The sequence below is a fragment of the Heloderma suspectum genome, chromosome 4, assembly GCF_057233095.1.
Source record: "Heloderma suspectum isolate Gila_16-S chromosome 4, 16-S_ref, whole genome shotgun sequence".
NCBI lineage: Eukaryota > Metazoa > Chordata > Lepidosauria > Squamata > Helodermatidae > Heloderma > Heloderma suspectum.
In genome coordinates, this window is record NC_139461.1 from 127,569,218 (window position 1) to 127,641,306 (window position 72,089).

Consider the following 72,089-nt stretch of genomic DNA (forward strand, 5'->3'; position numbering starts at 1 on the left):
TCACTCTCCTGAGGAACCTGACCTAACCTGATCCCTGCTAAAGATAATGCCATATAGTTCATACCATAGCAGAATGCTACAACCCAGCCTACATCATAGTGAATCATCAAACCCCATGGCCTGAAAGAGTACATTACCTGAGACTCATAGGGGAAGCTAACATCATCTGACAGAGCCAGATATGAGCAAAGAGATCCAATCTATGTAAAATAGTCAACTCAAGGCAGTCAAGGGTAAGTGCATCAGGCATAGCCAACTAGGTAAAGGAAGAAGTCATCTTGTGTAAAAGGCAGCTGCAACAGGACCATGGGTAGCTTATAGTGACCTTTGTGCATTGGAGCTCTCTCCTACTGGAAACATAGAAAGATGTTCTCTTAGCAGGAAGCTACCGCCAACTGAAGCCCTATGTAGGCAGCCATGATCTGTAGTGTGGTTAGTGGAAATGCTGATTGTTAAAGGGCTATTTCCTGATTTTGTAGTCTCAGACTCATAGGTTGGGGAGATGGAGGTCCTCCTGGGGGTTTCTCCTCTGACTGAGAGAATGATGGTGTGGCCACATCTTCTGGCCAAGGAGGTCCTGAATACAGGACTGACGGTGTGATCCTCATCTTCATCAGAGTCTTCTCCTGAACACTTAAAAGGCTGAAGGTTGGGAGATATGACAGCCACACTGAGTGAAGCTAAGGTTCATCTGCAGCCCACAGGCCATGAGTTACTCAGCTATGGGTTGCAGGATCTCTGGAATTGGTTCATTTCTGAAGTTGCTGCCAGCAAATTCAGTGCCTTTGTCAGGATGAGGAAGTCCCATTTGCTCTCCTGCTACCAAGAGCAGCGTAATCTCCCTATCTCTCCCTCTGTCTTTCTTATACACAAAGTTCTGGGAGGAGTGTGGCAGAATCAGATGGGCAAGTGCACCGTACTGGGTTTTACGAGCACCCTGCTACTGATTGCCTCAGGAACAAATCAGGGAACCTCATAGTCAGTCCTGCCCCAATCACCAGATTATATCATGGATTTTGCCACTCCATGCCCGCTCCTTTCAGAATTGACCCCATCATTTCTGCACCTTTGTTTTTTGTGCAAAACCAGAATGAAGAGCTTTTTTTGTTGTTCTTTTTCAAAAAAACAAATAAATGCAAAACTCTAACTGGTTCAATCACATTCCATCCACCCTGGAGAGGGTAGTGCTTTATTTCTGCTTAAAGTCAGAAAAATGGTCTCAAATTGACTGTGAACAAATTGGGAAGGCTAATCTAGAAAAACTAGGGATGTACGAAACACTTACCTGGTTTTGTCCAGGGACATCCGCAGTGGGGGGGAGGTGCTCCATCCCTCCCCCCCAAATCCTTGAGGGGGGTAGGCAATCCGTTCCTCCCCCCGGAATCCTGCTCAGCCTGCTCCACTCCATGGCCAGGCTGCAGAGCCACCAGCCGGGCCAACCTGCAGCGGGGCCTCCAGCTGCTGCTGGGCTACCATAGGGACGCAAATGGCGTCCTGAGTAGGGGACACCATTTGCATCCCTATGGTAGCCCATGATAGGCTACGTAAATATTTATGTAGCCTATCATGGAGAAAATGGGAATGCAAATGGCATAGGGGACGCCATTTGCATCCCTGCTTTAGCTGTGATAGGCTACGTAAATATTTACGTAGCCTATCACGGGCTACCATAGGGACGCAAATGGCGTCCCCTACTCAGGATGCCATTTGTGTCCACAGCAGCCCGGGAGCAGCCAGAGCCACCGCCGCTGGAGCCGAAGCTGCAGCTGGAGCTGCAGCAGGTAGGCTCTGTTTCACGGGGCTTTCGTGGGGTGGTGGGGCGGGTTGCTCCATTCCGCCATGGATTCCAGGGGGCAGAATTCACTGGAATTTGGCCCCCCTGGGATCCGTGGTGGAATTCTCTAACATCCTTAAGAAAAACAAAACACTGGACTGCAACGATTTGACAACACCAACATCAACACCTGGATACTCTGCAATAAGCAACCAAATGAAGGATGGCAATTCCAGAGACAAAAGCTGGTGTGGAAGCAACTTTAGAAACCTAGCTGCACCCAGAGCCTTTCAGCCTGAACTGCAAATTCATTCATTTCTGATGTATATCCTACATGTGCTCTTTCCTTTTCTTTTTTCCTTTTGCTTTTCTTCTTCAGAGTTCTTCTTCTTTGGTTCTAGTTTCATGGTCTTTTGTGCTTTTATTTCATTCACTCATAATCTGTCTGCAGTGAGGAGGAAAAGACTTGCTGGAATGCATTTACCTGGAGAATTATAGGCCATGGTGCTTTGGCCATGAAGATGGCTGGAGGTATTTGGCAAAGACATCCTTTTCAGTGAATTGTTGGATGCCTTCTTAGCTCTTCTTATGATGAGCACTGCCAATTTCAGTTTACAGTCAGCATGGAGCAGCTAATCTTTCCCACGTGTAAGGGAGGGAGCTGGACTGAAATATGCTCTACACTTTATTTCATGCCAGCTGGAATGATTGCGAGAAGCTTTTTTCTCTACAGCTAAAGGCCTTAAAGAAGACAAAACTTAACCTCTGCATATCTCCCCCCCCACACACACACACACATGATTATCTCTTAGAAACACAGTAGAAAAACTATGAGAAGATGAAATGTCACAAGAGACCAATTGAGATTTTTGTCTCTAAGTCTAAGCTAAGACAAATGGTGAGAGACACAAAATTGATCTGTATTGTGTCTCTCCACATTCCTAAGCCTAACTCAGAAAGACTTCCTGTTGCAGATGTAATGATTTTAAAAAGCACAAGTCTATTCTTTGCAAGTATGCCTCCAGAAATGTTAGTGAGTGGACACACACACACACACACACACGAGTCGCATGGCACCTTAAAGGCTAACACATGTATTCTGGCATGAGCTTTCATGGACTTGAATCCACTTCATCAGATTCATGAAGTATAATCCTAAACTGACAGTCGTAGATACACATGGTGGGGCAGTGGAATGGAAAGGAGTGTGGTCAGAGGGAAATGAAATGCAAAAAGAAGGGGCTAAGACAAGTGCACAAAAGCAAAATAGTTACAGTGACTGACTATTAACAAAGCAGTGCTGGTGATAGCACAAACATCCTGTCATTGGTGATCTAACTGACATGTCTAGTGAGATAAAAAACCATAATCTCGATAAGGTGAACTCTAGTTCACTCTGGTCTTTGTTGTTTTTGCTGAATGGACTATCATGGCTGCCCCTCTGGAAATTGTTAAGTGGACACATTAACTGATAAACTATTGCTGATAAAGTGAAACTAAATTCCTATTGCCAGTTTTTCTTAGCCCAAAGTAAGAACATAAGAACATAAGAAGAGCCATGCTGGATCAGACCAAGGGTCCATCTAGTCCAGCATTCTGTTCACACAGTGGCCAACCAGCTGTCGACCAGGAACCTACAAGCAGGGCATGAGTGCAACAGCACCCTCCCACCCATGTTCCGCAGCAACTGGTGTACATAGGCTCACTGCCTCCGGTATTGGAGGTAGCACATAGCCATCAAGGCTAGTAGCCATTGATAGCCTTTTCCTCAGGTATTTGTCTAACTCCCTTTTAAAGCCATCCAAACTGGTGGTCATCACTACATCCTCTGGTAGTGAATTCCATAGTTTAACTATGCACTGTGTAAAGAAGTCCTTCCTTTCATTTGTCCTGAATCTCCCACCAATCAGCTTCATGGGATGACCCTGGGTTCTTGAGAGAGTATTTTGAGAGAGGGAGAAAAATCCCTCTCTATCCATATTCTCCACACCATGCATAATTTTGTAGACTTCTGTTATGTCTCCCCTTACCCTCCTTCCCCCCCCCAAGCTAAACAATCACAGCTGTTGTAGCCTTCTCTCATAGGGGAGATGCTCCAGCCCCTTGATCATTTTAGTTGGCCTTTACTTTAGTAGATGGTTCCAGTGTAGCTGCACTGGGGAATTGGGTCTATCAAGCCTGCCTCAGCCTGCCCATGATGACATTTCCCTTGCTCCACCTGACACGACTTGGCTACGGCCTCTGCGTGTAAAGCCCAATATTCAAAAATCTGTACTCTTCAAAATCACACAATCAGACCTATGCATATTAGGCTCTAAATATGTAGGCTCCAAAAAAATGCTAAGGGGATTGGATGCAGAAAACATGTGTGTGTGGGGGGGAGTGAGCACATATGTGTAATATGCACCCAACTAAGGGTAACAGCTTCGTACTTTGGAACATCATATGTGGGCAACTGTATATGTACAGAGAAGTGACAGAATAGCTTGATGCACCACCCATGAGTGAGTGACTAGACAGTAGGGATGGACGAAAGTCCCTTAACTGATCCCGAAGCTTGCTTCGCAGTGGGGGGGAAGCGCTTTGTCCCTCCCCCCGAAATTCTGGCCGGGGGGGAGGCGCCCCATCCCTCCGGCCATGAAACCTCCTCTCCTGCCGGGATGCAAATGGCGGCGGCTGTAGCCGCCGCCGTTTGCATCCCTGCAGTCAGCCGTGATAGGCTACATAAATGTTTACATAGCCTATCACAGCTGACTTTAAAAAAAAAAAGCACGTACGCAAATGGCGGCGCCCATGGGCGCCGCCATTTGCGTTCCTTATTTTGGCACGTGTAGTCTACATAAACATTTACGTAGACTACGGTGAAAATAAGGGGCATGCTATTTGCGTTCCCCTTATTTTCGCTGTAGTCTACATAAATGTTTACGTAGGCTACACATGCCAAAATAAGGAACACAAATGGCGGCGCCCATGGGCGCCGCCATTTGCGTACACGCTTTTTTTTTTCAAAGTCAGCCATAATAGGCTACGTAAAGATTTACGTAGCCTATCATGGTATTTTTTTAAAAAATCTAGCCGTGATAGGCTATGTAAATCTTTACGTAGCCTATCACGTTTGTTTGTTTGTTTGCTTGTTTTACTTGGAAATGGCGGTGGCGGCAGCCGGTCGGAAGACCGGCCACTGCAGCTGCTGCCGCCGAACTGCTGCTGGAGCCGCCGCCGCCAGGGATATTCGAACAAGGTAAGTCCCGTCCCAGGGGGGGTGGGGGGGCAGACTGTTTCTCCACCAATTTCGGGGGGCTGAATGCGCTGGCGCTCGGCCCCCCGAAGTTTCGGGGAGAAATTCTCCCCCATCCCTAGAGGAGGCATCTCAGGGGAAACATCATGACAAAGGAATAGATCGACTGAAGGCAGAGTCATATTTGGAAGCATCTGTTGAGAGATTGTTGCTGAAACATGAGATCAAAGAACAGCAGATGGAAACAGACTCCCCTCTTTTGATGGTATTGTTTCTGCTGTGCTCAGAAAAAAACAAACCAAAACCAAAACCATAGTGACTTAGGATAACAAATATGTACACACTTGCTTGCTTCCTTTCTTAGAAGGACAATAGTTGTTGCTGTTTTTCAACTGGTAGCCAAGAGAAGTAGGCAATTCATGCATAGGACTTTAAAAAATGTGCAAAAAAATGTGCAACTCCCCCCCCCCCAGACACCTCCCCATGTTCATTTTCATGGTTTAGCCTATGGGAAATGTGTATTTTTGGCCAGTGTTTTTTATTTATTTATTTATTTTTATTTTACATATTTTTCTAAATCTGCATAAAATTCCAGAAAGCACCCCCCTCCCCAGTCTCGAACTCCACAGCATCCATTCAAATGGTGACAAGCTGGTCCGCTGCAGAATTCATGGGTTGGATTCATAGAAATCCGAACTCATTTGATTCTGTTGCGGATTTCTCTGACATACCTACTCAGTATAAGGCATTCCTAATGTTTTACTTTGCCATGAAGCTGCTATTTTATTTTAAGTGCAAAATTAAATGCAGTACAGAGTTTGTTCTTCTTTTTTCTCCCCCACACTTGCTTTCTCTCTAAAGACAGTTTTCTATTTTCTTTTGGGGACAGATATGACTCTTCCGCTGAAGCTGTTATATACAATTCCCTTCTAAATAAGAAAGTCAAGCTGTGCCGCAGACAGCATACACTACTTTTATGCAAGGCATTTTATTTTTTTTTACGTTTTGAAAATGCATGGATGAACTAGATTTGCCACAATTACGATCATGGGAATGTACCTTATACCAAGCCAGACATGTCAGGACCCAGCTTCAGTACTGCAGTGGGCCTTGGGTTATAGCCAGGATTTGATTAGAAGTAGCCTGGGGGTGCTTGGGCCTATTCAGCCTCTGGAATGTCAGAGTCTGTGTGAGCTTATCTCTGTCAGTGTTCTCAGAGCAGAGCCGGGGGAGTCACCGACTCCCTGTCCACCTGCTGGTCTGGCCTTGGCAGGCAGGGAGGCTGGAAGCTGTCTGTGAGGACCTGACAGAGGTGGGGTTTGCAGAAGGGTCACCCAGGTTGAAGCCTCACTGCTGGAGGGCTGAGCGGTGCTCCCCTGTTTAGACAGGGGCCTTGCTGAAAGACTAAAGGCCCTTGTCTGTCAAGGGATCTGGAGGGGGTGTCCTACAGTCACACCTTCCCTTTTAAGCTGGTGCAAAGGCGAAGAGCCTTTGATAGGAACATCTCTTCATTGCCTGAAGCCATCTCTGCTTGGCTCCACCATCATCTGAGGTTTTGGAAGCACTCTGCACATGGACTGGAACTCTGGATTGTTAAGGACTTGCCATGAAAAGTACTGTGAGGCTTTTCATAGACTTGAATGCTCGTTGCTGTGGATTGTGTGTCTGTGTTTGTAGTCAGGTCAGTGTACGGCAGGCTGGGTTTGATCTATGACTTTTGGACTTCCCTCTGCCAGAACTCAGGCAGCGTGGAGTTGCCAATGCGAAAGCGGTGGCCTGGAACTCCTTGCATGTATGGGTATGCCCTTTCCTTGATCTTGATGGGCCTTGACCATGTAGCCTAGAGTTATCAACAAAAGATTCAAAATTGGACTCTTTATAGGTGCGGGTTGTTTAGGCCTTTCAAGAAGTTATCCCCTGATTGCCTGATGGGCTCATTCCAGGAATCATTCCCTTTCCATGCCCAGGGTTGGAGCCCCATGAAAGGATTGTCTGGGTTAGGTACCCAGGAATCCAGAGTCCCTTCCCTTGTGTTCAGAACCATGGAGATGGCAACAGAGAAACCATGTTGAGGATCTCAGTCACAGTAGTAGTGTTTAGTTCTGGACTGTTCTGGAATTACATAGAGCCTATAGCTACTGACCATCAGCTAAATGATTTCTGAAGAGTGTAACCATTAAGCTTTTGCCGTGGGATTCCCTGCAATAAAGAAATCTCACTGATTTGGGTGTCCAGTGTCAGATTGCCTGAGCGTGTGTGGAAAACCTGACAAGGCCCTTGGTCCATCTATTCCAGTACTTTCTACATTGACTGGCAGTGGCTCTCTAGGTTTTCAAACAGGGCTGTTTCCCAGCCCTACCTGGAGATACTGGAGACTGAATCTGGGACATTTTCACATATATAAAATCCCTCAGTGGCTTATCTGGTCTGGTGTAAGTGAAGCTGATTGCCAGAAGGATCAGGACAGGCAAAAATCGATACTTCTTTGTAGGACACCTAAATAATGTATTGAATCCATAGCTACAGGTAAGGATGTCAGAGGAATCCATTTGGGGGTGTGGAGCTTGGTGAACTTTCATTGACTCAGCCTATCTGGGCTTCAACCCAATATCTGCCAACTGGCCCAACTCAGCCTGCACTGTCAAGCCAGCTGGCAGATTTTTCCCGTGCCTGCTGCCATGCCACCCTGCAACCATCGTCCCTCTCTCCCTGCCGGGGTTGGCCCCGGCAGAGAGAAAGGGACGACAGTTGTGCAGGGGTGCTAGTTGGACCCAGCAGAGAGAGAAGGACGATAGTTGTGTGTAGTGCTGTGCCGAAAATTTCTCCCACATTTTTTTTCGACCATTCTCATTCCATTTGATAGAAAAGAAATTGTTTTCAAAAAGAAATTTAAAGGAGAAGAAATTTCAGAGAAATTCTCATGGGTTGGGTTTGGGATTCTTGTCCTTCCTTTGCTTATGAGGAGGCCATGGAGCTTAATTTACTCATAAGGTGATCACTGAGTATACAGAGAATCATTGTACAACCATCTCTGTGGCAGCCTGTAGCCTCCTCATCTTCCCACACTCCAGTTTTAGCCATCATCATGAGGCAATTCCTCCCATGGGGCTTATTCAGTTCAGGAATGACAGGTGACCTGGGAGGCTGCAGAGCAATGGGAAGATGTGTAATAGAGAGAGAAAACACACACAGCACCCTCGGCCACCTCACAGTGATTACATAAGCTCAAAAATACCAGCAAAAGACATTCAAAATTCTGCCTCTGAAGAGTGGAAGCCTCAATACAATTGACACTCTTGTCACGTGCAGGAGCAGTGCAATAAACCAAAAACCCTTAGGACAAAAATAAAGAAAAAGCTGTGCTACAAGCCCTGCCAATAGTGAGCCCTGACTGTGAGAAACTGTTGGAGAATTGCTCCTCCCCTATGAGAAATTTGGTGGAATCCCCCCCCCCATTTCTCTGCCCACAAATAGGCTAGAGAATTTGAGAGGCCATTTGTGCACAGCTCTAGTTGTGTGGTGTCATGGCAGTGGGGGCAAGAGGATGAGAGGGAAGCACCATCATCGCGCTCCCCTCTCATCCTTCCACCCCTGTGGTGGCGGCGGCAGTGCGGCATGATGCTCCTGTTTCACTCTTCCACCCCCATTGCTGTGCTGCTGCCACTGTCAGGCCATTGATCCTCGCTGGCAGAGTTTTCCCCAGGAGAGAGAGAGTTAGTTGCCCAGTGGTGGGAACTTTTTTCTTCTTCTTTCTTTTCCTTCCATAAATGAGTTTATGGAAGGAAAAAATGAAAAGAAAAGTGTTCCCAGATTTCGGGTTCAGCTATCAAAGGTGAGCCAAGCTGGGGGCATCACAGAAATCCACCAGGCCCTAAAAGGGCCACGTTTTCCTACAACAGACACCCCAAGCTACAAGTTGTGGCAATATGTTAAACAGGCTAGACAAATAGATGATATTTCCAGAATTTGAATAAGAAATCATTGCACATGCACGGATCATATAGTATACCTCTTTGCTGCAAGGCAGGACCATCTATTTGTAGATCAACCAAAACATAACAGATGATGCTATGCCATAAACTGGGAACAAATTTATCATCTATGGCGCCTCCAGAGGGCTCAAGATGATTCAACTCTCACAAGCACCCCTGTTTTTCTCCAATGCCAGGCTGGTTAGACCCAATTCATAAAATTTCAATTTGAACATTTCTGATGGTTATTATTGTTCTTTCTCAGTATCCATCATCCTGGTTTTTTATTTGCTCATTTGTCTCCTAAAAACATCAGGTGGACTTCCATTGAACAGAAACCTCTGTGGTTTGGTTCTGATGGTACTGTACATTAGCAGTGGACTTTTACTTAAAACACAAAACAAAACATAAACATGTTTACACTCATACTTTTCTACTCAGATGAGCAATATCATATGAGACCCATGTTGCACTGCTTACATGAGTAAACTACTCCCAGGAGCAGTTGTTTAGCTTCCAGGAGCAGGTTGGCTACTGGCTTATCACCGAAACGACACCAGGTTTACTGTTTATAGGCCTTCATTTTGTTAAACCAAATTCCATCTGTATGACTTGGAACTCTCCTTGATGGGACTTGTTTTTCATAATTCAGTTATGAGCACAGAACTCATTAATTAAAATAGCCTCATAAATCGCAATGAGGGAAATAAATCTAACCCTGCATAGGACAAAAAAGTAGCTTAAACGCAGTAGCATACTACAAAGTGTCTAATTGCAAACATCGTAAATGTAAGAGCTTTACTTAATTTAGCTTGGAGTGGATACTGTAACAACAATGGACCCATTAGAATTCCCCCAAGATTTAGTCAGGAAATATAATACAGTTTTTATCCTGTCCAGTCATTGATCTGCTTATTAATAACCTATCCCCATCACTTCTTCCATGTTCAGTTGCAATCAGCTAGTAATTTAAATACTGTCTGCCCTTCCACAGGGCTGCTGTGGTACACTAGAAGAACAGTAGTTGGAAGAAAATGGAGGCCTTTTTTTTTAAGGATGAGGCAATTGTGGTAGCAGCTGTGCTTCTGGGCCTTCATCATCAAGCTCTGAGTCTCTGGGCTCACAGCAGTGGCCACTAGCAACATGGACAATGGCTATGGAGATTCACAATATGATAGAGGTTCATATAAATCCTAAGCATTCTTGCTGGTGAGAAGCTGTTGTTCTTGGCATCCCCATGGTGATGAAAATGTCTGCTCTGGTCTTAAGGGACAGGAAATCCCAGCATCATTCTTAGTCCCTACTGCAGAAACTATCCAGCTGATATGAAAACTAGCTAATCCCATCTCTTTTCTTTCCCTCTGTTTTCTCTTCTGATCTGCCCTGATGCAGGAAGAAGCAAGAATCTAGAATCACAATGACACAGGGCCCAAACAGACACTTCTTTTTATTTTTGCTCTAGCGTAGAGTAGGTGCAGGGGACTCTATCCAAATTGTTAAAAACCCTTACCCCTCCCATGCTAGAGTGGACCTAAGTAAAAAACCCTGCAAAGTTCCAAAAGGATAGCTTCAGTAGTTTATGTGGAAGGGAAATACTTAGATTTGGGGGATGGGGTGAATGATTCACTTCCCCTTTCATCCCACTGTCATTTGTTGAACATTTTGTATGAAAATGGCACACATCCTACAGGAGTCCCAGGCAAGAAAACTGAAATGGTTCAGAACAATAGGTACAGGGTAATAGGGAGCTATGATTATTGAAAACTATTTCAAGGCATCATTCATAGCAAAGCCAGGAGAATGTCCATGTCCATCTCATGGTCTATGTTGGTACCGTCCTCCAAAGCACAGTGTGTAGAGAGCCTCTGGTCAAACATGCCCTACGATTAGATGGTGGACTTCTCAGTCACTCAGCCCCCTTTGCCCTCATCAGTATTTAGAGAAAAGAAAGCAAAATAAAGTTAGTTTTGGAGATATGTTGTTTGCATTTACAAAGCAGAATTTATATGAAGCGGCATGCAGAGTCCAGCTTCAGTTCTGGTCCTTTTGAAGGGAAGTTCAGCAAACCTCGGGAAGCACCACAAATCATCTGAAGGGGCATAATTTGGCTCAGGCTTCAGCTAAATCCAATACACATCAAGAATTAGTAACCACAATCGTGTGCATGTGTGTGTGTGTGTGTGTGTGTGTGAGTGAAGCCAATGGCCTTAACATGCTTCGTATGTCTCCCACAGTGAAGTGTATACAAGGCTTCTCAGGAGTAAATCCCATTGTGCTCAGTGGGGTTCATTCTCACCTAAGTGGGTATAGGATTGAAGCTCTAGTTTCACTGGGGAGTACAGGTGTAAGTAAGGAACACCTTGAAACCTATTTATGCCCATAATTTTGGGCAAATCACAATTTGCACATTTTTTTTTTTTTTAAAGCAGAAAACTGCAAGCTTGCCCAACTCATCACACAACAAATCAGGGAAGCTCAGGGGTCTGCAAGCCGGAGTCTGAGGGGCCAAGCTTGTGAAACCTCGCTGAGCTCTATCCCCAAACTGGATTCCTCCAACATCCCTACAGAACAGTACAAGCAGATGAAGCCAAGTAGACAAAAAAATGAAGTGTTTCACACAGGCCATTGGAGGGGGTGGGGAAGCTTGTTTTCTCAGAGTTCAGATGGCTTTTGTGGACTTGTTTTTATCATGATTCTTCCAAAACAATTATGTCTACAATAATTTCCACCTTCAAGTCATTTGTAGGAAGGAGGAGAAAAGGCAAGTCTGCCACAGAGCTTGTCAGTGAAGTGAGCGTAAGTAAAAGCTACATGTGAAGCATTTTTGTGCCTCAGCACAATGCTGCACATTAGCACTTTTAACCTTGACCAGTCAAGCAAACAAAACAGGAGGTGGAATCTGGTGAATGTATCCTCTTCTTGAGAGGAAGGCTGTACATTTCTGTGGCATCTGGCATGGAACATTTTCGCACAGTCATGAGATGTAAGATGCTTGGGGCCAATTCTTTCTCTGATCATTTTCTATTGATTAGAGTTGAAACAAAATTTCACACAGATCCAAAATTTCAGGCTTTGGGTGGTATCCAGAGCACGTTAGTCCCTTCCAAATCAGTGTGAAACTAGTCACTCATTAGCACCAGTGATATTAATGTTACTAACTTGCCCTGGATCCAGCCCTTTTGTCTACTAACATTTACTTGGAAGTAAGCCTTGTTGAAATCAGTGAGTTTTACCTATGAGTAGAAATGCATAGGAGCATGCAGTTAGACTTCTAGCAGTTCAAAACCTTTTAAATATTGCTTTTCAAATTCAACTTCCAAGGGCACTTTAAAGACACTGTATGTCTTAATTCTTGTTGATGAGTTTTAAGGCAAGGATGGTAAGCACCAGCTTGTTAAATGCAAAAGTCTCCCCCCCTCTCCCCCCCTACACTTTTCTTTAATCCCTCAGTTCAACAGGATCTATAACTGCTAATGTTGAAGAATTATTAGGAGAGTATTTTTATTTATTTATTTTATTTACAGGCATATTTAATCTCATAGAATTTGCTTGATTTCTCTAACACACACATGCACACACATGCACACAGGTTTTCAACACTCCTTCCTGGCTTCATTTTCTACGTTTCATGAAGTTAGGAATTAGCATTGGGTGGGGCTGAACACTCATCCCTCACCACTCCTCTTCCCTCCATTTCTTGTGTGCCAGACTGCCAGTCTCAGCACCTCATATCTGGTTTGTATTAGGCCAGAGTTCCCTGATATGTCTGAACTGGGGATGTCTGGCTTAATTTCAGCAAAGAAGCCAGGGAAAAGCTGGTATATGAGGGGAGACAGGGAGGGGTGAGGCAGGAATTCCCACCCCCAATGCTATGAAGCCAGAAAACATCACCTGAACTTGGTCATACATGCATCTTGCATTTTGGTAGTTTCAGCACAAACCGATGCAGATTTCAGCAAAGGCTAATACAAAGTTCTGTCACTAGGTGGCACTGTTTGCCTTTTCCCCTATAAGGGCAAGAGATTTATAATGTTTGATCAAAAGACCACCAATTGTATTTCCATCCAGAAGAATTTCACACTTCAAAAACAAACTCACAATATGTGCCCCAGGTAAAAGCAGATAACCAAACATAGGCATATACTGATTGTATAAACTCACCATGTGTTCTGCTTTCTGTCTATTGAGTTCTATATCACATAGTGATGTATCTGTATTTGATGTAAAAACTTGTTCTAACGTCACCAACAGTATCTTTGACTTTGTACACACTTTTGATTCATATGCTCAGAAAGTGAATCTATCCATAATTTATTATTATGCAATCATCCTGGAGTAATTATTTTTTGCTGCCTGATTCTTGCTGTTTGCCAGCTTCTGCTGTCCTGAGATAATAGGATTTATATCGCAAAGCTTGCAGCAATTTTCCATGTTATGCTGCTGAAGTATCTAATTGCTCTAATTTTTCAGCCAGATAACTTCTTTATCCTGAATAACAAAGCAGGGATCTGTGGTGGACAAACAAGCCACTTCCAGGAAGCCACTCAGACCTTGAGCTTAAGGCATGAGTGCTTACATGGGAAGAGCAATAACTAGTAGACCAGCTATGCCTCTGTAACTATAAGATGCAATGTTGTATATCTTTACTCAGAATTAAGTAGGGATGTTGGAGAAATCCACAATGGAATAAAATGAGTTTGGATTTCTATGAATCTTTATTGGGGATTCTGCAGTGGGCCGGCTTTTCCTGAATCACACAGCTTCCGTGGACTTGCTTACCAGTTTTCTTTTACTGTCTGGAATTTTATGCAAATTTAGTCAAAGAAAAATACATAAAATAAAAAGTCCAAAAATGCACATTTCCCCATAGACTAAAGCATGAAAATGCACATTTGGGAGAGATTTGAGCATTTTGGACAGGATTTGCACATTTTTCAGGGAGGGGATTTGTATATTTTCGCAAGTGTGAATTTGCACAAATACAAATTTGCACAAATGCAAAGTTGTGTGAATTCTGAGAATTGGGAAAAAAATCCAATTCCACCAATGAGTGGGCAATAGTATGAAAGGCACCTAATAATCCATGAAACACAGACGGAAGGGATTTTACAAAACCCCTAGATCCCTAGCTGTACACAAGTTGTCCTTGCTGAGTTGCTGTGTCCTCCTTTGACAAAGTGCAGCTGCAGAAGCTACAGTCTACAATATACCATCTACAATGGAAGACTGAGAGAAAGAGAAAGTCATCTTTGGCACTTTCCCCTCCAGCCGTTTTTTCTGCTAGCCCTCCCTGCATTGGCTTAGCTTGGTCTAGTTCAATAGGGATGTATGGATTGTGTAAAATCTGTTCCGTTTGTGTTTCGTGGAATGTCAGGCACCTTTCATTCCATTGTCCACCCATCGATGAAATCAGATTTTTTATATTTCGGAATTTGTGCAAATTAGCATTTACACAAATGCACACAGTCACACAAACGTGCAAGTGCAAAAATGCACGAATCCCCCCAAATGCACACGTTCTCACTTTAGCCTATTGGGGAAATGCACATTTTTGGACAGATTTTTAAAATGTTGCATATTTTTCTGCAATGACATTTGCGGAAAATTCAGGAAAGTTAGAAAACTGGTCAGTGGAATCTGCCTGACAGGGGAAAAGTCAGAGTGCTGTGGAATCCTCAGGTCAGATTCATTTTGTTCCATTGGGGATTTCTCTGATATCCTTAGTTCAATGGGACTTTCTCTCAAGAAGGTGTGCATGAGATTTCACTGTACATTTTAGGGGTGTACAGAATCCTTCCTGTGATGTTCTGTAAGTATTACAGAAATTGTTTTTGGTTCTCTCAAAATTCCTCATATATTTCTCTTGGGCAGGGACTGTAGTCACCTTTCATTCATTAGCCTCCATGAAGGCGTCTTGTGAATGGAAATCACCAGCTGTATGGAAATCTTTTTACACAGATACACCTAGGCACTTTTTCATGTGTTCAACTAAATGAGCCGGGAGTGGCCAGAGGGACAGGATGACACTGGGGTTGTGGCTAGCCAGCTTGGCCCCACCCCCTCTTTGCATTCAGGAAACACATGGAGGCTAACACCTGATAGGAATTTCAGAATATAGGAAGAGGATTCCATCCAGTGGAAGTCTGGCAGGGAGACATATCCGAGGTCTAGAAGGAGGTTCTGGTAGATGCCACTCTACAGTTATTTTAATAAAACCAGACTTGGACTTGAACATGTCTTTGCACTTTCCTGCATGGATGAACAAAATAATGACCTTACACTAGTATTAATACGTTTGAATTTAGGTTGAATCCCCTGAGGGAAGTATTTACATTTTTTATCCAGAGATTTTGTTTTGTGTCTCCCTGGTTTAGGGATGTACGAATCTCTTACCTGGTTCCGGTCAGGGCATCTGCTGGGGGGGGGAGGCGCTCCGTCCCTCCCCCCGGAATCCTTGATGGGGGGGAGGCAATCCGGTCCTCCCCCCTGGAATCCTGCCTGGCCGGCTCTGCTCCACAGCGGTTCTGCGGAGCAGCCGGCCAGGGCCATCTGCTACCGGACTTCTGGCCGCAGACGGGCTGCTGCAGACGCAAATGGTGGCCGCCATAGTGGCCGCCATTTGCGTCCTTCCAGGCTTCCGTGATAGGCTACGTAAGTATTTACGTAGCCTATCACAGCATGCCCCCCCCAAAACACACAAAAAAATGGCGTACGCAAATGCTGGCGGCTACGGTGGCCACCATTTGCATTCCCTATTTTTTGCCATTCTAGCCTACATAAATATTTACGTAGGCAATTACGGTGGGAAAAAAAGGGAACCGCAAATAGCATAGTGGGCGCTATTTACGTTTCTTTTCTTTTTTTTTCGCCGTAAAAGCCTACGTAAATATTTACGTAGGATAAAACGGCAGGGAAAAAAAGACCGCAAATAGCGCTCACTACGCTATTTGCAGTTCCCTTTTTTTTTCGCTGTAATTGCCTATGTAAATAATTACATAGGCTAGAATGGCGAAAAATAAGGAACGCAAATGGCGGCCGCTGTAGCTGCCACCATTTGCATAGGCTGTTTTTTTTGGGGGGGGGTTGGCTGTGATAGGCTACATAAATTCTTATGTAGCCTATCACAGCTGCAAGGATGGCAATGGCGGCCGCAGCAGCCCGGCCGAGGCCGGCCAGGAGACCAGCCGCTGCCGCTGCCGCATCCGCCGCATCCGCCGCATCCGCCGCATCCGCCCCAGGTAAGTTCCATCCTGGGAGATTCTGCGGGGGGGGGGGCGGGGGGCAGGAGGCCATTCTGACACGGATTCCGGGGGGGCAGATTCTAAAGAATCCAGCCTCATTGGAATCCGTGACAGAATTCTCCGCCATCCTTACCTTGGTTACAACACACTTTCCCTTACTTGCTCTCATACATCTGCCTTCTTCCTAAAGTGTTCTGCAATGGTGGCATAGATATTCCATAGACATATGGAACACAGTGATTTAAAGCTCAGGATAACTGTCCACAAAGCCTGGAAAACTTTGACTAAGGCTGCAAACTGCCATCCCCCTGCCCCCTGGGATGAACCCTCCTCAGAGGATGCACTAGAGCTCCCAGAAACTGAGGGCACCCTAGATCAGTCACTGCCACCAGACCAGGAGAAGCCAGGGTCCCTGGGGGAGATGGCTGCAGGTCCATCTCTGTCAGGGGGAGGGGATTCTGCCTATGAGGTAGACGCTGAGCAACCCCCTGGCCTAGGGATGGGTGGAATGCTTATTCCGGGTCGAGGGGGGTGTCCGCAGGGGGGGGGAGGTGATACATCCACCCCTCCCGGAATCCTAGCCCACCATCTGGCTCTGGAGTGCCAGCGATTCGGCCACTATTGATTGCCATATCACTGGCTGGGAGGATTGACTGCGGACATAAATGGCATCCACTATGCATTTGTCAGTAGGGATGTACGAAAGTCACTTACCTTTTCGACAAGGCGGTTTGCGGTGGGGGGGAGGCACTCCACACCTCCCCCCAAAATCCTTCTCCGGCCAGCTCCGCTCTGCGGAGATTCCGAGAAGCCGCTCGCCAGGGCCACCCGCAGCTGGAAATCCGACTGCTGGGCAACTTCCTTCCAGAAGAAAAAAACACACACAATGGCGTACGCAAATGGTGGCGACTACGGCGGCTGCCATTTGCGTTCCCTATTTTTTGCCGATTTATCTTACGTAAATATTTACATAAGATAAATTGGTGAAAAATAGGGAAAGCAAATGTCGGCCGCTGTAGCCACCGCCATTTGCGTACACTTTTTTTTTTTGGATTGGCTTGCTGTGATAGGCTTAGGGATGTACGAAAGTCAATTACCTTTTCGCAGGGGTGCTTCGCGGTGGGGGGAGGTGCTTCGCTTCTCCCCCCGAAGTTCAGGCGAGGGGGGGGAGGCGTCCCACCTCACCCGGCTGAAATTCAGGCCAGGGGGGCAGGCGCCCTGCCTCGCCCGGCTGCGAAACAAAAAGTGTAAAAACAAAACAAAACCGTGATAGGCTACGTAATGATTAACGTAGCCTATCATGGCTAGATTTCCAAAGTCAGCCATGATAGGCTACGTAAGTCGTTACGTAGCCTATCACGGGTGACTTTGAAAAATAAAAAAAAGCACGTATGCAAATGGCGGCGCCCATAGGGCGCCGCCATTTGCGTACGCGCTTTTTTTTTCCCCCAAAGTCACCCGTGATAGGCTATGTAACAATTTACGTAGCCTATCATGGCTGACTTTGGAAATCTAGCCGTGATAGGCTACGTTAATCGTTACATAGCCTATCACGGGGTTGTTGTTGTTTTTTTACACTTTACTTTGTAATGGCGGCGGCGGCAGCCAGTCGGAAGACCGGCTGCCACCCCCACCCCCGACGAACGGCCAACGAACCACCGCCGGGACCCGCCGCTGGGAGGGACATTCGCCAAAGGTAAGTCCCATCCCGGGGGGGTGGCAGAGAATTTCACCGCCAATTTCAGGGAGCCGAATGCGTTGGCATTCGGCCTCCCGGAGATTCTTGGAGAAATTATCCGCCATCCCTAACTACATTTGTGGCTATAAAGGTCTTAGTTTAAGCTAAATGCTACTGTAAATGGCTGCATTTAGCTTAAACTAAGACCTTTATGGCTGCAAATGTTGTAGTGGACACCATTTGCATCCCTGCTTTTTCACATGATAGGCTACACAAATATTTGCATAGCCTATCGCATGAAAAAAAAGGTCACAAATGGCATTTAGCTTAAACTAAGACCTTTACGGCCGCAAATGGCATAGTGGACACCATTTGCGTCCACAGTCAATCCACCCAGCCAGCAATACGGCAATGGTGGCCATATCGCTGGCACTCTGGAGCTGGCTGGCGGGGAGGATCCAGCTGGCAAGGATTCCTCGTGGAGGCGGAGGTAAGTCTCCGATCCTCCATGGACTCTGGGGGGACTGGATTCTTCTGAATCTGGCCTCACTGGGGTCCATGGAGGATTTCTCCCCCATCCCTTCCCTGGCCCCCAGGAGCATTGTCACCTTAAGTGACAGGCCTGTAGGGCTACTGTGAGGAGGAGGGCTTATTTGCTAAAAAGGGCTCCTCAGAAGAAAGTGAGTCCTTGTGAGTAGGGCTCTGACCAGAGAGAGCTCTAACATACTGCAGCTGAATCCTGGGTGAGGCTCAGAAGGTTTTAATGCTAAAAGCTTTCAGCATCTGCCCAGCTGGTGCTGGAACAATACAGTCTTTGCCAGCTTTTACTGCCTTGTATTTTATTTTCCTTCCCTTGAGTTTGAACCTCTGTGCTACTGACCTTGGACTCCTGCTTGACTCTATTTCTTGGACTGTGTATGGTATCTAACTGTTTTGACCTTGGCTGCTCTTCAGATCTGTCTTTTGGATTGCTCCTTCTTGCCTGATAAAACGGTGTGTTTGACCATTGCCTGCCGATTGCCTTGCTTTTGGGTTGCCTCTTATTTTAACCTGAGCCTGATCCAGCCGTAGCAGGACACAATCCTGTACACCCTAACCTAGGAGTAAGCCCCATGGAACTCAATGAAATTTACTTCCAAGTAGGGATGGGTGAACTCACAGAGCCCACCTTGTATGCTGCTTGCCGGACCCCTGATAGCCAGCCTCCTACCCCTATTAGGAGTTCTGTATGAGCTACCAGATGGTCCATGGGCATGTGCTGAACAGCATGAGGCATCCCTGCATCCCACGGGTGCCATTTTGCATAAAATGGTGGCTCTGCTATTTATGTAAGTCACCATTTGTGTAAAATGGTGGCTGTAGATTGCCCCATTTTTGCAAAATTACAGGCATAAATGGCCTAATTAGAGTTGAGCAAGCATGAGGATTTGCGGACTGGCATCCAAGGGGCCAAGCCAGCAAGAAATCACTGAGCCTCGGTCCCCAACCAATCTCTTGTGACATCCCTACTTCCAAGTAGGGATGTACACCCCCCCACACACACTGTCTAGACTGGGGGGGGCATGGAGGGGCAATTCGGGTCACTCGGGGCCCTGCAGAATCCTCTGGACCTGAGCCACATCCTCTGGAGTTGGCGGAGTGGCTCTCCAGCTCCCTGTAAGGCATGATACACTAATGGCGGCTGCTGTAAGCCTGTCATGGGAAAAATGCAGCCATAAATGGTGCATTGTATGCCATTTGCGGCCGGCCGTAAAGCACTGACTTTGACCTAAATTGCAGCTGTTTACGGCTGTATTTAGGTCAAAGAAAGTGCTTTACAGCCACAAATGGTGTACAGTATGACATTTACAGCTGTAACTTTCCTGCAATAAGCTAATGACTGCTGCCATTAGTGTATCACGTCATATTCATATAGGGAGCTGGAGAGCCACCCTGCTGGCACTCTGCTGCGGACTCTGGAGGTCAGATTCTTTGAAATCCGGCCTCATTTGAGTCCACGGCAGAATTCTCCAGCATCCCTACTTCCAAGTAGATATGATTATGATTGTACTGTTAGTTTCATTCAGAGAAGGAACAAAACCCTTCCCAAACTTAGGAAGATACCTATGGATTTTATCTATACCAGCATTCTGAGTAGTATGCTTCCCACTTTTTTCTCTACCGCTCCTAATATGATGGCTAATTCATTTTGTTTGTCTTTCTGTTGTTATGAGAAGGTACCTCGTAATCCACCACATTTCCTTTTTGACACATTTCTTTTTCTCGGCTCCTGCCAGGGATGGGCAATTCAGTGAAACTCAATTGTGATGAGGTTATCTGATTTCCAACTCAAAGCGTGTTCCAGCTCTTATCCGTTTAAGATTGGGAGCATTGGGACATATTTTATTAGGTCATAGTTTTGTGCAGATTTTTTTTGTCTGAAGTATCCATCAATTGAGTATATTTTTTTAATGTACACATTTTTCTCCCATTTATCAAAGTGTGTTTGCACATTTTTCAAATGTACACATTTATCAAACACATTGTAGCCTAAATCACATTGCAAGCTCAGACCATAGATACCTTTTTTTTTGTGCTTACTTCAGATCATTTGGCTGCCCATCTCTTAATTAGTTCAATGAGGAGATGGAATTAATTGGTTACTTGCAGTCAGTACATTCAAAATATTCCTCAAAAGTCACCTCCCCCATCTTTGGGACATGTTTTTCCAATAATCGCAGTATACACACACACACACACACACTTCTTCCATTCCTCGTCATTTATGGCATCCATTCTGGTCAATTTATAGTATTAATTGTTTTATGAGATGGCCATTAATGTTTGTAGATATTAATATAGTATGCACTTCAGCTCCATTGTAGTCAATGGCAGCTTGACAAATAACTTCAGTGGGATGTAAATTGCTCCCTTGCTCAATATTATATCCTAGTAGTAAAGAAATGGGTCTATAGATTTTTCAGGACTGCTGGAATTGCTATCAGCATAATGATATGTAGGCAGAATAATTCAAAATTCATGATAGAAACCTGCCAGTCTGACATGCACTGGTATAATTTTTCAGGTGCTAGTATTTTTCACTAATTGCACCAGTAGTATCTCTTTTCTTTATGTCTATTATATTCATTTATATTAATTATATTCCTTTCAAATGATGGGGATCCATAAGATGGAAGTACAAAGACAGTTCAGGTATTTGGGGAGGATCAAGTGGGAACTTCAACGAACCTTGGACCAATACACCAACTAATTCAGGAACAGGTGATACATCAAAAATATTGGCTCATTTTCAGTACAATGGCTTGGTGTTTCTCACACATGTTGTACTAATAATGAACTCTATCATTTCAGCTTTATTACTGCCCTTAAGGTTACCAAACTGTTTCCAGAAGAGCTCCTGCACCTTTGACAATTTCGTGGCAAGCAGATGATCGGTAGGAGAAGAAAAATTCTCACTGCATCAGCGTGTTGCAGAAGTTTCCCCCTCTACATTCTGATCTGCCGGAATGTCCAAGATGGCCACACACCCTTTCCCTTGACTACTGATTGTTTGGTGGTTTCCTGGGTTTTTCGCCCCTCCCCCCCATTCTAAAAAGTTGAAATCCTTCTAATATTTGGGGTTATTTTTTGTATTTGGCCCCACCCTTTTTGCCTTTCCGTATTTTGCCTGTAGCCCCACACACTACTGGAATGCAGCACCCAAGAGCAGTGACTCAGTAGTGACCAATGCTTTTCAATCTGTTAATACATGATGTAGAATTAGGAGTGAGCAGTGAAGTGGCCAAGTTTGCTGATGACACCAAATTGTTTAGGGCGGTTAAAACAAATAAACAAAAAGGATTGTGAAAAGCTCCAAAAGGATCTCTCCAAACTGGGAGAATGGGCGTCTACATGGCAAATGCAGTTCAATGTAAGCAAGTGTAAAGTGATGCACATTGGGGCAGGCAAGTATAGCCTGATGGGATCTGAGCTAGTGGTGACCTTCCAGAAAGAGATCTTGGGGTTGTGGTGGACAGCTCAATGAAGATGTCAACCCAGTGTGTGGCCACTGTAAAAAAGGCAAACTCCATGTTAGGCAGAATTAGAAAAAGAATTGAGAATAAAACTGCCGATATCACAGTGCCCCTGTTCAAATCTATGGTGCAGCCACACTTTGAATACTGTGTCCAATTCTGTTCACTGCACCTAAAAAATGATACTGTAGAGCTGGAAAAGGTGCAGAAAAGGGCAACTAAAATGATCAAGCGGCTGGAGCATCTCCCCTATGAGAAAAGGGTACAACAGCTGGGATTGTTTAGTTTGGAAAAAAAGGAGGGTAAGAGGAGACATTATAGAGGTCTGCAAAATTATGCATGGTGTGGAGAATGTGGATAGGGAGACGTTTTTCTCCGTCTCTCAAAATACTGGAACCTGGGGTCATCCTACAAAGCTGATTGGTGGCAGATCAAGGGAAGAACTTCTTCACACAGTGCATAGTTAAAAGTATGGAATTCGCTACCACAAGATGTAATGATGGCCACCAATTTGGATGACTTTAAGAGAGGATTGGATAAATTTCTGGAGGAAAAGGCTATCAATGGCTACTAGTCCTGATGGTTATGTGCTACCTCCAGTACCAGAGGCAGTGAGCCTATGTACACCAGTTGCTGGGGAACATGGGTGGGAGGGTGCTGTTACACTCATGCCCTGCTTGTGGCTTCCTGTTCGAGAGCTGGTTGGCCACTCTGTGAACAGAATGGTGGACTAGATGGACCCTTGGTCTGATCCAGCATGGCTCTTCTTATGTTCTAAGGGTCACCCTCAGCACCTAATGGTGTGGCCAGCAAGATTGAAGCCAAGTATTAGCCCTCCAGGGCTGTGCAGGCTTATCCGGGTGAGGTAGCATAGGAGGGAAGGTCTGGGGACAGGCTCACACTTGACCATATTATAGACTAAAGGTTCCCCCCCCCTTGCTGTTGTTGCTGCAGATCTCCGAGGTATCTAATAAATATGGCCCTAGTTAACCCAACTCTTTATTTCTGGTATGATTGCAAATTCTATACCCTTTGATCAATTTGGGCTCTTTCAGATTTAGTATTTTCAGTGTTAGAGTTGAATTTGTGTCATCATCCCACACACAAACACTCATTCCCCTCAGTATGACCATTAATTTATCACGAAGGTAGTATTTCTCAAACCACTCAACCCAAGGCATCTCTATCAAGTGAACAAAATGAGTTGGTTTGAGACCAATTATGCCAGCTGAAGTAGTTTGTAAATCCAGTTTTCCTCCGTTGGCAGTATGCAGCTCAAATTTTATCTGCCTCTTGTGTTGCGCTACAATAAACATTATCAACCTTAATGCAAAGTTTGTATTCTGAGTTCCATTGATTCATCAGAGTGCAAGATGGGGGGGTTGGTCAACTGCTTTGGCTTTTACATATGACCCAATGAAATGTGATCTGCATTAGAGGCAATCAAATAGGACACCTACATGTTTAGGTTCTATACACGTTTACTCGGAACTGGAAGTAAGTCCCACTGTGTTCAGTGGGGCTTAGTACCAAGTAAACATGCATAGGATTGTAGCCCTAATCTCTATTCACTTTTACAAGAACTCTCTATGCATTAGGAGAAATTTGAGATGGGCTAAAATGAGCTTGCATTTCTAAGAATCTGACTTGCAGAATCTGCTGCGGAGCGACCCCCTCAGGCCACACGGAGTCTGTGGACTTTTGGATCTTTTTTAACTTTCCTAAAATTTACCCATATTTATTCATTGGAAAATATGCATGTTTCTGCTGAGACTGGTAAATATACATGGGGAAAAGTTGAATGGCATGGGGGACAATACGCTAAAATGTTACATAGTAAGGTAAATTGTGTAAAGTGTTGTGAGAAGTCTTACAGAAGTATTTGCGTATTTTTCTGCATGATGGAAAAAATCAAATCTGTCTGTGAACTGATGACAGAACAAAAGGTGCTTGACTATCTGTGAAACACAGATGGAGCGGTTTTTATACCATCAGTACACCCCTATTATGCATTAAGTGACAGTAAGTACTGAAGCATTTTTATAAGGAAGATACACCATAGATTTTCAAACAGTACAAAAAGATATCTAAGAGATAGAATGTTTCTCCAAAACAGCTTGTCCTGTTGACTTCAGTAGATCTATGCCAAGCATGACCAATGACACAATACTATATATGTTTACTTAGAAGTAAACCCTACTGAGTCCAATAGGGCTTACTCCCAGGTAAATGTTTATAGGATTGCAGCGTCTGTTGGGATCTGACTCACTCTCTTCAGTTTGTTATAATAACTGAGCAGAGCAACTCTATGGTTCCTAGGAGAGTATCCCAGGGAACACAGGATATTTGAGATTCCCCCTCCCAAGGCTGTAGATAGTCCTTCAGCCATGGGAGGGGGAATCAGACATCAGATCACTCTCCCTGCACCCTCCCAGCTTTCACAGAAGCTTTCTGACAACCTCATAAAAGTTAAAGGTGGTGGTGGGGATTCCAGCAGTCAGGGAAGAGACGGGATAGGAGAGACCAGAATCCTATGGTCTCTTCATCATTTGTCCACATCCACTGCTGGTAAGAGAGCTAGATGGGCATGGGGGGGGGGGTGGAGGTTGAGGAGGAACAGGAGGCAAAATCACCTCCATCCTCCTGGCAACAGCCAAACAAGACATTTGTTACTGTCCATGTAATAGACAGTAATCCCATAGGATTCTGCCTTAAGTGTGGCTCTTTTTTTCTGCCTCTTTAGGAACAGGTAGAACCTACTTACAGATGCATACATATTTTATTCCTCTTTTCTCTTTCAGTCGTCATAACCTGTAGGAAGGAGAAAGAGATTTTAAATATGGTTTTAAAAGTTATTCTCAAATATATATTTCTACAGAATTGTGCAATAGCTTCATTGTACATTCTTCTGAGATGATAAACTTGTTTTTTTGTATACAAGTTTAGGATCTTGTATACTGTGATAAAATGTCTGATTTCTACATTTTTTAAAAATGGTTTTCAGGTGTCTCTGTTGAAGGGTTACATTATATGTGAAATGTATCAGGCACAGAAGCTTTCTGGAATGCACTTTTGCCTTTTTGTTGATTCTTTTCCTCACTTGCTTCACCACTGGACTTTCCACTGTTTGGGGTTCCAATCACATGTACTGAATCTCAACCCATCTCTCTGTCTCTGTCTCTGTCTCTGTCTCTCATGGATAGATAGATGATAGATAGATAGATAGATAGATAGATATCCTCTGTCCCAAAAATGTCCTTTTGACTTAAATAAAATGTTCAGGAGTTGTCGTTTTTAACATGTGTTGTTGAAGTAATGTATAGTTAGGCCCATAGAAGAAGACAGTATCTAAGGATGCAGTGGAAGACAAGATCAAAACACAATTTCAGGATCAGGGGAATAAACATGTAGCTATTTGAATTCTGTACTTTTGATTTCGATAAAGAAATTAGACTGTTTATGTGTTTTCTTTTACCTACTCAGGAGAACATTTCTTGACAGAATGGATGAATAAATGGAATTAGTTCAAAATTATTGAAATGTGACTGCAGCATATGTGCTCTCAGACCAGGGATAGGTGACAAATGTTCGATCTTTTCTTTTCTTTTTTTAAAATAGAGATTTACCTGACCCACACTTCCTGCTGCTGTGGCGCAAACTGAATGTGGAAATTGACACAATTTGCAATAGGAAATCCATACATTTCTGAGATTGTGATGCATTCTGTGGAAGAAAAAAAATGTGTTTGAGAACATGTGGACCTTTCAAATATGCACAAACCCCACTGTATATATTTCTAAAATGTGCACAAACATGCTTTTGTCAATGGGGGCATGCGCCCATAAATGCATCCATTTTAAAAATGCACACAAAAATACTTATGGATTTTTTTCCATTAAAAACAAAACTGCACAACACTGGCACAAAATGGACTTGGAGCTCGGAAAAGGAGGAAGTCCATGGAAATGGACTTGACAGATCTGTCTATCTATCTCTCAGACACAGATCACTGCTATTGAAAAAAATGATGGGCTCTCAAGTGCGGATTTTGATTAGGAAATATTGAAAGAGCATCCAATGCTGCTCACACAAGGGGAATTTTTTCTTCCCTATTGCTCCCTGCTCCCCACCAGCAAGAAAATCTTCTGAGGATCGGGCCACCTTGGGAAAGACCTGGGGTGTGGGGCGAGAGGCTGCACTGGGAAGGGAATCAGGCAGAGGTAGTTTGCATGAGCGGGAAGTCCAGTGTGTATTTGGAGAATATATCTCAGCAAAATTCATAGAGGAGAGTTATGTGGATAATGGAGGGCCACACATTCATTCAGCAATAACTCCTGCACACTTGTGAGTATTAAGGAGGATTTCAGTTGTTGCAGCTTTATAAACTGCACCCCCCCCCCCAAATCCCCTCTTTTACCCAACTGTTAAAGATACAAGAGCTCTTCCCTCTTTGCCATCTGGCTGTGGTTGCTGCACTATCTTTACACCAATAAACCTTTTCCCAATGCAAGAATAATTCTGCCTAGTGCATATTACCACTACACTGTCTAAACATGATAGGAGTGGCAAGCATGAATGTGTAAAAAGTGTGCTAGACGATTCATTGTGGATAGAGTTTGCCTCCTCCCATAGGACTGAATCTGAGTAAGAGAAAGGTAAAACTTCCACAATTATCAGAGCAATCTAAATCAGAATCATTAGGTCTGAATCTCCCCACACCCCATCAATAGAGGCTCTTTGTCTTTAAAACCTAGGATGGCTGCCTTCTATTTTCTGCCATGAGCAGCGACTGGTTGAAATACAGGAATTAAGCTGGTGTGAGACTTTGGCTGGTTGGGAAATATTTCATCCACTCAATTAAATTCAACAAGTCTGCTACTATTAAAAACAGAGATAAAGGGCATTTCTACACCAGTCTAAAATCCTGCATTTAAAATGGGGTTTTCCGCTTCCATTTTAAAAGCAGGATCACAACTGATTCCATTTACATGTGCTTCCTTTTCTGTAGATGGCCATTTCCATAGCGTTGTGTTTCCATGAAGAGGCATTGCACACACTCCATGTTCAGTAATACTTGCTCCTGGGTTCCGGCCCCTTTCCCTCCCTTTCCACATTACTGGTGGATGGGGACTGACATGCTGACAGACAGCCCCCCAACTGATCTCCCCAGTTCTGCCTCCCTCTTCCATGCTTTTGGCCAGTCCCTGCCGCTCCTCTGCTCTGCTCCCCCCCCCCCACCACTGCAGCTCTGCCACTCTGTTTTGAGCAGGCAGGCTGAAAATGGCAAGAGCCAAAATGATGCAAGAACGGGAAGGCTGAACGCCCATCAGACCTTCTTCACCACCTTTGACATCATGACCATGCCCCCAACAACCACACTCAGCGCTTCATTCACACTAGGGTAGAAATACATGGGGAGAACATGGCACTCCATTTGCGCTTTGCACATATCTGGAAAAATACCCTTTTTTACCATTTGAGGAAAACACAGGATAGGTGGGAGGAAATAGTGGAATAATGACTGGACAACAACAGTGTCAAGTAATGGACCTGCACAATTCAGTGAGTGAGCAACCATGAATGCGCAATTAACTTGAGGTGTAGAGATCCCCAAAATGTAGGAAGCCTGACGACAGGCTTAACTTTGTTCTCATTTTCCCCACATCAGGGATGGGCAACACGTGGCCCCCAGGCCACATGTGGCCTCCATCGCCCTCCTGGGGCAGCCCCATGACACTGAAATTTGTGGCAGCAGCAGCGGAAAGCAGGCTTCCAAGTTTAATTTGGCCAGTGCAGATTTCCATAGTGGTTTGTCACTGAAAAGTGGCAGTTTTTCAACTTTTTTTTTGCTGCCTCCACAAGTGCCACACAGAAATCTTGAGGCTGGTGGCAGCAGTGTGTTCTGTGTAGTGGGGGAGTCCAGGAGGCAAATATGGCCCCTGGACCTCCTCTCGCTACCCACCCCCAACCTATGTGTTGGATGAAAACATGTCTATTGAATTTCTGGCTGTTGGGTGGCTCTTAGAGGGACAGAGCCTCTTTCAGAAAAATAGATGGCAATGTAGGATGTATTAGATTTTATTAAGCTTCTTCCTCCCTACCCCTGTCCATAGTATCTGCCATTGCTTCTGAGGATGAAGAGAGATATAACACTTTAAGTCTGATGGAAGTAGTTTGAACACACTTATGGTCCTGGAAACTTCTGGAATGTGTGTTCAAACCACACTTAGGGGTTCATCACATGGAGCTTCTATCCTGCTATTGAGATGGCTCTCTCTCGGAAGTTTGTGGGCTCTTTAGATGATGCTGTTAACGTCCAAGGCACCTCCAGCAATTTTCCCCAGCCTATCTCGTGTTTTCCCCAGACACAAAAAAATGTATTTTCCCCAGCCCACGGAACTGGAGCACCATGACCTCCCCGTGAAATTCTCCAGTAGCGGAAGAAACTGTTGTGTCTGCCTGCTGGGGGTTGTTTGTTTTCAGTTATTGGGGGCACGGTCAGGATGACGAAGGCATTGAGGAAGGGAGTAGGGTTGCACGGAAGGAGACCTGAGCAGATTTGACAGGTGCGAAGGGAAGAATTGTCTGCTGACTGCAACTCCTGCCTCTGCATTTCTCAGTTGAAGGAAGAAGAGGGTAAAAAGCCTCCCTGCAATGAAGAGAGACACATCTGATCCCCCAGCCCACCAAGCTCAGAAGGAACGTCTTCTGTTGTTTCAGAGCACCCCGTTAAGTTCAGTGGGGTGCTCTGAAACAACAACTCCCAAGTAAGTGTGCTGAGCATTGCAGACTTGCAGGCTGATCTTATGTCCACTCAGAAGTAAGTCCCATTGAGTTCAGTGGGGCTTACTCCCACATAAGTGTGCCAAGGGTTGCAGACTTACAGCACAATCTTACATGGTATGTCTACTCAGAAGTAAGTCAAGGTTTCCTGGGGGCTGCGAGAAAACAGTATAGCAGAAGTTCAGCTATGAAAACAAGACTCCCTCCTCCCTCCCCCTGCTCCTTTGCACACATGCCAGGAAGGGAGGCAGGCACTCCCTCAGTTCAAACCACGTGGCTGCCATGTAAAGAAGCCCTTCCTAATCCCACAAAGAAATCCAAAGCAGGAAGCTCCAGAAAGGATGTGTTTTTTTGCCAGGGGTGTTTGGGTTGCTTAGTGTAGAGACACCCTTAAGGATTACCACCTGTCTCTTTTTTTAACACTGCAATCCTAAGCATGTTTAATCAGAAGTAGGTCCCACTGAGCTTAGCGGGACTAACTGTCTAGGCTTTGTTGTTTATGGTGGAGGTAGTTTATCTATGACTGTATCTCCTTGCAACCCAATGTACACTCCATTTTAGAAGGCATAGAACCAAGGCCAGCCTTAGGGGTGGGTGAGCTGGGTGGTCTCCCGGGGTGCCCAGCTGAGGGGGGCGCTAAGCTGAGCTCAGTGGCTGTGGTTTTGAATGTATTGTCTGCAATGTTTCTTTCAAGGTTCTACAGATTGTTTGGGCACTAACTACAAAAATAATCTTCCTTCAATTAGCTTTAAGGTATGTTTCTTTTTCAGTTTCCACTTCAATGACATTTGAGCTACGTAAAAATCTGTTTTACTTTGAGGCAATGCTACCAAGCACTTAGCACTTCAAATACTGTAAACACTCTAAGCACTTTATAAATAATAATAAATCAAGCCGTAAGCTATAGAATGTCAGCTGGATACCTTTTTTTATTTATAACTTCCTTTATTATTTTTAAATATAAATATAATGGATATTCTAAAATAAAGAATGCTTACCAAAAGATATGCTACAAAACAAAACAAAAATATTGTAAGTAAAACCTGTGATAGCCCTGTTGTGTTGCATAGTGCATGGCCTCTGCTCAGCATGTGGCTTTTTGAACTTTGACTTGTGCAAACTGTAGCACAGTGACTGAAAGATCAAGGTTTTTAGCCATGTCATTCTCAATGGACATCAAACCTGCACCAGGCCCCATAAATCCTCTGGGTGGCCTTGAAAACTGTCTATGGGGCAGGGGGCGGGGGGAAGCAAAGGCACTCCTTGCCCAGGGTGCTATTTATCCTAGGGTGCTCTTTATCCCAGCAAAGAACAGTATGTCGTGTTGTTGCTAGGCAACTACCTTTTCCTCCTTTTGGAAACTGCAAAGTAGGTCCCGTCTCACTAAGTGGGCAATGGTTTTTAAGAGTTGCCACGTTGTTGTTGTTGTTGTTGCTGTTGTTGTGGTTAAGACCTTGCTTCTATGCCTTTACCAGCAGACTGAGATAGGGAACTTTAACAAATGAACCTATTTGCTCCCTAAATGTTTATGTCTCAATCTTCTGTGAAGGCATGGCTGGTAAAACAGATAAGAAGTTAGGCGCTGAAGTTCTCTGAGTATTGTATCAATAGTGACTAGCAAAGTGCTCCATGAGGGGTGATATTGATAAAAACATTCATTCATTCATTTATTTGAGGACCAAGAAAGGAATGGAAATCTAAAGCACTAATCATTTTAGATATCACTGAAACTGGGTTTCACACTTCGAAGTAAATTTCTTTTGTTTCATACTTCAGATACATTTCTTTTGCTGTAAACTTCAGACTCCATGAACAATAAAGTTTGCAGCCCCTGGGGATGTCAGGGAAATCTGCAACGGATTCAAATGAGTTCTGATTTCTGTGAATCTGACCTGTGGATTCTGCAACGGAGTGGCTTTTTCTGAGTCACGTGGTTTCTGTGGACTTGCAGACTGTTTTTTTTTTTCACTGGGGGGGGGGGATTTGTGCTAATTAGAACAAGTAGAACAACATTCTGGTAAAACAAAAACTGATTCCATCAATGAGAGGATGACAGAATGAAAGACACCTGACAATCCACAAAACACAGACAGAATGTATTTAACAAAATCTGTACATCCCTAGCAGTAACACATACTTATAAATATATTCCTAAATGTGTACACTGGAGCCCCATATGCCTTGGGGCTACCCTGTTCTTATGATTGCCTGAAGTTCAGCCAGGAGAATCACTTTGGGCTTAACTTTCAACAGAGTTCTTATCACTCACCCTAAATTGTTTTATGTCAGAGCCATTTACAGTAGTTGCAAACTAATGCAAAACTATCCACCCATGAAGGAAGGGGCGGGGACTAGTGATTGAATGCTTTGGCCTTCCAACATAGGAAGTTATCAGGCAAGCTAACCTAAAAATTCTCTGTTCATTGTCCCTCATCTGAAATGAATCCCTGCCTACAGTGTATTATGGTATCAATTATACATCTGTGCATGACATTTATAATTCAAGCGTTGTTCCATGTTAAGACTGAAGCTACAAATTTGTAGAATGTTTATAGCAAAAAGGCTCATTATATTTTCAGGTACAAAGCTGCATGGGCAAAATTTTTTACAAGGTGCTTTAAAACAGGTAAGCCCACCGAGATTACTGCCACCTCTGTTAAAATTAAAGATAAATTCATTACTGCACATAACTTAAGGGCAAAATATCTCTTCTGAGGGCAAATATTCCGGTGTTAATTTTCTGTTGCTTTTAAAGTAAAATAGAAAAAGCAAAGCAAAGCAAAACTGTAAATTCTGCTGTGTGTGTGCGTGTGTGTGTGTGTATCTATATACCTGTAATATTTTTGGTTTGGTTCTTTCCAATTTGCCTTTTCTGTCTAACAGCATGCATATTTATATTGTTCCAGCTAATAATCAGATTGTTCATTTCAGTGAATGCTAGAATTGGGGCACATGTATCCAAATCTTAACAGTCGCTTTGTGGACAGTTTTTTTGTACAGTTGCCATCTTAGCAGGGGGTGGAGGGAATATCCTCATCAGTTTTGCTTTCTTTTTTGCCTCTGGGCCAGTTGCCAGATGTTTTTGGATTGTTTTAAAGGCAAAAGTCAGCAACAACATTTTTATTTAGTGAACATCATAGAATCATAGAATAGTAGGGTTGGAAGGGGCCTACAAGACCATCAAGTCCAACCCCCTGCTCAGTGCAGGAATCCAAGTCCAAGCATCCCTGACAGATGGCTGTCCAGCTTCATCCTGAATGCCTCCATTGAGGGAGAGCCCACCACCTCCCTATGTAATCGGTTCCATTGTCGTATTGCTCTCTCAGTCAGGAAGTTTTTTCCTGATGTTCAGCCAGAATCTGGCTTCCTGTAACTAGAACCCATTATTCCGTGTCCTGCACTCTGGGATGAGTGAGAAGAGATCCTGGCCTTCTCTCTGTGACAGCCTTTCAAGTACTTGAAGAACACTATCATATCTCCCCTCGGTCTTCTCTTTTTTCAGTCTCTCCCCATAGGGCTTTGTATGAGCTACACATGCTTGAACTCTGTAGCTCATACACATGTAGTAAAGGCCCAGACATAGCTGAAAAACTCATGTCGGGATGGTGGCAGAGTCCGGCTGGTGGCTTGAGCTCAGTGAATTATTGCCAGTTCGGCCCCCCAGGCTGGAGTCCATGGACCACTGCACTTACGGGTAAGCGCAGCAAACCTTGCTTCTCCACCAAGCTGCCATTCTGCACAAAATAGCAGCTCAGCCTTTTCTGTAAAGGCCAATTTCACATAAAAGGCAGCTGTAAAGAGTCCCATTTGTGCAACATTGCAGTGCGTAAATGGTCTGTTTAGTGACCGGCCACAGTATAACCTTCGTGACCAGCCACAGTTTATTAAATCTGGTCTTAGCATAACTTGTTTCTTCTAAAATGTTTGAATCATTTTAACATGGTGTTTCATTCTCTTATCCTTGCTATTCACCGCTCCACAATCTTTTGATGTGGAGGGGTTATAATTATTGTAAATACAATAAATAAATATTGGCCTTTACAGAAAAGGCCAAGCCACCATTTTGCACAGAATGGCAGCTCAGCGGAGGAGCAGGATGCCATGCACTGCTTGCCTGTAGATGGCTCGAGCAGTGCCAAGCAGCCGGCGGGGGTCTGGTGAGCAGTGCATGATGCGAAAGGGGGTGAGTTCACCCATCCTGGAACTCATGTTTTGAAAGTGATGCTGCACTGGAGACTGTGGAGTTCATTTATGTGTTTCCACTCTACCTGCCCATTGTAGACAATGCTGAACCAAGAAAGGTGGGTTAAGTAGTGACACATCGATGTGTCAACTTGGTAATGACAGCTGTAAGAATCTCACCGGCGTCCATTTCCCTGTGAAGTGTCTTCAACCAGCGCTAGAGCCCAAGTAGAGGTCCTACCCACTATATCTGCAAGCACTGCCCCAGAAGCAGACAGACAGCTTTTGCTATTCTGCTTATGCCACAGTCCACCTAACTTTTCCAAGATGCCAATACTTTTGAAATCAAAAGCTGGCAAAGCCTCTCATGCTATGGCTGGTGTCTGGAGGTCACTTTTGATCATGGCACATGGCCAACTGCCCAAATGTGGCTTGAATGGGGCAATTTCTCTCTCTCTCTCTCTGTGTGTACACACAGAGACATCTTGGTGTCTTGTAAAAGACAAACTGAAACCAGTGAAAAGTTGTGGCATATATATATTTATTTAGAGGGAGTGTACAGTGTAGAGGAAGCTGGCATGGTGATCAGTGAGTTGTTATAGTCCTAAAATTGCTCAGTCCCTTTATCTAGTTGAGAGAGTCCACTCCTTTTAACTCCATTCTCCTTTCTAATTACCCTCCTCCACACACACACACACACACACAACAGCCCTGGCCACTACTGCTCTCAGGTAGGGGTATACATATTTTTTTAAAAAATCCATACCATCTGTGTTTTGTGGATTGTCAGAAATCTTTCATTCCATTGTTTGCTCATTGATGCAATCAGATTTTTTAAAACCAGAATTTCATTTTACTTGTGCTAAATTGCACTAGTGCTAATGTGCAGTTGCACTCAAGTGCTAATGCAAATTAGGGCAAATCCTCATCCACACCCCAAATGTTTAGAACTGGTCCACAGTTCAGATTTGTAGAAATCCAAACTCATTTGAATAGTTGCGGATTTCTCCAACATCCCTACTCTCAGTGACTGTTTACTAGGGATGTACGAATCCCTTACGTGGTTCCGGTTGGGGCATCTGCTGGGGGGGGGTGATCTGTTCCTCCCTCTGGAATCCTTGATAGTGGGGGAGGTGATCCGGTCCTCTCCCCTGAAATCTTGCCTGGCTGGCTCCGCTCCACGGCCATGCCATGGAGCCACCGGCCGGGCCAATCCGCAGCACGGCCTCCAGCTGCTTCTGGGCTGGTGCAGACACAAATGGTGTCCTGCATAGGGATGGCGGAGAATTTCTCCCCGAAACTTCGGGGGGCCGAGCGCCAACGTGTTCGGCCCCCCGAACAAGTTTCGGGGAGAAATTATCCGCCCCCCCGCACCCCGCACCCCCCCCCCGGGACGGGACTTACCTTTGCCGAATGTCCCTCCCGGCGGCGGGTCCGGCCGGCGGTTCAGCGGGTGTTCGTCCGGGGCGGGAGTGGCAGCCGGTCTTTTGACCGGCTGCCGCCCCCGCCATTCCAATAAAAGAAAAAAAAAATGCCCCCGTGATAGGCTACGTGACGATTAACGTAGCCTATCACGGCTAGATCTGCAAAGTCAGCCGTGATAGGCTACGTCAATCGTCACGTAGCCTATCACGGGGGCGTTTAAAAAAAAACCCAAAAAACTTTGGAGTTCGCGGCCGGGCAAGGCGAGGCGCCTCCTCCCCGGCCTGAATTTCGGCCGGGCGAGGTGGGAAGCCTCCCCCCCGGCCTGAATTTCGGCCGGGCGAGGCGGGAAGCCTCCCCCCCCGGCCTGAACTTCGCGGGGGGAGCAGTGAAGCGCCTCCCCCCCACCGCGAACAAGCTTCGAGGACAGGTAAGTGACTTTCGTCCACCCCTAGTCCAGCATAGGGGATGCCATTTGCGACCCTACAGTAGCCCGTGATAGGCTACGTAAATATTTACGTAGCCTATCACGGCTAAAGCAGGGACACAAATGGTGGCCACTACGCCATTTGCGCCCCTGCTCTTTGCCGTGATAGGCTACGTAAGTATTTACATATCCTATCACGGTAAAGGCAGCTACGCAAATGGCGGCCACTACGCCATTTCCGTGGCCGCCTTTACCATGATAGGCTACGTAAATACTTACCTAGCCTATCACGGCTGCCTGCAAGCATGCAAATGGCAGCTGCTACAACAGCCGCCATTTGCTGCTGCAGCAGCCCAGCAGCGGCCGACACCGCCACCACTGCTGCCACTGGAGCCGCTGCATCCGCCCCAGGTAAGCTCACCCCAGGTAAGCTCCAGGGTGGCAGGGGGCGGGAGGCCATTCCACCACGGATTCCAGGGCGCCGGATTCTAAAGAATCCAGCCTCACTGGAGCCCATGGCAGAATTCTCTGACATCCCTACTGTTTACTAGTCTTGGTTGCTTCCCCTCTTCCTCTTTCTTCCAACTATCTGGGTTCCAAAGCTGCCTGACCTGAAGCAGTGCATTGATCTAAAACCATTGGGTACTGAGCAGGGATTGCTGACAACATTTATCTAAATTTGTTTTACTTTCCTCATAATACCTACAGATGGTTCTTCTGAGCAGGACTTTCTAAATTCTCTAGAAATATATTTTTAGGATTAGGGATGGAGGTGATTTTTGTTTGTTTGTTTGCATTTCAATACGAACCAGCCTAATTTGCACTCTCCAGATTAACATGTGGCATGGAATGCTGTTATCCTTCGGTTTGGCAGTTCTCTGAATGTTGTGATGCAGTTACCCAGTCAAGGAATTTGTACTTATTAATGCAGACATTAGGGGAGATAGTGTACAAAAGGCATATATGGAACGTGCAGCAAAAATGCATATATTTGGGGCAGTGTGCACAAAAATCCATGAAACGTTTTTGCGGACTTAAAAACAAACAAAACATGTTTGAACTGATGCAGAAATGGGGTGGACTGAACTTGTGTGTGTTAACATTACAGAAATCAAAACAGATCCATCTAGTCCTATTTCGGATTCTAAAATCTAAGTCCATCTTGATTTTTCTTCCCTTTGCCAACATTGTCAGTCCCTCCCCTGTTCTCTGGATGAAATAAATGCATTTCCCTTCCTCTTTAATACATCTTGTTTTGCATTTGTTTCTTGTGCAAGGACAATAGGGTATATCTATAGTATGAACTTAATGATCTTGATATAACTGTCAAGAGTTCCTGCAATGAATCCTGAGAACTGTAGGTTGATGTACTTCATCCTAATTGTGTCTGCTTCTGAACTGAATTTACCAGGGTATAGTATTAATTCAATTTATGTCTGCGGAGTACATAACTCTAAGAGACCTTTATGTATCTCACAATTTTTCGCCACCTTTCAGTTATGTAATCAACCCCACCAACTCTTTAAGATCAGAAAGGGAGTCCCTTCACATTTGCCCAGCTGTGAGAGCAGTCATGTGAATGATCACACATCAGAGGGCCTTCTCTGATGTAGCCCCACACGTTTGGAACAAGTTGCCATTGGAGGTCCGCCATGATCCATCATTGCAGGCTTTTAAGGAGGCCTTGAAAATGTATTCACCTTCTCGGGATATGACTTCTGTTGTTGCTGTTACCGCCGTTATCATTGTTGCTGGTTTTATTGTTGGTTTTTATTGTTGTTTTTATTGCTCTTATTATTTTTATTGCTGTGAACTGCCTTGGGAGGGCTTCTGCCCTGAAAGTTGGCCTGGAAATGTTTTTCTTAAAATTATTATTATTATTATTATTATTATATAAATACATCTCTCACTCATTTTCTCTAGGGATAACTAGGCGTCTCTGCCACTGGAGAAAATGAAAGAGGAGTTCAATCAGTTCTTCTCTTGCCTCAAATTACAGCTGCATTCATTTCAATTTGACATTTGTTTTATTTCCTGACTGATCTGATTTGAATGCAATCACTCTTGAGCAGGGGGAAGTAAGAAACTAAAAATAAATATCTGGACCTCATCCTCCATCTTGTCCTCATCCTGTAGTCAGTTTCATATTCCCCACTTTTCTTTTTATGCTGGTGAAAACAAATACTTGTTTCTCAGAAATAATGGGGTTACCCCGGGTCTGGAAGCTTCCCAGGCTCTGTCTCAGAGAGGAAGGATTCATGGTAACGTGGGAAGAAAATACTTGTTCAGCCCTAGCTGAACAGGTATTTTATGATAAATAAATGAGGCAGGAAGAAATACTCATATGTCTGCATTGTTTTGTTTTTTTTCCTGACTTTAGCTTTTTCCACAAATTCCACTGTCTTTTCATGAATGTAATATTATTCTAGTGACAAATGTTCTTGGGTGTTATTCACTCTGCACCATGGGTTTTGTACTCTATCTTAAGCTATCCAACCTAGGGTTGTAGCCAGTGTAAACTTACTTAGAGTAATTCCATTAAAATGAATGGGAATTTAGTTAAACTACAATTGGATACATCACTTAAGGTCAAACTGCACATTATGTCAATCATGTAGCATGCAGTTGACCCTTCTTTATGTGTTTGCTCTAGAGTAAGTGAACATGGCCTCAATCCATTGGTATCATCAGAGGTCCCCCCCCCCTTTTAAACCCCTGCACAGGGGTGGCATTTCAGGAACCAAGTGGCTGAGGGGAAAACTTTCCCTCCCAGCACATCGTGACCCCAGTCTGAATCAGGGCCATGCACACTTACTCTACAGTAAAAGTAAACAGAGGCACACTATATGATTAATGTAACTGCACACTATATGATCAACTCCACACTATATGATTAATGTAATGTGTAGTTTGACCCCCCTAGTTTCTTCACTTGTATTTGCCTTCTAATCAGCGTCATATATGCTAATACCAAACTAAATTCTCCGAGGGCTTTATGGGGCCAAAAAGGCATCCCCGACACACAAATGGGAGGCATTGGCAAGCTTAGGGAAACCCCAAAGTTTGCATAAGTACAAAAAACCCACAAAAGTTTAAAAACCATAAGGAGAGAGGGAAACCCAAAAATGGACCAATGAGGACTGAACATGCTCAGTGCCCACAGAATGTAGTCTGACAGTTGGAGGGTGGAAGCCAGAAAATGGGGAGAGGGAATGGAACAAAGTCTAGAACAGGGTATGTCCAGCTGGTTGGAATCCTGAACAGGAACACTCCACACTGCAACTTTTATAGGAAGTCCAATTTGTTTGATATCCTTTTTTTTTTTTCCCCTTTTTTCTTTTTTGAAGGAGGTAGGGAAAGTTGCATATGAAAATAAACAGAAATTTTGTAGGTTTTTTTTTTTTAATGCAGACTGAAGCAGAACTGACACAAATGGGAAACAAATTGATTTGTCCAGCCCTGAACCCCACAGAGCTCCTGAATATCATGCCGAATCTGAAGGTAATTTCATTCTGGATTTAAGTATGCTTGCAGACAAGATTGAGCCTGTCAGATCTTATTTTATGTGTTTTATTTGCCTCTCTGCTGTCTATCAAATGTTATTTTCATTGGGCTGCATGGAGGCAGAGCAGCTGAAGTGCAGTTGCCCAGGATGACACAGGTCTTGATGCATTAATGTGGTACTAGAATTTTTTAAACAACATTCTTGATTGTAAAGGAAAATAGAGGCATGAGCTGACGTGGATTAAGATTTGATCTGTGCTAAGTGTAGTGCCATTTCTGCCGCTACTTCTCCATTCTGGAACATACAGACATTGACTAGTGGTTAGTTTTTACTCTCCTGTGTCCTTCACCATTTGGTGTACAGCTTAGCCCCAAGATTTATAATGGGGCACACCAATCATGGCTGCATTCTCAAGTTGCTGCTTTTGGTTTTATAATGTGGATCTGGCATTGTTTGATGAGACCTAGTGAGACTGGTATGACATGGGTGCAATTTTGTGGTTATATAATGCATGTGTTGAGGTCACACTCAAAACAAACAAACGAACAAGGATACCTTTTGGTAAATTGATTGTGTTAGTATTTTGTGTATATGCACAGAATTTTATTTGACATTAGTATTTCTGGAGGATTGCAAGCTAACATCCCTCTTGCCCCCTCTTTTAACGTAAATGTAGTTCTGTGTGCTGCCTCTTCCCAGTTCCAGTTGTGATAGCTGTGAAATCGGCTAGTGGGAGAGAACCCAATTTGCAAGAGATTTGCTTGGTACAGAATCCAAGTGATCTAACAGTAATTGGCCACATGGGTAGAGTTCTGAGATCTCCTGGGCTGCCTCTAAGATGCCAACTCATGTATATTTACTGCAGTGGGCAGCTAAACCCCATTATCACCCCTACAAGTCTGATTTGTGGCTGTAGATTTGTCTTCCTTTCAAACTAGTATTGATAGGTGATGGAAAAGGAATGAGCAATTGCCATAGGGGTAATAAGTACCAGCCTCCCCACTAAATGTCTAATTTGTCAAGTTTGGAGAGCATCATGTAGGGTATCTCTGTGTGAGTTTTGTATGCCCCATCTGGATCTCAGACATCATTGTGCAGTGTGTGTTTTTCCTCTCACAACATGGAATGCAGAGCCTTGGCAGAGATTAATGGAGGTCTCTGGTACTCTGGTTTCTCTGCATGTTGCCATGAGTGCTGCATGTGTATCCTACTTGCTAATGAGAAACTGGCTTATACTTGTAGTTTATGCGAACAATATCCATGTATTCTAAGGAATAAGGATCTGCTGTTTCACATACCTTTTTTCATGTGTATGTGTGCCTTTGAACTTCTAAACACATGCTTTTTTGCCTGAGTGTGCACGTGTGTGTGTGTGTGTGTGTGTGTGTGAGAGAGAGAGAGAATGTGTGTCTTTGTACATTCAAACACAGATTTTACATTTGCTCCTCACACGCCTCTATGTAACTTGACAACTTTTGCATAATGGATAGTTCTAATCCAATTAGTCACACCATCCTTGTACCTAAAAACGTTTCTTTCTCCCCCTCCTGGTCTCCTTGTGAGGAAAAGCGGGATATAAATAATAGTATATTTTAGAGAAGGATGTAGAATTGGTGACATGTTCACTGTATCAAGACAACATGTTATATTATCATAACTAAAATGACCAACAACCCCTTCAACATCAAGTTGTTACAGTTAATCCATAAAGTGTAGCTATGTCTGTTGCATTACCGTAGCTACAACGACTGGGGGAATTGTTTTGGGCAGGGATGTACGAAACTGACTCACCATTTCGTCCGGGGTCATTCGCGGTAGGGGGGAGGCGCTCCGTTCTTCCCCCCCAAATTCTCCCCGGCTGGCTCCACTCCATGGCGACTCCGCGGAGCAGCCAGCTGGGGCCGCCCGCAGCTGGACATCCAGCCGCTGGGCTGCGCAGGGACGCAAATGGCGGCTCCCATAGCTGCTGCCATTTACGCCCGTCTTTTGCCGTGATAGGCTACGTATATATTTATGTAGCCTATCATGGCCTCCACAGGGACGCAAATGGCGTCCCTGCGTTAGCCATGATAGGCTATGTAAATACTTACGTAGCCTATCACGGCCATTCGAGGAGCACCAAAGTGGCCAACAAAGGTAGGCTCCATTCCAGGCCTATTTCACCTGGTGGTGGGGTGGAAGGCTTTGTTCCATCATGGATTCCGGGGGGCCAAATGCGCTGGCATTTGGCCTCCCTGGAATCCATGGCAAAATTCTCCAGCATCCTTAGTTTTGGGTTTGCAGTATCTGGGAACAGGAAGCTTCTTTTTCCCAGCTCTGATCCACCCCCAAATCACCCCCTCCTGTGCAGCTATGGGGCTTAGTAAAAAAAATGGCACTATTAGGAACTCTTTCTCTCTCTCTCTCTTTTCACCAAGCCCTGTTTTCACGTTGTGTGTGGGGGCCCAGGGAAAGATTTTTGGAGAGATGTTATGGCTGGGGAGAGAAGGAATAAGCCTCCCCTCCCTATGTGCTGTGATCCTGATAACAATCCCACACGCTTGGTACAGGTACTTAACCATCAATCATACCATGTACTTTGGCCCTAAGCTGACATATTATGAAAGATCTAAGGAAAGAATTCCATCTGACAAGTTTATGGAAAGTGGACTCTGTTTATGAATTTCCGGAACATGAAAGATCAAGACACCATTCAACTGTAGTGTATACATTATATTTTCACTGTTTTAAACTTTGGTTATATTGGTTGCTGCTATAAATTTCCTTAAAACTTTATAAAACCTATACTATATTATCTTGATTTTAAAATAGGGTAAATTATATGTTTTGTTTTAGCTTCTTCTAAATGATCTGTTAATTGTTTATTCATAAATAGATCTGTATATTCATACTTGCATATAATTAAAAGATGGGAGTGGTGTGTGGCATGCATTCTTCCTTTCGCTCCTTAGGAGAAAGGCAGGATAAAAATGTAAAAAATAACATATATAGTATTATATCTTCCTGAGCAAGCAACGTACCTCATGAGAGTCCTGGGCTTGAAGTAATACACCTTTGGAGGAACTTTATTTTCAGATAATACACTGGTGTGGTCACTGCCCTTTGGGCAAAAAAGCCTCCCAGTAATCCCATATGCTTAGTATTTATGTGAACTGTACTGCAGTAGGATGCTGGGAACATGCTCAGGAGTAGATATGGGTGAACATACAATGTTCGAGCTCCTTGAGGTTTTCCAAATTCTTTCTCGAATGTCATTTTGTCTCATTTGCATTCCCAAACATGAGCATCATTCTTATTTTGACCAGGGGAAATGCACATTTTTTTTTAATCAGGAAAAAAATGCATGTTTTAAAAATTACAATTTTTTCCCCAATTGAAAAAATGCACTTTAAAAAATGTGTATTTTCCCCAGATGAAAATGCACACTTTCTTCCATAGGCTAAAGTGTGAAAATGTGGTTTGGGGGTAGATTTGTGCATGTGCACACTTGCACGAGTGCACATACGTTTGGGAAATTGTGAAATATTCCAAAGAATTGTGTTACTTCTCATGTTTGGGGTTGTGAACTGGACATGTTCACATGAGTCGTGAACAGGAACAAAATTATTGTTAGGGGTGTATGAACCCCACTTACCGGTCCGATCTGGGGTCCGCTGGGGGAGGGAGGCGATCCGCTCCTCCCCCCAGAATCATCCCTGGCCTGTTCCGCTCTGTGGCGAGTCCTCGGAGCCGCCAGCTGGGCCCATCTGCAGCTGGATTTCCATCCGCTGCCAGGCTGCGAATTCAAATGGCATCCGGTATACCTGACACCATTTGCGTCCCTGTTCTTTACGTGATAGGCTATGTAAATATTTATGGAGCCTATCACCAAAAAGAGCAGGGATGCAAATGGTGTCGGCTGCGCCAGACGCCATTTGCATCTGCAGTCTGGGGCAGTGGATGGATGGTGGCGGACAGACCCGGACTGGCTGGCAGCAGATAGGGTCCATCCTGATTTTAGTTCGCGGGGTGGCGGGGGGGAGCAGTCCATTCTGCCACAGACTCCGGGGTGATTTCTCCGCCATTCCTAATTATTGTATATCACTACTCAGGAGTTTCATGTGGCATTTTTAAACATACACTGGAGTTGGAGGTTTGGGCCTGGAAAGTCTTGAGGAGCCTTCCAGTTCTGTGATATCAGTCTAGAGAAGATGTCCATTATTTATTTATCATAGATTAGACTTTGCAAATACATTGTCCTGAGAATTCATACTCAGCTCAAACTTTCCCCAAAGCCTCCTTTACTACTTCTGCAGTACAAACTAACCAGAAACCATTGGTATGAAACCATGTGTGTACATTGGCGAGAGCAAGAGTTCAGATGAAAATATTGAAAGGTTTTCAAAACACACACACACAATATTTTTGACAAGTGGAATAGAATTATTTCAGCATTTTTTGATACACCAATTCCAGGCAGAAAAACGTTCAAAGCTCTCTTTGAGTATCTCTGCTCTGTTGCCCATATGGGAAAAAATGATACATTCATTCTCCTTGTGCATGTTGTAGCTTGTACAAAATGTCTTCTGTCAATCTGATTTCACTGGTTGATCTGGTGTGATGATAATGTGCAAACTGCCTCACCATTGACAGGTACAGCCTGCACATGTTGGAGGCTCTAGTCATAATGCAAGGGCCGATAGATACACCCAACAGAGAGCCATGGGATCCAGCCATGTGGGGAAGGCTGCTCTTACAGTGCAATTCTATCCATGTCTGCTCAGATGTGAGTCCCAATGGGACTTACCCACAGGTAACTGGGTAAAGGATTGTGAGAAATGTTTGAGAAATTCATTCTGGACCGAACACAGACTCGAGCGCAATCTGTGGTTCAAGTCCATACATTTCCGAGCTTGTGATGTGGTTTGTGGACCCACCCACCCCAGTGTGTTTAACAGCATGCATACTATTAACAAATCACACAAACACACTTTAATTAATGGGAGAAGAATGCGAGCATGTTGAAGATATGCATAATTGACCCATACATTTGGAAAAATACACACAGATGTTCATACAAAAAGAAAAACAACAACAAAGCTCACAGTCTGATATGGACTCTAATCAGAACGAGCTTTGAGGTGGAATCTGGGGAACTTTGGTGGGCTCAAGTTTTGTTTGGGAAACTTTGGGGAGCTTCAGTGAGATGGAACTTTGGTGAGATGGAATTTGAGGAACTTTGCTGAGTTCACGTTTTGTTGATTCACCCATCCCTAGCCATAGTATATTCTCAGTTCATGTGAAGTGAGTGAATCCCAACAGGTCCCCTATTATAATTTGTGTGAATAAAATGCACACATTAGAACATTTCCCAGAATCCTTTGCAGCAGACAAATCAATGTGAAAAGGATTTCCTGAAGGGAAAAAGTTGGAACACCACTTTACTGCACCATACTGGTTTCCTCGTATCACCATACCATCACCATGTATTAATCAGTTACTGCTGTAAATATGATTCAAAGCTAACTCTGAAGAAGAAAAGTAATATGGTTCCAAGTCATCCTTAGTTTGAATTCAGTGGTGCCAAAGTGGAAATGAATCTGAGGTTGGTTTTCCTTTATGACTGGAAATGGCAGACTCAATTGGTTTGGAAAGGGATAAAGCAAATTGACTTGGGCCATGACCTTCTATGCCAAGTTAAAGACCAGAAAAAATTTCCAAAAGGTTGAGTTATAAACCCCAGAAGAGCAGTTTTTTATTGCAAAATTGCTGATGCAACCTTAACCATAAGTGTGGATGACTGGCATAGCTATAATTTTGTTAAACAGCAGATATGGGTGTCTGCGCCTGTGAACACCTAATATATCTTGAATGGTAAATGCTGAACAGAAGAAAAGTGGAGGCAAATTGCACTGGTGATGAGCAAGTAGGTAATTAATGCTAAGAGCCCACAGAAGGGCAAGAAATCTTCTACTGACTAACTGTGATGGGAAAAATATCTTGTATCAGTTGTTAAATCAATTAATTGGAATGTATGTGGTATTTACGTTAAAGTCATGCACTGCAATTTCTGAATGTGCAGGAAGTTACTGCAGATTACATTATTTGACTTCTTTCTGTCAATAGAGGACACATGATGCACTATCTTTTGAGGTTAGATGTGCAATTTGTTTCAGTTGCGCTTATTATTGTTTTCTTCTGGTCTAATTCAGAGTGGAACCTGAGCATTAGTTTTACTTTAGCATCTTTGTTTAGTTGTTTGGTATATGTTTGCAGAGGGCTGTGTTCCAGGCTTCAGCACATTTTGTTTCATTCTGTGTTTTCATGACCGACAGCCGAGGAACAAATAGTCTCTACTTCAGTTTCCTGCTTGTGTAAGCTATTGGATTACAACATCAGTTATTTTTTTTATTGGTCCCATCTACAGTTTATTACAAAGGCACAGTACCTGTTACAAAGCATTAAGCAACAGGAGGCAATCGCTTCAGGCAGCAGATGCTGGGAAGTGGAAGGAGAGCATTGCAGCAGAGAGCTGTGTGTCATGCAGCCTGCCTTGCCTCCCCCTAAGCAAGCCTGCCGCCTTCAGGTGTGGTGGAAGAAGATACAGTCTGATTGTCAGTGATGAGGAAAGATCCAGCTGCCAGTCCAGTTGGCTTTTGTGCATGGAGTGGGAGGGGGCGCCATCTTGTTCTTTGCCTCCGGCAGTGAAATGTCTTGGGCCAGCCATGATGAGAAAACAATTTGACCCATTGATTGAGTGTGGTAATGGACTGCATGAAAGTGAATAAGGCCAACCTTGACTGAGTGGGAAGTGATACAGGTAGTGGAAGTGGTACAGCTTCTCCTGAGTACTAGCTGTCCCTTCCTGGTGGTTATCTCATGCTGTTGAATTCTGAGTCCTTGTAAGCAACTAACTAACTACCCATGTTTGCTAGTTGTTCAAATAGTCATTTCCTAGAAAGCTAAAGGGCATTTTTTAAAACCCCTGTTTTGTATAATCATTTGAGTGTGCTTGTTTTATTTGGGAGAAGTGCTATTGACATGTCCCTGTCCCTGTTTCAGGAGAGTGCAGTCTCCTTGCATAGGGTGTATTCATCACCACACACTGGACATGATTTGAAAGTTGAGGGAGAGAAACATAAGTCCCTCCAGCTTCCTCTCTTCTTCTAAATGTCCGATTGGGGACATCTATCATCCAGGCTTCTATCATCCATAGCTTCTGAGATGGCTCACCTGATGCTTTCAAGACACAGATCATTATTTATTTTTAATAGATGTGTCCCATCTAATAACTGTCATTCTTGAGGTGGATGATGTGTTGGCTGATATGTTGGCAGGGGGTAATCCTACAGCTGGGTGATCTGTCAATTTCCCTTTTCTTCATTCTTCCCCCCCCCCCCCGCCACAATCCCAAGTTCTTTCTCTCCTGAATATGAAGAACTTTGTGGAGTTTGGGTAACTTAACTTCTTCTCAAAAATGAACTGAAACAAAATTCTCACCCAACTGTGCCAGCCAAATTCAATAGGTACAGCTATTCCCAGCAGGACCATAATGTACCTGCCTGCCATATAGCTGCTAAAGATGCGAAGCCTGTCAGAAAAAAAGAGGTGGCAATCCTAAGTAAGCTCTAATGAAGTTGAATATACAGGTATTCAGGTCGAAAGTTTTAAATAGTGCTATGCTGAAGATTTCTCCCACATTATTTTCAACCATTCTCATTCAATTTGATAGAAAAGAAATTGCTTTTGAAAAGAAATAGAAAAGAGAAGAAATCTCAGAGAAATTCTCATGGGTTGGACTCTGGGTTCTTGCATTTACCTGACATATGAGGTGGCCAAGGAGTGTGTGTGAACATCCTGTCTGTCACTGTACAATCATCTCTCTGAGCCTGCATTAGAGACATGATGTATCCCCAATTCACCCTCAGAAATCTAACTTTTGGAAGGTGCTGAACCCTACAGGATGACAACCAGTGCTGAACCAAAATTTCTTAGAATACATTTTCTCAAAAAAGTCCTGAGATTTTTCTTGCTTACCCCACTAATTAAAGCTACTTCGCAGAATTTCCCCAAATTTCTTCCCCATTTTTAGGAGTTTTCACTTTCCTCCCCCCCCCCCCCAAGATGCTGGGTATGGGTTGTTGTGGGGGTCATGCAAAATGGGAGCCAGACTGCCAACACAGTTGCTGCTGTTGCCACTTGCAATGGCAGTGCAAAAACAAACAGCCTTAGGAAAAAAGACAGAAGTTGTGTTACAAATAGGGAAGGTAGAGAAATCCTCCGCGGACTCCAATGAGGCTGGATTCCAAAGAATATGGCCTCTGGAATCTGCGGCAGAGCAGCTCCACTTACCTCTGGCTCCAGAGGATTTCACGAGGAGTGGCTGCCCGGCTCCCTAGACCAGGCAGGCAATACGCTAATGGCGGCTGCCATTAGCCTATCGCTGGGAGAAATACAGACATCAATAGCGTACTGGATGCTTCTTGGCCATAAACCCTGACGTTGACCTAATTGCAGCCATTTACGGCTGTATTTAGGTCAAACACAGTGCTTTACATCCGCAATTGGCATACAATACACCATTTGCATCTGTATTTCTCCCAGTGCTCCCAAGACCAGGTGAGAGCTGCACCTAGGCCCCTGTACCCAGCGCCGGCCTTCACCAGCCAGCATGGGGAAGAGGGACAGCGACAGCAAACTCCAGCACTCTTGCCCTGAAAAGGACAGGGCAAGCACACTGGGGGGGGGGGCTTCGCCGAAGCACCTCTTCCCCGCACCATCCTTCACCAGCCAGTGCATGGAAGAGGGACAGCGACAGAAACCTCTCCCCCAGCACTCTCACCCTGAGAAGGACAGGGCGAGAACTCTGGGGGGGGGGTGCGCCAAGGCCCCTCTTCCCCACACCATCCTTTGCCAGCTGGCATGAGGAAGAGGGATGACAACAGACCCCCCCCCAGCGCTCTCGCCCTGAGAAGGACAGCGTGAGAGCGCTGGGGGAGGCTGCACCGAGGACCCTCTTCCCCGCACTGTCCTTTGCCAGCTGGCATGTGGAAGAAGGACAATGACAACCAACGATATGGTAATGGCAGCTGCCATTACCGTATCGCCTGGTATAGGGAGCCGTAGTGCTGCTCCGCAAAATCCTCCAGACGTGGAGCCACTCCAAAGGATTTCGAGGGGTCGTGAGCAGCACAAACGGCCCCTCTGCACCACCCCCGGACCAGAAAGTGGGGGGTTCGTACAACACTAGTTACAACTCTTGCCAGTGGTGAGCCCTACTTGTGAGAAATTGTTGGAGAATTGCTCCTCCTCCTGGAGAAATTTGGTGAAATTGTCTTCCCAGTTTCCCTGCCCACCAATAGGGTGGAGAATTTCAAGAGGCCATATGCACACAGCTCTAATTCATATGCACATACACAGACATGTCTTTCCCTCTCAACATGTGCTCAACAGAAATTAAAAGGACCCCACATAGGGGGCATAACTAAATGCTTTTTTGAAGGCTAACAAGGATAAGACATTCAGGAAGCCTATCCCCTAACAACTGGAGGGGGACAACTAATGTGTATACACCAAATCATAGAGCACTGTTTGTTTTAAAGCAGACTCGTAGGTCAGAGGTGAGCAGCCTTAAGGCCTGCAGGATCTACTTTATTGTTGTTATTTTTACTGGGACCCAGAGATCCATCAACTGGAGCCTGGGGCAAAGACATTAATCTAAACCATTCTGAGCCCAGAAATTGCTTTTGAGCTCACAGTCCTTCCACACAAAAATCCACTCCTGGTAGTTAACCATGCACGTTTTCTTGTTTTCCGCTGATTCCTTTAAGATGGCATCATGGTAGGCAAGTCATTTTGTTGCTCTTTATTGAAAACAGTTGGGAGTTAGAAATCCTTGCTGATCTACTGCAAGTCACCCAGAGATATAGCAGTAGATTCAGATCTACCTTCTGCCTATCCCTGTTGTATGTCAATCAAACTGAACAGAGCATACTTAGAGATGGATGAGAATTTCATTCAGTTCATTCTTTTAATAAGATCTTTAACAAAATCAGAAATTTCTTCATAAATGGGATGGAAAGAAGTTGATTAAAAAAAAATCAAATGTGTAAGACAGTGAAACTCACAAATTTATCCATCCCTAAGCAAGCTAGCCTTGTATAGGTGTCCATGAAGTAGGGATGTCAGAGAATTCCACCACAGATCTTGGTGAGGCCGAATGCTAGTGCATTCGCCCCCCCGAAATCCATGGCGGAATGGCCTGCCACCCCCCTCCCCCCGCGGATCCCCCTCGGGACGAGACTTACCTGGGGCAGATGTTCCGGATGGCGGTGGCTCCGGTGGTGGCGGCTGGTCTTCTGACCGGCTGCCGCCGCCACCATTTGCAGTCTCATCTTCTTTTTTTACATCAGTGATAGGCTATGTAAAGACTTACGTAGCCTATCACGGCTGGGTAAAAAAAAAAAAAAATGCGTAGGCAAATGGCAGCGGCTATGGCCGCCGCCATTTGCGTTCCTTATTTTTCGCCGTCTTAGTCTTCGTCAATATTTACGTAGACTAAGACGAAGACAAGAAAGGGGAACGCAAATCGCACCCAGTACGCTATTTGCATTCCCCTTTCTTTTCTTCGTCTTAGTCTATGTAAATATTGACGTAAACTAAGACGGCGAAAAATAAGGAACGCAAATGGCAGTGGCCATAGCCGCCGCCATTTGCGTATGCGTTTTTTTTTTTTTTACCCAGAGCCCTCCGTGGCTGGAAACCCAGCTGCAGACGGCCCTGGCCTGGGCCTGGCCGGCTGCTCTGTGGAGCTGCTGCAGTGCACAGCCAGCTGTCGAGGATTCCGGGGGGAGGACCGGGTCACCTCCCCCTCATCGAAGATTCTGGGGGGAGGGATGGAACGCCTCCCCCCCACCATGAACAGAATCTGCGAAAAGGTAAGTGACTTTCATATATCCCTACCATGAAGAGAGAAGCTATGGGAAACGTCACATTTGGGATGTATGAACATTTCAGTTCAGTTCACTCAGAAAAGCTCCATTCGCAACCCCAAATGCAAACACAAATGGAAATGGGGGCACACATTCCTTGAAAATGTTCACAAATTCCTGAACTTTCATTCACAAAATGTGCACCTTAAAAATGCACACTTTTAAATATTCACACTTTAATGGGGGGAAAGTGCACATTTTTTAAAAAATGCAGGCTTTTAAAAATGCACAATTTATATTGTGCATTTTTAACTTGTGCATTTTTCTTAAAAAAGCACACATTTTCATGCTTTGGTCAGTCAGGGGAAAGTGCACACTTTAGAAAAAACATGCACTTTCTCCATTCAAACAAACTGAAGAAAAACAAACAAACAAAGAAGAAAACAGGTCACAAAGGACAACTAGAGAGCTCAACTGAGCTTTGAAGCAAAGTTTGGAGAATTACAGTGAGCTTGAGCATCTCTGGATCTCCTATCCCTACTTCACATTCCATGCAAGTGTGTGTGATGGACACCCAACAGGATAAAAATTGAAAATCAGCTTCAGGAGAAGGATTTTGAATGGATTAGTGGCAGGGGAAGGGGTGCTTAACTCTTTCCATTCCAGATAGTTTTCTGCTCAAAATCCCCCTTACCCACCACCTGCTTTTCCTCTTGTGGGTTTACAAGAATAATTACACATTTGGAGCCCTGCAGGTGAGATAGCGGCGGGGGGGGGGGATTCTGAGCTTTAAAAGAATGGATTGCGAGGCATCCTCACCACCCTTCCACTCAAGATTACAAGCATCTGAGATTTGTTTTCATTGAAGCAGTTGCCAGGGCTTTGTTATACACATTTGCATGTAATGTCCTTTACTCTTAAGAATGGCAAAATTCACAAGCATTTGATCCTTTCAACTGAGTATTTATGCCCTGATCCTCATGTCCTCAATCCTAAAGTCCCTCCACAGCAGCAGTACAAAGACAGGAAAAGAAGCTAACCGTAGGGAATACGTGTATGTACATTAAACATCAAGATACTAGATGAGGCTCCAGATCGATAGAATCTTCAAGTTATGTTTTGTTACAGCATGTGTATCATCAGCACAAGTTGTAAGAGAGGAACTTCAGTTATGTAAGTGTATTCCTTGGAGTACTGTGTTGACACAGGGACAGTGAGTTGAAACAAAGTGTTTGGCTGTCCTCTGCACCAGAATCTCTCACAAAAGGAATGCAAAGGTAACATGAAGATCAGAAGATCCTAAGGAGCACTGCAGACTCAGAAGAACAGTTAAAGTGGGGGAAGAAGAGATAGCACAGAACGGAGGAACTCTGACATTTGATATCTGTTGAGATTACCTAGGGATGGGTGAAGATTTCCTTTCAGTTCTGTTCTGATAAGAATTTATCAAAATTTGCAAAGTTCTCAATATTCAGGACAAAAATAACTTAAGGTGTTTGTTTGTTTGTTTGTTTGTTTGTTTTAAGAATGCAGGAGTAGGGATGTATGAAAGTCACTTACCATTTCGCGGATCTGCTTCGCGGTGGGAGGGGAGGCGCTCCGTCCCTCCCCCCGGAATCCTTGATAGGGGGAAGGTGCTCCGTCCCTCCCCCCGGAGTCCTGCCCAGCCGGCTGCGCTCCACGGGGATTCCGCCGAGCCGCCGGCTGGCTCCGCCCACAGCCAGACATCCGGCTGCTGGGCAGCAGGGACGCAAATGGCAGCGGCCGTAGCCGCTGCCATTTGCGTCCCTGTACTTAACTGTGATCGGCTACATAAATATTCATGTAGCCTATCACAGCAAAGTAAAAAAAAATGCGTACGCAAATGGCAGCGGCTACGGCAGCCGCCATTTGCGTTTGCTATTTTTCGCCGTTCTAGCCTACGTAAATATTTACATAGGCTAGAACGGCAAAAAATAGCGAATGCAAATGGTGGCTGCCATAGCCGCCATTTGCGTACACTGTACCCGGCCGCGGCCGGTCAGGAGACCAGCCGCTGCCCTGCCACACCTGCTGCCGCCGCACCCGCCGCTGCACCCACCGCCGCTGCCACCCCGCTGCTGCCGCACCCGCCTCACCCGCCGCACCTGCCATACCCGCCACCGCACCTGCTGCTGCACCCGCCACCACCGCCCCGCCGCCGCCATCCCTATACAGGAGAAAACAGAAAATGATAATTCATCCATCCAGGCCCAGGGATTTGAGTGCTTTGCTCTTCAAACCAGAGCTCTGTGCAAATGACCACTTGAAATTCTCCACTTTATTTGTGGGCAGATAAATGGGGGCACAATTTCACCAAATTTCTCCAGGAGGAGGAGAATGTCTCCAACAATTTATCACAGTCAAGGCTCACCACTGGCAAGGGTTGTAGCTAGGGATGGCAGAGAATTCTGCCATGGATCACAGTGAGGCCGAATGCCAGTGCATTCAGACCCCCGAACTCCGTGGTGGAACGGCCTGCCCCCCCGCCCCCCCACAGATCCTCCCCGGGATGAGACTCACCTGGGGCGGATCTTCAGGGCAGCAGCGGCTGTGGCAGCTGGTCTTCCAACCAGCTCTTGTAAAAAAAAAAAAAAATCTGATAGGCTATGTAAAGATTTACGTACCCTATCATGGCTAGGTTTAAAAAAAAAAAAAACCACACACATGACGTGATAGGCTACGTAAATCTTTACGTAGTCTATCATGGCTGGGTGGGTTTAAAAACAAAACAAAAGTGCGTACGCAAATTTCGGCGGCTATGGCCACCGCCATTTGTGTTCCTTATTTTTGCCCTCTTAATCTATGTAAATATTTATGTAGACTATGATGGCGAAAATAAAGGGGAACGCAATTAGCGTAGCGGGCGCTATTTGCGTCCCTTTTTAATACCCCGTTTTAGCCTACGTAAATCTTTACGTAGGCTAAAATGGGGAATCAAAAAGGGATGGAAATCCATTTGTGTATGCAGTTTTTTTGTTTTGTTTTTTACCCAGAGCCCTCCGCGGCTGGAAATCTGGCTGCGGATGGCTCTGGCCTGGCTGGGCCTGGCCGGCTGCTCCGCGGAGCTGCCGCAGAGCACAGCCGGCCGTGGAGGATTCCAGGGGGGAAGAACGGAGCTCCTCCCCCCCTGGCGAGGATTCCGGGGGGAGGGACGGAACGCCTCCCCCCCACACCATCAACATAATCTGCGAACAGGTAAGTGACTTTTGTACATCCTTAGTTGTAGCATAGCTTCTGTCTTTTTTCCTAAGGCTGTTTGTTTGTTTTTGCACTGCCATTGCAAGTGGCAACAGCAGCAACTGTGTTGGCATCCTGGCTCCCATTTTGCATTGTCCACAACACCCCATACCCAGCATCATTTGGGGGAGGGGGGGAGGGAAGTCTTAACTCACCAAAAAAAATGGGGAAGAAATTCGGGGAAATTCTGCAGAGTGGCCTTTTATTTCCAAGGGGTAAGAAAAGAAAATCTCAGGACTTTTTTGAGAAAATGTATTCTAAGAAATTTTGGCTCAACTCTGGTTGTCATCCTGTAGGGTTCAGCACCTTCCCCAAGAACTTACAAATGTTAAATTTCTGGGGGTGAATTGGGGATACATCTTGCCTCTAATGCAGGCTCAGAGAGATGATTGTACCATGAAAGACAGGATGCTCATGCACACTCCTTGACCACCTCATATGTAAGGTAAACGCAAGAACCCAGAGCCCAACCCATGAGAATTTCTCTGAGATTTCTCCTCTTTTCTATTTCTTTTCAAAAGCAATTTCTTTTCTATCAAATTGGATGAGAATGGTCAAAAATAACGTGGGATAAATTTTCAGCACAGAACTAATGTGAATCTCTTATTTTGTCTCAGCCTCCACCATAGTGGAGTAATATGTATCATAAACTGTTGCCTTTCTCTGAAGTGTTCAGTGTCAAGTCAAGGTTTAGCCAAGTTAGCCCAAATGGGTATGAAGTAGGGATGGCGGAGAATTTACGTAGCTAAAGATTTACGTAGACTACAGCGACCAAATAAGGAACGTGAATGGCGGCTCCCTATGGGGGCCGCCATTTGCGTACACGCTTTTTTTTTTTTTTTAAAGTCACCCGTGATAGGCTACATGACGATTTACGTAGCCTATCACGGCTGACTTTGCAGATCTAGCCATGATAGGCTACGTTAATCGTCACGTAGCCTATCACGGGGGCGTTTTTTTTTTTAAACTTTTTATTTCGCGGCCGGGCGAGGCAAGGCGCCTCCTCCCCGGCCTGAATTTTGGCCGGGCGAGGCAGGAAGCCTCCCCCCCGGCCTGAATTTCGGACGGGCGAGGCGGGAAGCCTCCCCCCGGCCTGAACTTCGGGGGGAGAGCAGCGAAGCGCCTCCCCCCCACCGCGAAAAGCTGCGAGACCAGGTAAGTGGCTTTCGTGCACTCCTAGTATGAAGAGGAACAAACATATTTTATAGGCCAGTCTGACCTTGAGGAAGATTATTGTACAAATGGTTCTGATAATTATAGTGACCCAGATTGGAAGGATGTCTCTCTTTGGATAGTCACCCTGCAATTCAAAAAAGGACATATTAAAAGGACACTCGCGGTGTGACCCAGATTAAATGTCATACATGCAAGGATGGAAACCTATTGGATCATATTCTTAATAGGCTCCTGGAATGTAAGCACCCCAGTGTGTGAGGTATAAGAGTGTTTCAGCTCTTCAACCAGGCTCCTTCACTTTTTCTGTCAAGTCACATGCCGATTAGGGATGTGTGAACTCACCCCCATCCGGGTTCTCCAGACTCCTGCCCACCCCATGCCCCCACTCGCTGGTCCCCAGACTGTGCTCGGGCCCCTCCCACTCTTGTCAAACAGCGCACACTCACCACAGCAGCCTCATCAAGCTCCATGGCCACCATTTCTAAAAAAAGAAGAAAGGCAGTTGCAAAAATGTGCATGCTTTTGTGTGCACAAAAATGCACATTTTTTGCAAATGCGCATATTTTTATGCGTGAAATGAGCATTTTGTGAAGGCACACGTTAATGTGTGTACAAAAATGCATTTTCGTAAAATATGCATCATGCATTCGCAAATGTGCGCATTCACAAAATGCGCATTTTCGCATGTGCACAGATTTGCTCATTTTTGCGATCACCATTTTATTTCTCAGGAAATGGTGGCTGCAAAGCTTGACAGGGCTGCCAGGCTGAGTGCAGGCCATTTGCCGAGTGCGGGCAGGGGGCGAACCGGGGCAGGGGCTCAGAGAGCAGGGCTCAGGGGTGCAGGCAGGAGCAGGTCTGCCAGATTCCCAGACTGAATTAGGAACCTGTGCCATCCCTAATACCAATATATTGAATATTGATACCTTGCCAGCCTGCCTCAAACTGAGCATAGGGTTTTGGTTTTTTTTAAGTGCTTAACCCTGAATTAGAAGAGCACATCACGACTCACTGTTCTCGTTTAAATGTTACCTTATAGTTTCATCAGCTTCACTGGAGTCAGTGCTTGAGGCGGTCTGAAATGTTCTGCCGCCTCAGCAGGATATGGCTTGGCTTGCTCGTCAGTGCAAGCCTAATGAAGGATTAATGGCAGAGAGATTGTGAACACTGAGTGGCTTTTTCACCCCACTTGATGGCTCTACTGAGAATCTCAGTGCCAGTGGCCACAATCCAACTCAAGACCTAGTTTGTGTGTGCTTGTTTTTTAAGCCTACTGAAATGATTTGGCTTAAGCATGCACAACTTGAAACTGGGCTGTGGGCAATGTGCATCTTTGGATGTACACATTTGCAAGTGTGTGTACCTCCCCAGGGGTATTCTGGGATTATAAGGCATAGATAATGTATTCCTTCAGGAATTAATAATTAAGGAAGACAGAGATGTGAGGAGGAAGTTTATGAAAATGATTTCTGGAAGGCCATGCCAAGGATTTCAAAAGTGCTGGCCCCAGAAATGCTGGCAGAGGCATCTAGGGGTAGGGATGTCTGTCGGTGGGAAATCCGGCCCTTTGGGGGCTCATCAGACCTCCGTGGTTTGCTTGCTTTTGTGAGCCAAGCTGCATGGTTTCCCCAAGTTCCATGTACTTTTATCACTTTTTTTGGTCTTAGTTGTAATTTGCACAAATAGAGATTTGTGCAAATTACAGCTCCAAATTGTGCAAATTATGGCTGCAATTGCATAAATTTGAGCAATTTGCAGCTGTAATTTGCTCACAGGTATTTAATGCAAAATATATATATATATTTTGGAAATTCCACTAGCTGGCCCAACTTATTGCACACTAAGTCAGGCCAGCTGGCAGAAGACAGAACAGAGTCTGGGGGACAGAGGCTGACAAAAGCTCATCGAGCTCCACCATCCAACTGGATTCCTCCAACATCCCTATCTAGAACTAGAAGACCCTTACTGATAACAAATGGAATTAGGACAGAGCCTGGTGAGCTAGGGGAGGAGACAGGGAATACATGGAAGGTCAGGGGCAGAGTTTGACTTGACCTTACGATTCATAGGAGAAATCTGGCAGTGTATGGCCGGAACTTGGCAACCATCAATCCTGGCAACATGACAGAATATGGTTTTACCTGCTGGGACAGTGAAATATTGGCTGGGTGGCAACCCTACAAGGCTAGAGTGTTCTAGACCTATTTCCAGTAAATAAATCTAGGGTGCCTCTTGCTATGAGGAAAAAGTGACCCCCCCATCAAAATGGCTTCTTATGAGGAAACCAGAACTAATAGCCATACCCACAGCTTGAAGGCCCAGACAACAGTGTTGGTGGTGGCAGAAACAATGACTTTGTAGCATGTAGCAACTCAGGATGTCTGAACCCTTCCTGCTGCTGAATTCATGCAAGCCAGCCCTGATACCTTCTTTTGGGGTAGTACAAAACCATACTGGATTCTGCCAGTGCACACTGAAAAGCTAGGTCTTCTCTATGGCCTCAGGCTAGGGTGGGTGTTTCAGTTCATTTTTGCAGTTCCTGTTATCCCCTTTTCATGGGCTTTCTATTTCAGGAATTAGCCAATATTTTAAGCAATAATTCCTTCATATTGTGTAGCATGGCTGTGTGTGTGGAAACCGTACTATAACCAAATGGCTGCTGTCTCAAAATTAGAACAAGGTTTGAGTCCCTGAGATGGCAATTTCTCTTGCATCTCCTTGTTGCTTTATTGGGTTTGGATATGACTGCATAATGTTTAGATGGTGGAATTAATTGAATCTCCATTTTATGTGTTGTCCAGTTATATGTGATTGTATCTGTGCAAGCTCATTTTGCCAGGAATAAGAAGCAGAGGAGAGAAGCAACCGCTTTCCTGCCATCTCTTTGGAATGGCTACTAGTTAAACAGCTGTGCATAGATAGCCCATGTTGTATAACAGATATGCACAATTATTCTGGGCATGTTTTAGAAAACAGAAATTAAAGAATTGAGAAAAGCTGTCTTGTAGCATTTCCCAGTACATGAATACACATAACAGGCAGCTCTCCAGAAGCCATTGAGTTTTCATCAACCCTTTGATTGCTGTCTTTACATTGTCCTTCTACCTAATGGTCAATTAAGCCAAATCAATATTCTGCTCATACCTGAGGATGTAGCTGTCGAATAAATAACTGAACAATAATTAACATTGGGTGATAGCAGTACCTAGCTGGCGTCTAGTTTCCCCTTGTTTATTTATTTTTAGAGAAGGGTGAGCTGCTTATTTTTCTGTTGTGTCCTTCTCCAGTTGCGTCCCAAGTCCCATTCCTTGCTTAAATGTCAAAATTGCTAGTAGCTGTTGGGAAAACATGGCCTTGTGACTTCAACCTTGCCATCCTCTCAGTTTGGTTCAGAGCATGCCACATGAGAACCAGGCCAGATTGAAACCTTCCTCACATATTAACAAGCCCCTTTATAGACACTTCTTCCCATACAAGCAATACTTGATAATAAGTAAAGAAGATTCCCATGCAAAAATACATTGTGTGTATAATAGAGATGGGTGAGGATGTTTTTTCAGTTCAATTTTGATAAGAATTTTAGCAACATTTGCAAAGTTCTCTATATTCAGGACAATCCAGACCCAGGGCCCCAGGCTTAGCTCTTAAAAGTCTGGGTTTGAATCTTGGGTATTCAACCATGGTAATGCTCCTGAAATATCAGGGAGAAGGATTCTCCAAAACAGACTATATTTCCCCTGGCATGGTGATTGCCCTGTTTTGTTGTCTTCCTTTTTTTCCAAAAAAAAGTTTTTGAAACGTTGTCCTTCCTATATGGACTACATAGGCCATGTACTAGACTTGACTATCCTCTAAAGCAGGTGTGTTGAGCCTCTTTCAGCCTGACAACTGAATTCCATTTTGGAGAAGATCTCAGGGGCCATATTTTGAAGGCCAAAATACCAAACTTCCCAGCATATTTTAGCTTAAAGCTCTCACTGCCAGTCACGAAGCCTTAGGAGAGGCATTTCATCCTTTTTAGAATGGGGGGAAACGGTGCAAAAGCTGGAAAGCCACCAGACACTAGGTTTTACTCTAGTACTTTCATACTATGGTTTTAAGCTATGAAACACACTTTTAATGCCCCCCTTTTGTTCAGAGAATTGCATCACAAAATTCTGAGAAACAGAAACGGCAAAGAGTAACTGAGTTCTGATGCACATATTGATTTGGGATATGCAGATTTGTTGCATTTCATATCACAAGGCAAAATGAATGGAATTTTCCCTCCTCTGTAGTGGAGCCTGTTTTTTGAAATTTATTAGAATGGCATGGGACAGACCCATGGGAACTGATATCCATGTTATGAAATTGCTCTGGAATAAGATCAGTTCTCTGGGCTTATGTGCGGAGTCTGTACTAATGATGGAAGCTAAGCAGGCCAGAGCTCTTCTGTCTCAAAGGGTCAGGGATTATGATCTACAAGCTTTAAGTTCTGCAGCGGACACAACTTGCTCTCCTCTGTTTTGGGGTGCAAATCTGAGTTATGAGCTGGTAGAAGCAAAATATCTCTCAATCCTTTACATTCCCAAATATTGGCGTGCATTTACTTTAGCAAGATTTATTGTCTTACCCTCTGCTCTGTTACAAGGGAGGTTTCAGAAAAGTAGCCTTTTAGATCATATATGCCCACGTGGAAGGAATGAAATCAGATCAGTTATTCATCTTTTACTTTGCTGCTCCTTTTATATAGAGATTAGAGAGAAATTACTGTACTGATTTTACTGATTACTGATTTTACTGTATATTTCCCAAATGTGTTTGTAGACTCCTTGTATTTCTCTATGTTCAAAGTCTGGTCAGTGACTGTGATAAAGATGATGATGATGATATCCATGTTGCTACTATTCCAGGCAAAAGGAGAAGCAAGCGCATTATCCCTCCCTAGGTAAGATAATGAAGCTGGAAGGGAAAGGAAACAAAGAGCATAAATTTATTTGTTGGAGACAATGTATTGGAGAATTAACAACCTTGTTCTTGTGTAAAAGGAAGCTTATGAATAAAACATGATGATGCAAGTGTTAATGCATAAGCATCAGAAAGAAAGTATACAAAGCAGTAGACAGAAGTACATAATTCCAAACTTATTGAATTCCAGGTTTCTAAGAAATGTCAATATTACTTTTCAGTTTAACTTGCAAGATATTGGATGTAATTTAATGCTGATGCTGATAGAATGCTTATTACTGTGAAGCAATTCATGGTTCATAAGTGTTTTACATGGTACATTTTTGATTGAAAAGAATTTAGCAGGATGAGAGAATGGCTTTACAGTCCGTAGATATATTTCTGTATTCACATATGTGGCCCGGACTGCTTTTTATCAGCACGGCATGGGACACCAGTTGGGTAGGAATGAGCTAGGCACAGTAATTTGTGTATTACCAATATTCTCATTAGATCACTGTAACATACCAGCTTTATATGTGGCTGCCTTTCAAACGTTCTTTGAAAAGGCAAGTATGGATGGACAAATGTCTTTTTCTACAACTTTCAAACTGTTCGAAGCACGTTCCATCCCATTTCTTCACTGGTTTTCGCATCATTTGGGTTAAAAGTCTGCATGCAAATTTGGGATGGCGGAGAATTTCTGAGAATTTCTCCACGAATCTCGGTGAGGCCGAATGCCAACGCATTCGGACCCCCGAAATTGGTGGTGAAATTCTCCACTCCCCCCGCCCCCCCTGGGATGGGACTTACCTCCTGCGAATGGCCCTCTCGGCGGCGGGTCCCGGCGGCGGTTCGGCGGCGGAAGCAGCCGGTCTTCCGACCGGCTGCCGCCGCTGCCATTACAAAATAAAGTAAAAAAAAAAAAACACCCCGTGATAGGCTACATAACGATTAACGTAGCCTATCATGGCTAGATTTCCAAAGTCAGCCGTGATAGGCTACGTTAATCGTCACGTAGCCTATCACGGGTGACTTTGGAAAAAAAAAGCGTGTACGCAAATGGCGGTGGCCCATGGGCGCCGCCATTTGCGTTCCTTGTTTTGGCACATCTAGTCTACGTAAAGATTTACGTAGACTACGGCGAAAATAAGGGAACGCTATTTGTGTTGCCCTTATTATTGCCGTAGTCTATGTAAATCTTACATAGACTAGACGTGCCAAAATAAGGAACGCAAATGGCGGTGCCCATGGGCCGCCACCATTTGCGTACGCACTTTTTTTTTTTCAAAAGTCACCCGTGATAGGCTACGTGACGATTTACGTAGCCTATCATGGCTGACTTTGGAAATCTAGCCGTGATACACTATGTAAATCGTTATGTAGCCTATCACGGGGTTGTTTTTTTTTCACATTTTGTTTCACGGCCGGGGAGACGGGGCGCTTCTCCCTGGCCTGAATTTCGGCCGGGCGAGGCGGGACGCCTCCCCCCCTCGCCTGAACTTCAGGGGGAGAAGCGAAGTGCCTCCCCCCCACCGTGAAGCCAAGCTGCGAAAAGGTAAGTGACTTTCGTACATCCATATGTAATTTTCGTACAATTCATATGTAATTTTGTATGCATTTCTCCCAGTCTATGCTTTTTAATGCTATTTTCCCCAATGTACACATTGTTCTATGCATTAAACACACACACACATACACAGAGAACTGCTAGGGATGAGACAATCATTTCAGTTGTTGTTGTTGTTGTTGTTGTTGTTGTTGTTGTTTAAATCAGGATTTTACATAGTTCATGCCTTCCGGACTGAACACAGACACAATCTGTGGTTGAAGTTCATGCTTTTGTGAGCTTGCAGTGTGATTCATGGACCAAAAAAAAAGTGTCCAACAGTACATCCACATTTGAAAAATGTGCATGAAACCAATACGTACCTTGGAAAATGTGTACAAATATGCTTTACTCAATGGGAGAAGAATGCATACATTTCAAAGATGCACATAATTGATTTGGAAACATTTGGGAAAAAATACACACAAAAATTTGCACAGGTTTTCATGCGGAAAGAGAAAAACAATGCTTGCAATCTGATACAGACTCGAGTCAGAATGAGCTTTGACTTGGAATTCATAGAACTTCGGCAAGCTTGAGTGTTGCTGATTTGCACATCCCTAGGAGCTGCATAGCAAAATTCTGACAAGTATGAAAAGTGAACGATAATTGTGTTCTAGTTCATGCATTTCTTTGGGAAGTGCAAATTAGGTTGGTTCATACTTTAATTTCTTCCCCACCCCTAACCACAACTGGTTCAGAATGGGGCTGCCAAATTGTTGAGTGTGGTGGATGGCAGGAAACAAATGATGTTCCACGTTGGTTTCCACTCCAGGGCCAATTTGAAGTGCTAGATTTGACCTTTTTCAGGTACATTACATGCTCTGGGTCCAGGACTGCCTTATGCAAAATGAATCTGCCACTGTATTTTAAGATCTTCATAGGAGGTAGGGGTGGACGAAAGTCGCTTACCTTTTCTCGCAGCTTGTTCGCGGTGGGGGGGAGCGCTTTGCTGCTCCCCCCGCGAAGTTCAGGCGGGGGGGAGGCTTCCCACCTCGCCCGGCCGAAATTCAGGCCGGGGAGGAGGCTTCCCGCCTCGCCTGGCCGCGAACACGAAAGTAAAAAAAAAAAAAAAAGTCCCCTGATAGGCTACGTGACGATTCACGTAGCCTATCACAGCTAGATCTGGAAAGTCAGCCATGATAGGCTACGTGAATCGTCACGTAGCCTATCACGGGTGACTTAAAAAAAAAAAAAAAGCGCTTACGCGAATGGCGGCCCCCATAGGGAGCCGCCATTCGCGTTCCTTATTTAGTTGCTGTAGTCTACGTACATGTTTACGTAGACTACAGCCACCAAATAAGGAACGGGAATGGCGGCTCCCTATGGGGGCCGCCATTATCTGTACACACTTTTTTTTTTTTTTAATTCACCCGTGATAGGCTACGTGACGATTCACGTAGCCTATCACGGCTGACTTTGCAAATCTAGCCGTGATAGGCTACGTTAATCCTCACGTAGCCTATCAGGGGATGTGGTTTTTTTTTTCTTTGATTGCAATGGCGGGGGCGGCAGCCGGTCAAAAGACCGGCTGCCGCTCCTGCCCCGCTCGAACACCGGACGAACCGCCAGCCGGACCCGCCGCCGGGAGGGACATTCAGGGAAGGTAAGTCCCGTCCCGGGGGGGGGGGGCGGGGGGTGGAGGACTTCTCCCCGAAACTTGTTCGGGGGGCTGAACATGTTGGCGCTCAGCCCCCCGAAGTTTCGGGGAGAAATTCTCCGCCATCCCTAATTGGAGGCCTTGATCCAGGTTCTTCTTCTGCTGGGGTTACAGTGAAAGGTTACCCTGGATAGGAGTTTCTTAGCAGTAGCATCAAGGTTATGGAACTCCCTTTAAGGGAAGGTTTGCTTTAGCTTCTTATGCTGAACTTCTGGTTCCAGGCAAAAGTGTTGCTTTTTCAGGGAAACTTTTTCAACTGGAGGGCTGAATTCCATTTTGGAGAGCTCTAGGGGACTACATACTACTGGTGGGTGAGGCCAAAGGCAAAAATGGATCTTGTCATAGATAAAAGTGGGTGGGGCTAAAAAATCCCCCCCCCCTACACACACACATAATCAATTGTTACTGATTTATAGTAGGAACAGTATCTGCTAGATATGGCCTCCACCTCTGCTTGCAGCCAGGCTTGTCCTCCAGTTAGAGCCACATTCAGAACCACAAGGCTTGGGAACACAGCTTTTTCTTTTCCTACCAGAAGTAAGCCTCAGCAATAGCTTAAAAATCCACCCCTTTTCAGTCCCAGTGAGCATCCCACCCCTTTCTGTTTCTACTTGAAAGCAGCGCTTGACAAAATAGCACTGTCAGGGACCAACAAAGCAAGCAAGCCTGTGCATGTCTACTCAGAAGTAAGCCTTGGCTTAAAAATCCATCCCAGTGAGCATCCCACCCACCCCCCTTTCTATTTCTGCTCAGAAGTTACACTTCAGCTAATGGTGCAACCCGTATCCAAGTGAGGAGCAAGCCTATTCATGTCTACTCAGATGTAAGCCTGCATTACATTACCGAGGATGCTTCCAAGCCTGGAGGTTTCAGGGAGAAATGGAATGGAGGGAGAGAAGGATAACAGAAAGCAAGAGACACTTCTGGACCAGCTACAAGTGCTCCTCAAGGCAAGAAAAGTCAGGGAAAGGACAAAGTGATCAGGCAGTGAAGGGGCAGGGTAGGGAAATGGAAGGAAACATAGCACTCAAGGGGCTGCTGAACATGAGGGGGGAGCTTCAGAGGGGACAATGTTCAACAGGAAAGGTTTTCTGGGCCAGATTAGTGAGCTCCACAGGCCAGATTAAGCCTCTAGGCTGGATTAGACTGGAGGTTTTCCATTCCTGGTTTAGAGAGAGGGCTGGCCCTAACATTATTTTATTTATTTAAAATTATTTCATGTGATTTTATTTATTTATTTCATTTCTATACCTCCCAATAGCTGAAGCTCCCTGGGTGGTTCACAGAAATTACAACCACAAAGTGCAGTATAAAAAAATATAAAATATGAAAGAAAGCTTAAAACCACAATATAATGGTACAACCAGAATAAAACCTAGCGGTGATGCAGAAGTTTAATATACAGATTTAAAACACCAAGGCTAAAAGACTAGGAAGCTAAAATGCTAAAATACCGGGAGAATAAAAAAGTCTTCACCTGGCGCTGAAAGGAGTATGATGTAGACACCAGGTGAACCTCTCTAGGGGGCTCATTCCACAGCTGGGGTGTCACAGCAGGAAAGACCCTCTTCCTGGTAGCCACCCACCTCACTTCCTTCGGAAAGGACTCATGAAGAAGGACCACTGAGGATGATCTTAGGGTCCAGGCAAGCATATATGGGAGGAGCAAGCAAGCTTCGAAGACAGGCCCCATCCCCAAACACACTCTTAAAGAGCCTTTAAGGGTACCATTAGGCAGAGTGAGGTGACCATCTGAGGCAGCAGTTGCGGGTGAGCACACACACAGCAATGGTGAGGTGGTGGAGGACAAAGCTGTCTGTACTATGCCACCTTGCCCTGCACCCCCTTAGCTAGTTTGCTTATTGCTGTGGAGGACACTGCCCCCTCAGTAGTGTTGAAGTAAGATTCAAGTGCCAGTCCAGTGAGGTTCTGCAAATAGAATGGGTAGGGGGTTGGTGCCATCTTGTTCTTTGCCTCCGGCAGCAAAATGTCTTGGGCCGGCCCTGGTTAAAAGATACACCAGTCAGGAAAATAAGCAATACACTTCTTTGTCTTAAATATGAAAAGCACAACACCAGAAAACTCTTGATTTCAATCAGAACAGCTTTGTCCAGCGCCATCTAGTGACTAAACAATATAATGACACTATCCACTCAGTAGGAAGGAATATGATTAAAAGGTTTTTAAACAAATCAGCCACTTGAATGTACAAGCACACACACACACACACACACACACACAGAGAGAGAGAGAGAGAGAGAGAGAGAGAGAGTATTCTGGTTGTTCTGCAGTCATTTCTTAATCCTATGTCCCGTCCCCTCACTGCTAGGGATAGTGTGGACACCCAACTGGGTCCAAGAGTCTGTTGGGCTCCCCCTCCACCCACACCCCCGGACCACACCTGCTGGGCCTCTGGCCTCGCTCACCCCCACTTGCACCCTCCCAGACATTCCCGACATTCACCTGGATTTTTAACAACCTCCTTTTTTCCATAAAAATAAGCTCAGCAAAATGGTGGGCACTTGTGGATGGGATCCAGGATGAGTGCAGGTGGCTCAACGAGCACATGTGGGCTCAATTGTGGGTCGGGTGGGCTTGAGCAGGGGGGCAGTGCTTCAGTGGGCACTCACTGATACCAGATGGGGGGTTGTTCATCCCTACTCATTGCAAAATGTCTGTGGCCTGGAGCCTTTGGGAATCTCTGGTTTGTTCTTGGTTTGCTGTTCCCAATTACTTGTTTTCATGTTGCTGAATCTAAGTAGTTATCAGTTCCCTGTTGTGTTCTGCTATTTATTGTTTCCTTTTTAAATAGGTTTTGATGTGTTGTTTACTTTAAAAAAATGTTGCCAGCCCATAGCTGTTTTTAGACCAGGATACAAGTGTTATATTAAATAAAATAAATACATATTTAAAGATGCCTAAATGTTTGGCAAGTATGACGATGGATGGAAAACTTAAATTTTTGGATGCACATAGGCTAATACAACCTGGTTAATAGAAAATTTGATAATACAACATTTTTACCTTGTTTCCTTGAAATTGGAGAAATGGGGATTGCTAAAGTACAAATAGAATGGGAAATTAAACTATGGGAGCTCTACCTTCAAATGTTTGAGACAGACTCAGATTGGGGGAAAGAGGATTTGTAGTGGCAGCCAAAACAAGTTATACATACATGTGTGTGTGTGTGTGTGTGTAGGTAGGTGTGAGAGAGAGACAGACAGACAGGGAGAGGAGGGGGCGATCTACACTTACAGGTTTTGTTTGCTTCCAATGAGGTTTCACTGCCCATCATTCACACTATGCAGTACCCGCGTCTTATTGGAACTGGAATTTCCCGCTTCTGTGCTCCCACTTTCAATACCTTGATATCCCAGTATTTCCCCTTAACGTGCTCTGATTTTCCGCCTTCATTACCGTATCTGGTTGTACTCCCCTCCCCTGCCTGTCCATATAGGGCGGTATTTGTATGTCCTTCCTGTCCAATCACAGCTCTCGACGGCCTCATGTCGTCTTCCAGCTACTGATCGCATACCTTCCTCAGCACTCAATGTTTCCTCAGCAACAAGCAAAGGGCTGGATGTGCGTGCGCTTGTCTGATCTCAGGAGCTAAGCAGGGGGCCCAGGTAAGTAGTTGGTAGGGGTGTTGGAGAATTTCACCACGGATTCAAGGGAGGCCGATTGCCAGCGCATTTGGGCCCTCCAGAATCCATGGCGGAACGATGCCACCCATCCCACCACCCCACAAAATGGGCCTAGAACAAAGCCTACCTTTGTCAGCCATTCCGGTGCTCCTCAAATAGCCATTCGCCTCCTTTCGAATGGCTGTGATAGGCTATGTAACTATTTACGTAGCCTATCATGACTAACGCAGGGACGCCATTTGCATCCCTGCAGAGGCCATGAGAGGCTATGTAAATATATATGTAGCCTATCACAGCAATAGGCAGGAACACAAATGGCAGCCACTGTAGCCACCACCATTTGCATCCTTGTCTTTTGCCGTGATAGGCTACATATATATTTACGTAGCCTATCATGGCAAAAGACAGGGACACAAATGGCAGTGGCTACAGCAGCCACCATTTGCATTCCTGCACAGCCCAGCATCTGGATATCCAGCTGTGGGTGGTCCTGGCCAGCAGGTCCACGGAGCTGCTGCGGAGCAGAGCCAGCCAGGGAGAATTTCAGGGAGAGGAACGGAGCACCTCCCCCCGATCGTGAATGACCCCGGACAAAAACGTGAGTCAATTTCATACATCCCTAGTAGTTGGATGGGCGACCGCCTGGGAATCAGGCTTCCTGCATTGAGCAAGGGGTTGTTCTATCCCTTCAAATGACACTAAGTATTACCCCCTTCTATCCGCTGCTTCTGCTGTTTGTTTGTTTTTAATTAAGGCGTTATCTTCGAAGAATCGTGGCTTCTCCGTGATTTTTTTTTTCTAATTCAGGCATGATCTTCGAAGATTCGAATCTTCAAAGATCATGCCTGAATTAGAAAAAAAAATTGCGGAGAAGCCATGATTCTTCGAAGATAACGCCTTATTATTATTATTATTATTATTATTTAAAAAAAGGCGAAGCAAAGGATAGAATGGGGTAAAACGTAGTCTCATTTGAAAGGATAGAACAACCCCCTGCTCAATGCAGGAAGCCTGATTTCCAGGTGGTCGCCCATCCCACTACTGACCGAGGCCGACCCTGCTGAGCTTCCGAGATCAGACAAGCGCACGCACATCCAACCCTTTGCTTGTCGCTGAGGAAACACTGAGTGCTGAGGAAGCTACGTGATCAGTAGCCAGAAGATGACATGGGGCAGTCGAGAGCTGTGAGCGTGGTGGGCGTGGAATCAGCAGAAACAGGAAGAGTTTCTGATCCTCCAGTGAGAGCCTCCATCTTTAAGAGCAGGAAAACAGCACAGCGCTCGAGTGTGAACTGAGCTTGCACATTCAATAAAGCACCACAACGGGGAAAATGGGTGAGTGTGGATAATCACGTTTTAATGCGAGAACGGTTAACCCGACAGGACACCGAATTCATTGCGATGACGGGTGCAATGTGGATCAGCCCAAGAGAGAGAAAAAGGGAGAGAGAGAGATCTAATATACTGATGATCCAGGTTTTACATCCCACTGGATTCAATAGCATTAACTTAAAATGCTTCCATTCATAACAGTTTATCTTAAAATTATCTTAATTCTTCTGGCTGCATCATGCCCATAGTGTGGACTGTGAGGCTGACATGAAACAAGGGGAAATAAATAGTCCATTCAGCTTCTTAAAGTGGGTAGGGGGTCAGTCTTGACAGGCAGACAAATAATTTGATTTACGTCAGGACCTTGTATAAATATCTGACACTTCTATTTTTAACTCCTGAACTGAATTCTGGGTACTCCCTCATAGTGTCACGGTTCATAATTCAATTTCCACCCTGGTGAACATACCAGTACATACCAGAAAACTCACGCAAACCACCTCACTGCAAAGTTTATTTCAAAGAAAATCATCCACAGAAACAGGAACATTTGGAGAAGCTTAGAGGACAATTACATCCCCAGGCTGCCCCCCCCTTCCAGAAGGTACTGCAAAGAATATAGAGGAGACAACAGTACAAATGCATTTTTGCAGTGGGGGCTCCAATTTAAACCTATCTTATCTGAAGCATATGTAAGATTTTTAACCCATAAGCCATTAAATGTGGAGTTCCTGTTGGTATATCACAAACAGTTGGGGGGGGTGTTATCCATTAAATCCAGATGCTGTTTGGGGGTCTCTCAGAAAGGCTTTTTTTCTTCTTTTTCTGTCAGCAATATTTATTTCCAGATTAAATTTCTGTTCTGCTGCTGCTGCAGCTTAACCTTAAATGGCAGGTATCTGGTCAAGAAAGAAACTCAGCAATGCCTTCTCCTTAATGTAAGAAATAAAGAGTCTGGTGATAGGGATGTATGGGAAATTTGCTGTTTGTTTTTCATCAGAATTTACCCTGTTTGTGCCTTCTGGACCTGAATGTGAACCCCAACACAATATGTGGTCAGGGTATTTACATTTCCAAGGTTGCAATGTGATTTGTGGAGTAACAACAACAAAAAGATGTGCTTAAAATGTGTGCACGGAAAATTCATACATTTGAAAAATGCACACAAGCGCTTTGGTCAATGGGAGAAAATGTGTACATTTGAAAAATGTGCACAATAGATGTGTACATTCAGGAAAAAAGTATGCACAAAAATATGCACATATTTTGGTGCAAAAAGAAAGAAAAAATGTGATCTGACACGAGTCAGAATGAGCTTTGGGGTGGAATTCAGAGAACCACAACAGGCTTGCATTTTGTTCATTCACATATCCCTTCTTGTTGTTGTTCAGTCATTCAGTCGTGTCCAACTCTTCGTGACCCCATGGACCATAGCACGCCAGGCCTTCCTGTCCTCTGCTCTCTCTCGGAGTGTGCTCAAGTTCATATTCATTGCATCGGTGATGCTATCTAGCCATCTCATCCTCTGCCATCCCCTTCTCCTTTTGCCTTCAATCTTTCCCAGCATCAGGGTCTTTTCCAGGGAGTTTTCTCTTTGCAGGTGATTATTTAATTGCCAGCTTTTCCAAAGCTGAGAAACATGCTTTCTTATATTATCAAGCTGGTGTCTAGTGAGTGTGTGCCTTTTAAAGAGCAATTTAGGATGAGATCGTATAAGTTCCATTGAACTCAGTGGCACTTACATTTGAGTAGACTTGTACTTGAGTACACTGTTAGATAAGCGGAATTTCTGTTAACCTGAGATGATGATGACGATGACGATGATGAAACCGAAGCTGTTTGGGAGGTTTACAACAACTCATAAAAAATACAGCAACAGCATTATGGAATACAACAGTATGATACAAACAAACTTTCTTTCTTTTTTAGCACACACACACAAAATAATACAGTATAAACAACTAAAAACAATTTCAGTAAAACATTTTTTCATAACAAACCTATTCAAGACAGCAGAGATAAAGGACCCATCATATGTCATTAGATGCCTGGGGGTAGAGGGCAGCCTCAACCTGGCACCAACAAGATGACAATGTCACAAGTCAGGGGGCTACCACTGAGAAGGCTCTGACCCCCCCCCCCAAAAGGGGTGTTGCTGGGGCCATTCCAGGGCAGGGAGAGTGTAACTGCCTGTATGAAACATCCTATGTGTTGTACGGCAGCCTCCTTCCCCGCTCCATCCTCCCATGACTAGACAGCTGCAATTGGCTGTCTAGCCGAAAAAGCAGAGCAGGAGAAGTGCAGAGGGAACGATCCCCTCTGTGCTTCTCCTGCCTTGCTTTGGATAGGCGGTCACCTCTGAGTTTGGAGGCAGCCACTTATCTAGATAGGATTGCTCCCTTAATCTAGGGAACTTTCTCTCCCCAAGCCAGAAAAAACACACAATGGTCAGTTATCGGAGTGCTAAAATTCCATTTTACAGTTGGGAATAGGAACATTATTCTAAGCTGGGGAATTGATGCCCATAACAGCAGTCCAGAGAGGGCACTTATTTCACCATCCATGTTTTGGTAGGGAGATATTTAGGGATGGCGGAGAATTTCTCCCCGAAACTTCGGGGGGCCGAGCGCCAACGTGTTCGGCCCCCCGAACAAGTTTCGGGGAGAAATCCTCCGCCCCCCCGCCCCCCGCCCCCCCCCGGGACGGGACTTACCTTCCCTGAATGTCCCTCCCGGCGGTGGGTCCGGCCGGCGGTTCGTCCGGTGTTCGAGCGGGGCGAGAGCGGCAGCCGGTCTTTCGACCGGCTGCCGCCCCCGCCATTGCAATGACTTTCGTTCACCCCTAGAGATATTATTTTATTCTTGTCTATCTTATCCTCTACTATCTCCTCAGATCAGTAGATGCAACACAGGAAAACATTGTGCAGCTCCTGGGGCACTATCTAGCATATATTCATTATTTTTCAGGTGGTTTTTAGTAATTTTCCTCAGCATCTGGCGTTTCCCACATTCTTTTTTCTGTTTGTTTTGTGGTGCCATGTGTAGGGATGGACGAAAGTCACTTACCTGGTCCTGCAGCTGGCTGCACGGTGGGGGGGGAGGTGCTCCGTTCCTCCCCACCGAAATTCTGGCCGGGGGGGAGGCGCCCTGTCCCTCCGGCTGCGAATCCTGCTGGCCAGCCGGGATGCAAACGGTGGTGGCTATAGCCGCCGCTGTTTGCATCCCTGCAGTCAGCCGCGTGATATGCTACGTAAATCCTTACGTAGCCTATCACGGCTGACTTTGGGGGGAAAAAAAAGCGTGTACGCAAATAGCGTTACCCTTATTTTTGCCATAGTCTACATAAAACTTTACGTAGACTACCTGGGACCAAATAAGGAACGCAAATGGTGGCGCCCATGGGCGCCACCATTTGCGTACATGCTTTTTTTTTTCCCCCAAAGTCACCCATGATAGGCTACGTAATGATTTACGTAGCCTATCATGGCTGACTTTGGAAATCTAGCTGTGATAGGCTACGTAAATCGTTACGTAGCCTATCACGTTTTTTTTTTTTACTTTATTTTGTAATGGCGGCGGCGGCAGCCAGTCGGAAGACCGGCTGCCGCCCCCGCCCCCGCCGCCCCCACCAAACCACCGCCGAACCGCCGCCGGGACCCGCCGCCAAGAGGGACATTCGAGAGCGGTAAGTCCCATCCCGGGGGGGGGGGTGAGGAGGCAGAGAATTTCACCGCCAATTTCGGGGGGCTGAATGCATTGGCATTCGGCCTTCCCGAGATTCATGGAGAAATTCTCCGCCATCCCCACTTCCAAACCACTATGTGGTTATCCTTCAAAATTCACACTTCTCTGGATTTTGCAACTGAGTTCTCCAGTTAAAAAACAAACAAACAAACAAACAAACATCTATATAGGAAAATAACATTAAAATGCATTATATTAGGAAAGTTACTTGTAAAAATGTATATATTTTAGGAATATAAATATATATTTATATTTTTATTTATATTTATCTATAAATATATATTTATATTTTAGGAATATAAATATATATTTATATATTTATTTATATTTATCTATAAATATATATTTATATTTTAGGAATACAAATATATATTTATATATTTCAGGCCTGTTCGGTGAGCTTCCCTGCTTGCCCCACCTGCCCGCGAGCTGTGTGAGCCTCCCCTTTTCCTTGTCCCAACTGTCAAGGGCTGGTGTGGGGAAGAAGGGCCTCGGAGGCCAGCCCCCAGCCTCTCACCCTGGCCTCTTGTTTTCCGTAAGGCCAGGAAAACTTACGAAAAATGACCAGCCTTCCCCACGCCACTGCTGCTGTTGGGGGAAGGAGGAGAGGCGCTGCCTTCTTCCCCTCTCATTGCTGAGGGAGTGGGCACCCAAGCTCTTGCCCGGCTCAGCACGCTGCAAGTTGGGCAAGAGCTGAAGTCTGCGAACTGGCATCTGGAGGGACCGAACTGGGCTTTGAGCCCCAACTGGAGGCTCACACCATCCCTAAGACAAGCTGAACTTATGACTGGAAACATGAAGAATAGAGAGAAACCAAACTTGACATATCCATCTGTCTCTAGTCTTAACCAGAGGAAGGCTGCTACATTTTGGTATCTGAAGTAGCAAATCCAAATGATGTTCTCCATGGTATTGAAATATATTATTTTTAAATGACCATTTTCTGCCCTACAGTTGTAATGAGCTTGTATAGCTCAGTTGGTAGAGCATCAGAGTTCTCAGCTGAGTGTCTAGGATTCAAGTCCCACTGAGGTAAATGGCTCATGGAGGAAGAGACAGTAGCTTAGTAGAGAGAAACCAGTCTTTGCATGCAGAAGATACCAGATTCATATTTTGCAAAATCTGCCACCTGGGCCTAGCCACCTGAGCGCCTGCCTAATGATAGGATCAGGCCTGTTCTTAGCCATTACATTACACCAGCTCCAGGATATAAATGTTAAGAGTAGGCTATGTAGGTGAACAGTATGAAAGATATCAATTTGCAAGATATCAAATTGCTAGGGATGCTGGAGAAATCCACTGTAGACTCAAATGAGGCTGGATTCCAAAGAATCCGACCTCCGGAATCTGTGGCAGGCTGGCTGCACTTACCTCCAGGTCCACAGGGTGGCTCTCGAGCTTTCTAACAAAATGTTATATGCTAATGGCGGCCACCATTAGCTTATTACAGGGAAGTTCCATCTGTAAATGGCGTATTGTATGCTATTGGCAGCCGTAAAGCACTTACTTTTACCTAAATACAGCGATAAACACCTGCAATTTAGGTAAAAGTAAGTGCTTTATGGCTGCAAATACACCACTGACTGGTGTAATTTTCC